We start from the raw sequence: 72,089 nt of genomic DNA on the forward strand, positions 1-72,089 counted from the left end.
TCTTTTATTATCTTTAGTTACTTTACTGCTGTTCATAGGCCAATGATTGCATTTTGGAATAGCCGGACTATTTCGGAAGTAGAATACCCCCTACAACTTAAGAATTAAGTGCAATTATATTTTATCTGCAACTGCAAGTTGTGTGAGCAACAAAGCAAGTGAGACGTGCTTTTTCTTCTGTAACACTTAAAAGTTACTGCTGATTAAAAAGCTATGCTTAAAGAATTAATCAATTTAGTACAACCCAATTTGTTTGGTGGTTGTAATGAGCAGTGATTACAGAGCAGCCCGTAATCTGCACTGTTTAGTCATCCTCTTGCTCCAAAGGAAAGCAATATTATAGTTTTGTCAGAGTTTGAAAAGACAATTTTGTATGATGGACTGGGCTGGGGACAACATTTAAGGAAAAATCTGAGGACAAAATAGGTGCAAGAAAATTCTGGAAGCCATCAATGAGATAAATCAAGGCTAGTTGGTAAAACGGAAATGAGAATTTTGGATGTCAAAGCCCTTTCCTGCAAAGCAGCACTCCATGAAATCCTGCCACTGTGCACGCACAGTGTCTCCCCAAGCTGAACTCCGCACTTCGAAACACATACATGCAAACTAATGCATGACCTAACCATAAACATGAGAAATATTTGTAGGTTCTGGTAGCCATTACCTTCAAGACATCATGGGTGGATTTACCACAAGGGGTGCTATAAAGATCATAGCTAACAACAAGCACAAATGCTTAGCATACTTAGAGCCAGGGGCATGTGATATCTGACTGACACAGCTTGGCATAGCTTTAATATTATTAAGAGCCATCCCCTGCCCCCTTCCCCTCCCCCAATTTTCACTCACCAGGAAGAAGGTAAACCTTCAGCTGGAAGATTTTCTGTTTCTCTTAAGAGGACAAGGGAGGACACTGTTTCCTTGCCCTGTCCACATAAGCTTATTGCGGTGTTAACATCGCTAAACAAAGTACTGTACCAATGTCAAAGTTAAATATAGCCACGCCAATTGATTTTTTTGCTTTTAACTGTTACAGGCTGAAGGCAGCGGAACCGTTTGATACCACTCTCAGCTATAATGATTGCTGCTGTCTTGCCCCTGACTAATACCCCGACAGATGTGCAGATGTGTTGTTGCTTCACTGGTGGTCCCAAACGTAACAGGTTTATGACATATAAAAATATATAGACAGAGAATATTTAGAATAATTTTGCCACAGTCATGCCAAATCCCTTTTATGTATTTTCATCAATACATGAGAGAGGATTTGTGTAACACGATATATATATCTATATATAGTGCCAATTTTATTTTTTGAAATATTTTTTGAATAGTTTTGATAATCTTTGCCATTGTGTAATAAAACTTGCAACATTAATCATCTTTCAAATCATTTTAGTGGTGTTATTTACCCTAATTTAGGGTTCTCTGACGGATATACCATTTTAGGTATCCACATACCAATTTTATTTCATTTAAAGCCTAGATCCAATATATTATATATATAAAGATAGATAGATTTCAGTACAAAAATTGTACATGTAAAATGACAAAAAATTGTTTTTCTCTTTTCATGTTTCACACTTGCTCTTTGAACACCACCAAAGCCGCAAGGCCCTGGTGCTATCAGCAAGCAAGTACGATCCGCAAGAGATAAAACATGAGCATAATTATTTCAAATATCCACTTGCAGTATAACGGGATTTGTTATGGGTCGTCATACCTTTTACTGAAGCAGCATAAGAATAATCTAAAGATGCTGTAGTACCTAAGCTTTCGCGATCACATGGGTCCCCCAACCCAAAAGCTCGTATACTATAGCAGGGCTTCCTGTTCTTGTCCTAGTGACCCCACCGCCAGCTGGGTTTTCCGAATAGCCCCCAATGAACGTGTATGAGATCACTTTGCGCGTATTGGAGACTCAGCACGTGCAACATGATCTCATGTATATTCAATGGGGATATCGCAAAAAACCCTACTGGCTGTGGGATCCTGAAAAAAATGTTTGGGAAGCCCTATACTATATTATCTTAAGATTATTCTTATGTTGGATTAATAGAAGGTAGTACAGCCTACAGACACCCCAATTTTCTTCAGGGTCAACACGACTACTAAAAGTAAAATAACAATGTTGCTTGAACGTGTATAGCACTACTTACACCCATGCAGAGGCAAATTCCCAGACAACTTCCAAGGAGGGATGCTTTAAAACTGATGGACCTTCCGAATGGCAGAGGGCTCGGGGGGAGGGGGGCTGGGGTGTGTGTGGGGGGAGTGCTTTTGCCACAAAGAGGCAAAGAACCAGCAGGCGAAGTGGATTTCCGTGCGGCTGGGCCCGGCTGCAAGTGTTGACGCAGATCTCTCCAATAAATCACAGGCGTTCCCTCCGCTGGCTCTTCGTATCACGGCTGCCATTCGGTGCTCAAGCAGGCCGCGTTTTCTGCAAAAGAACTGGACCGCTCACGCCTACCCTCTGCACCTACTAGGGTCTCGCACACTCCCTACAGCCACAGAAATGATTCAAAAGAATGGGGAAGGAACCAATTAGATGGTTTTTTTGTTTTTTTAAAAAGGAGGAGTTTGGTGGGAAAGTGGGTGGGAGGGAAAAGGAGGTGGATTCCTAGCAGGATCCAAGCCGTAGTCAGTAGCAGAGTCTGACGGGTGAGGTCTCTAGGATGAAGGATGGAATTTTCCCTGTGCCTTCTCAAGCATTGACACCAGCCTCTCCTGGGCCTCCTGCTGCCACCTCAGCTGCAAGACACAAGTACACAGAGGTCATGTTTCAACGCTGCAAGGGCGCCATCCTACCAACACAAATAAAAGATATTCTTCATCACACTGCAGGTACAGGATTAAAAGCATCTTCAGGCTTTTTCTCGTGTTCTTAGTGCTTAATGCAGTAAGAGCTTTATAATTGCATTGTTGCTCAGGATTTGGGAGTTTCCATAAGTATTTACGTGACGGGTCTTTGAAAGCAAAACTAATATTTGCAACCCATTCAAGTTCAGGTATTGTGGACGGATAATTTTTTGTCTTGCTCAAGACTCAACAGTGACATGTCCATAATGGAGGAGAAACGGTAGGGGAGTTCAGCGCCGAGGTCTTGCTTTTAGATTGGACTGAACAAGACATAAGATGACGAGCCAACTCATTGAGATGCAAGGTAGAACAATGGGGCAGGTGCACTGGGGGAAATTTCAAAAGGATTTACACATTTAAAGCTAGATTTTATGCGTGTTAAGTTAATTGCTACAACATAGGCCATTGAATTGTTAATAGGTTTTACATGTGTAAATGCACTTGAAGCGCAAACATGGGTTTTTGAAAATTGCTACAATAATATATCACATTTACATGCATAACTCTTTTCAAAATTACCTCCTTACAGGGAAATTTTCAAAAGGATTTACATGTGTAACTGCTATTGTAGCAATTTTCAAAAGCCATTTACCCGTGTAAAGTGCACTTACAAGGGTAAATCCTATGGCAATTCGATGGCATATACCTTAGAATTTTTCAATTTACTCAGGTAAAGTGCATTTACTTGTGTAAAACCAATTTTTAAGCATTTAAATGCTTTTGAAAATCAGGCCCAAAGTGTAAGAAATCAGACACACACAGTGGTAAGAAGGCATTTCTCTATCTGCCTCTGCTGATGTCTCATCCAGATCTCCTGCCTGGCTCTTAAAGGCTTTACTGCCTCGCCACTTGGCCTAGCTTCTAAGAAGATGTCGGTTTACTATTATATAGTTGTGATTACTGCATATTATTGTTGGAATTGCAAAATTAAGCCACTGCCAAGCAGAAGTTAAGCTGACCTCCTTGATACTTGACCTGCTGGGAGATTAGTGAAATATTTAGCAGACTTCAATTAGGTTTATTAAGGAAAGGAGTCAAATTGTAACCTTTTACCCCAGAGGCATGAGATCTATGCCAGGGATCAAATTTCCAACTGACTGTGATTGAGGCCAATAGAGGCACAGTCAACGTAGCCATCTGTATTTTTATCCTCTACCTATGCTGTGGATGTTTGTGCATATCTGTGGGTGATGATAGGAGTACAGCTCCCCGCTCTGTGACACTACCTACCGCCTTTAAAACAGGGGTGGCCAACTCTGGTCCTCAAAAGCCACAATCAGCTCTGAATTTTTAGGATATCCACATTGATATGCATGAGTTATAGTTGCACACAGTGGAGGCAATGGGGTAGATTTTCAAAGGGGTACGCGCGTACCCCCCGAAAACCTACCCCAAACCCCCCCTGCGCGCGCCGAGCCTATTTTGCATAGGCTCGACGGCACGTGCAAGCCCCCGGGACGTACGTAAGTCCCGAGGCTTTGCAAAGGGGGCGTATCGGGTGGGCGGTGTGAATTTCGGGGCGGGGCGGGAGGCATGTCGGGGGCGTGACGCCGGCCCGGGGGCGTCTTCGAGGCCTCCGGACCAGCCCCCGGGTCGGGTGATGGCGTGCCAGCATCCTGCTGGCGCGCGCAGATTTACGCCTGCCAGAGGCAGGCGTAAATCTGCCAACAAAGGTGGGGGGGGGTTAGATAGGGCCGGGGGGGTGGGTTAGGTAGGGGAAGGGAGGGGAAGGTGAGGGGAGGTGGAGGGAACAGGCAGCGCGCGCCAGGCTCGGCGCGCGCAGGTTGCACAAATGTGCACCCCCTTGCGCGCGCCGACCCTGGAGTTTATAAGCTACGTGCGTATCTTATAAAATCCAGCATACTTTTGTTCACGCCTGGTGCACGAACAAAAGTACGCGCTCGCGCAAATTTATCAAATCTACCCCAATGCCTGCAAATCTCTCTCATGCATATTCACTATGGATACCCTGAAAACTAGATCTTTGTGGCCACCCCTACTCTGAAACATTATCAGCTGTTCAGAGAGATTGTTGTACGTGACAGAAGATAAAAACAGTTAGAGGTACCAAATCTAATGACCAGAGTCCTTAATTTCTTTTCAGGTTACAAAGACATTTAAAAGGACTCTTTAATGACGATTTAACAGGATCATTGGTTTCCATTAGCTATTAACATAATTTGAAAAACCTCCATTGTGACTGCAGCACCAGTGGGTATTGCTGATGCAAATCTTTATTTTGAATAGGATTCAGATTGCCTGAAAAATCGTTGCTCCAAGTCCTGCTTTGGTTTAGCAGGATACGCTCTGGTACTTCTTCTTTTGCCTTTTTTTTTCAGGAAAAGAAACAGGACAACAAACACCTTTACGATTGTTCCCTGATCCTTAAGCCACATTATTTTTCCCCCTTTCCTAATGCTGATATGAACCATCTAGCAGTTTCCAAAAAATTATTTAAAACCCTGCCAACAGGCGGGCAGCCACTTGTATACGCTAATTGCGCATTGGGGAGGTAATTTTCAAAGGAGTTATGTCTGTAAATGTAAAATACTATCACAGCTATTTTCAAAAGCCAACTTATATGTTTAAAGTGCACTTACATGTGTAAACCTATTGACAATTCAATGGCATATATTGTAGCAATTTTTAAAAGTGCATTTACATGTGCAAAACCCAGCTGTAAGCATGTAAAACCTGAAAATAACTTCCAATGTGGGCAATTTTAAACGTTTGTACGCAGGTGAATATATGTTTACCTAGGTAAAAATGGAGTTTGATAATTGCCCCTCCCTCTTAGTGCAGGTAAAATATGGGTGTGGTTAGGTTGCAGGAGGGAAAGCACACATGGGGGTTTTATTTTGAAATCTATGCACATACTTTCACGGGTGTACTTAGCACCTGCTTCATTATCCTGAGGCTGTGCAACGAGAATGAATACATTTGGTTTTCTCCCACGAGTGGCAAACTGTGATTAGCTGAAGAGAAGGTTACAGTAGGAGTTCCGCTTACTGTGGTAGAACGGAAGGAGCTCCCGATCTGTGGAAGTGAACGATTTGCCATTTGCCATCCCGGCGGTGCCAGATCCGGGTCTCCTCGGACTGCGCGGTGCGGGGAACCCCGCCGGCATCAATGTACTGCGTGATGCGAATGTACGCAATGCAGGCAGATTCGTCCCCCATGAGGTGGATGTGGGGGTTTAAAATGGTGGTGTGCACTGGCTTGCTGTTCCTGGACCACACTGGAGGTGCGCAGAAAAGAGAATGGGAAAGCAGAAAAGGGAAAATGCAATTAGGCTGGAGTTCCACCATCTTAAGCCTTTCTTCTGAAGAATTAATTTTCTGTGCATTGTATTTCTGGTGAAGAAAAGGACTTTGCATTTTAGGCAGACTATTGTGTTATATATTGCATGTTTCAGCTATGTTGAACTGCTGCTTCAAAGTTACCAATTCACTGAGGCTTTTCTCCCATTTTTGTATCTACAGGAGTAAAGCTTAAGGGACATTTTCCAAGGGTTTAGTTTGCAAACTTTGGGAGTTAGCCAGCTAAACCTCAGCCTTTGAAAATTCTTCACTGCTAAGCTACTAAGGGCCTTAGTTTCTAAGGCTAACGCACGCTTGCGCTACCAGTGCAAGCGTGCGATAGCTGGAAAGCTTAACGCAGGCCTGTGCTAGCTACATCGGGGTGGAGTCGGCCCCGGAAGAGGAGGAGTCGGGACGTCGCCGACAGCAAAAGGTAAGGAGCCTTTTCGCTGCCTATTTCGCGCCGAATAACTACACCTTTTATGGGATTCACTAAGCCTTGCGGCATTAGTGAATCCAGGCCTAAGTTTGTTTCTCTAAATTCACAAGGTGGCTAAATTTAGTTACTCAAAAAAAATGGGCGGCCATGGAGGTGGAGTGTGGATGGAGAATACAATTTAGCCAGCTAGCGTGGAATGAACAGCTCTGCAGACTGCACCTTAAAAAGGATACAGAACAGTGCAGGAGGAAGCTACTAAAATGACCAATGATCTTCATCTGAAGGCACACTTAAATATCTAAGCATGTATACCCTGAAGGCAAGAAGGAAAAGAAGTGATATGATAAAGGCATTTAAATACCTCCAGGGAATACATGCACATAAGGCGGATCTCTTTCAATGGAAAGGACCAGGGGTGATGAGGTGAGGGTGAAAAGGGGTAGACTTCAGAGTAATCTACGGAAATATTTCTGTAGGGAAAGGATGGGGAATACTTGCAACAGCCTTCCTGTGAAGGTGGTACAGACGAGGACTGTATCAGAATTCAAGAAAACATGAGACATGCGCAGAGGAGGAGAAGGGGCCATAGACCTGAGCAGGGAGATGTGGATGGGCCAACTGGATGGCCTTCATCTGCCATCATGCTCTATGTTTTTATGTTTCTAATTTTCAGCACCAACCTGCCAAAACTCCACATGTTAATTTTGGCCCGCTAGCTTTATGCCAGCCTGTCTCAGCCACTTTTCACTTGTTGTGTTGTTGGTTTTATTATCTGTTATTGTATTCCGCCAAATATCTTGTAAAGGTCGCTTATAAATCAAAACAAGAAAACTAGCCAATCAACCAAACTTGTTGGGTGCAGCTGAACATCAGCTTAACTTTACCGGCCAAGATCTGCCAGACGGAGTTTAGTGGCACTTTGAAAATCTAACCCTTGATGAATCTGCTCCAAAATCTCACTTTCGTACTCACTGATTAAGGAAAAGGTTTACAGAGCTGCCTGCCGCAGGAGACTTAGAACTCAGAACAGGCAAACAAGAAAACCCAGAGCTCTTATTTTTCCAGCGACTATCAACTTGACAAGAACACTTTTATGCTCTAATAACATAGGCCTCTATTCTAAGCTACCCATATGGCTACCTGGAGGCATGAAGCCTGTAGCACTATTTTTCTTGAGGCTGGCTATGCACGGGGAGGGCAGTAAGAAAGCCATTTCCCTGGGTAAAAACAGTTTTACTCAGGGAAAATGGGACTTTGACTATTGATCCAAAATTATATACAAAAAGAGGTGTAATAATCACTTTCTAATGCCAGTTTGCTTAGGAGAAGTTTTTAACAAATTCAACCGAAGAAAAAGATATCAAAGATGTACAATAATGTGCATAAGTTTATCTAATGTCTCTTGCCACGCAATGGCGTCAGGCATTTAAAAAAAACCCACTTTAAATTAATATCATTTACCCGCTCATTGAACTCTGCAACGATCCTGTATTTCGTTATTGACATATCCTTCTGTTAACTGACAGTATCACATAAACCAAACAGAAACAAACATATACTCATCTTATCAAACCATGTTTTGTTCACCATATGTCTTGCCCACCATGCGCGCGAAAATTTTAACAAACCAGCTACAGCAACTTTAATCTGCTCGACACAGGCCTATGTTTCAACGGAATCACCTTCAGGGGCCAATAATTCTTTTTGGCTAATGTATTCATACTCATCGATATGAAAACATGGCAGAAAAAGTGTGATCAAATAACACCGGTCTTAGAATGACTTCCCTACACTCTTCTGTGCCAAAATCCTGTTCCTAACCTACAAAGCCTTGAAAGGCTTGGGGCCATTATATCTCAGCAGATCATTTACCTACATATCACCCCACTATTTCAGGCCCACCTGACAGTTCTCTTCCCCAAAAACAATCTGCTTCAGCAATACCAGAAAGAAGACCTTTGTAGGGGTCTGCTCGGCCCTGAGGAAGACCCCACCATGCTGAATCAGACTTGCTCTAGATCTCCCTCCTTCAGAAGGCTGGTTAAGACCTGTTTCTTTGAAGCAGCTTTTAATACAAACCACTAACATGAACCCTATTTAAACTCTGTACATACCCCCTTCATCTTATTGCGTGATAAGTACCCTTGAAGCTCCTCCACTACATTTCGCATGTTGTCCTCTGGTATAGTTGCTACATTTGTCATATTTATCGTGCCTGTTATATTTTGTATATTGTACCTGAAATACTTGCACTGCATGTTATACTGTCATACTGGCAGATTGTATCTGTAATATTTTGAAATTATTTATGTAACCTACCTTGAACTCTTGTTGGAAAGATTTGCCATAAATAATTGATGATTTGACTTGATACAGCTATATAACCAATTTATTACGGGCCCAATATACCGAAGGGATTTTTCCATTTTGCCTCTATAGGAAAAATGCTTAGTACGTCTTTCCCTGTGTATTTTATACAGACATTCTATTCAGGCAGAATGAGATGCTTCTGCAGTCCAAACTTTTGCATATTTTCTGATAAAGAGACGTTGACAAGGCCCCTGGTTATGCTATACCAAGAAAATATGAGCTAGAAGGAATAAGAATGTGAGACGTGAACTATCCACGTGAACCTGACATTCATGAGCACACAGGCACTTGACTCTGCTGGAATCAAGCAGAGAGCTTGGTGACCACTGGGAAGGAAGTTGAGTTGCTTACAATTTTCAAAGTAAAATCGATGGAAGTCCAGCCCTTCCACCAGGTTCCCCAAAGCCTCTGGTTCAAAGGCAGTCATTCCAGGGTCACACATCTTTCTAGAGAAGGAATAAATGGAAAAACAGAAAAGAAAAAAGACAAACGTGAAAAGAGAGAAAAAAGGAGGAGGGGAGAGACAGATAAATGGAACGAAAAGGGAGGGTAATCGAGAGAGAGAAGAATCATAAATGGCAGGAAAGAGTACACATAAGAAACAGAGGAAGATGCACAGGCAGAAGGAAAGAAGAAGGAATTATCCTGTTACATCAAATTGTCTAAAATGATCATACTTAGCCTTCCATGGAAACTGGTACCTGTTTCCAGTGCATCGGAGCAGGATGAAGCTTAAAACATAACAGACAGAGTGGTGGCAGAAGAATTACGCGGCCTTGTGAAGCTTCCTCCTGTTACCACTGGATCCCCTGCTCTGACTCCAGCGTCCTCTTAGACTGCTGCAAAGGCCTGAGCTCTGAGCCCGGCCAATACCCACTCACCTGCTCTCTCATACTTGGTGAGAACGCAGCCTTTGGTTGTAGCTGTTCACCTCGCAGCCACAACCCCACAGTAGTTGTCACAGACCACAAATACGCCTTATTTCCCCCAATAATATCTTCTTTACCTTTTCCCATCAAATATTCCCCCCAGGTTGTTCGTAGCCTCCTACGCTTCTCTTGAAGAGCCTCTGTGCAATGTAAAGCTCTTGCCTTGGGTTAGCTTGCTTCCTGATGCCAGCAGCCCTCACCATCTGGCGCGCCACCCTATTTGAGCTGCAGGTACAGGGCAGGTTTGGAGCTCCAGCCCAATACAGCACTCCTCCCTGGAACCCTATAAGTTTCAGCCCTGAGTCTTTCATTCCCCTGTCTTCTGATTTTCTCCTTAGGAACTACCTTTGGGCACCTTCTGTACTATCAGTTAGCCGAGTCGACTTGACTGTGTTTCCTTGTCCCTGTGTTTATTATATGTGAGAAATAAATCTCCACCAGAAACCCTGCACTGACCTCCATCGTGATCCTCTTCTAGGGCCTCGCTATAGCAGTTTTCCTCATTAGTAAGCCCTATTCATGGAAATCGAAAGTTTGCAGCCAGCTTGCCTTAAAACCACGGATGTTACTTACAGCTTTTTTTTGCAGAAATGCTATTGAGGATTTTCCTTTTGCAGAGCCCAGACGTTAGCAATGACAAGTATTTAACAGTGTCACCTACCCTATCAGGTAAACTCCTACCTTCATCCACGGGATGCTGAAAATCTGTGGAAATGCTTCATAAAAGGTGGGGGGAAACTGTCGTACCTCGTTCTGAAAATGTGCGAGGCTTTGTCACTCCTGTAGGTTTCTGTTTCTCTAGTTTAGGGTTGTGGGTAATTTTGGGGGGGTGGGAGCAGAGGGTTACTACTAGTACAAGTTTTCAGCATTCTCAGTGATGCCCCAGATTGCATATCAGATTATAAAATAGCACAATAAAAATAAAATGGGATGTCCATGCTTTAGTTCCAGTGCCCCGATTTTCTCCAGAACCTGTTGCCGACTGCCTTATAAAAATATTCATTGTGCTTTTACCTGCTACTAAAGCTGCCACTCAGACCATCCTGAGGATGGCTGACGGAAAGGGAGTGCCATATCCACAGTGCGTCAGGCAGGGCAAGACAGGAATTGTAGGAACATTTTTTTTTAAAAATCCAACACACCTTAGTACAACAAGCAAAGCCGACAGTGACTCCCACGTAATGATTCGCTGACCTGCCAGTTTTAAATGAAATAGATCAACCAGGCCAAACATTTTCACCTTGTCCGGCTAATCCATCCCATTTTACTTTTAGATTCCTGCCATCTGAACCAGTGGAAACCCTCTGCTTGCCGTTCCTTCACAAGACAAACTTACGTGTATGATTCAAAGTCTCCATTGCTTATTGCTTCGATCAGCTGCTCCGTCACTTTAATGATTTCTTGTTTTCGCACTGCAAACAAAAAGGAAGTAGTTAAAGTTTGAAGGATGCAGACTTTGGGATACCTTCCTGCTGAGAGATGTTTTGGGTTTTTTTTAGCACTTGTTGGCTTCCTGTTATTATGCGCAGTGCTGTGTTCTGTGCCCCTTACTGAAGACAGTCAAGGAAATCCAACATACCCGAATGGAATCGCCCATATAGCACTCCTTGATTCGTGCATAGGTAATCTATCAAACCATGCATGTTAATTGCTGGAATGCAGTTTCTTCTAGGGAGGAAGGAGCAGTGGCATCTACCGAGCTGAAAAATCCTGCAGTTTCTATAGCAAGCAGCTTGCCACTCTCAGTACCGGTTAATTTATTTTCCCACTAAAAAATGTTAATGTGTTGAAATCAGTTCAGTGGATTCTCTCTGCCGCCTAAAATATTTTTTATGGAGCCAGTGGTGGATGTGTGGAGCGCCATCCCAAAGCGGGTAGTGGAGGCTAAAAAAAATAGCAAAGTTCACAAAGCCATGGGATAAGCACAGAGTATCCGTAGTTGCAAAAAAGTGACGTGACAGCAGAAGCATAGCCTAGCTGCGTTTAAGATGCCTTACCTGAATATTAAACAACTAGTGTTGGAATTTTCAGAACGAGTGTCAAGTGAGCCATATGAAAAGTCACAAGTCCTGGAAGAAATGCAGGGGAGCACGCAGCCGAGTTTGTCTGGCAGGCCGAGATGACAGAATTAACCAGCAATTGGGTCTTGTTGCAAGAAGTCCTAGCGGCAGCGCAGCAGGAGCTCAAGCAGTTGGGTTTGTCGGGCAGATTACACAGGGAGCCAAAGGGAGGCCAAACGCTCAGGGAGCAACCACACTGACGTTGGCAGTCTAGCAGGTCCTGATGAAAAAATTACCTGGCAGCTGAGTCTGGCTGGCAGGCTGCAAGAACAGTAATACAGGCCATGCTAGTATTGATATTTAATTAAATTATACAAAGCCTTGTGGTTAAAAATAGGGAAGGAAGGGTTCTGGGCATGAACTAAGTGGGGGATTTTGAATGCTCCTCTGCCTGAATGGAAGAATACAAAGAAGAAAAATGACAAAATCTACCCTGGATAAGGAGAGATATCTTACAAGCACTCATGCTATATGGTTGGCAGCTGGGATATATCCTTAGCAATATGGACAGGAATAATTGGACAGACTGGATGGGCCTGTTGGTCTTCTTCTGAGTTCACCTACTTCATTACTATGTTACAAAAGAGCCAATATACTAATGTACATGCACTAAATATCCAGAGGTCCATATTCAGCTGCTGGTCGGATTAAAATGTTGTATCCGGTTAGCTTGACTTGGACATTCAGTAGTGTGCCCATGCTGCCGAATATCCATGTTTATTTCAAAGTTAGCTAAGTTTATTCAGCTAACTTTAGGACTGCTTTCCTGCAGCCTTAAAGTTATCCTGCTAAGATAATGCTGAATATCGGCATTTATCTGCCTAAGTTAGCCAAATCATTGAATCTGGCCTGGAATTCCATGCACCACCCCCAAATTATCCTGTTAACATTTTAGCTGGATAAAAAGAAAGTTGGAGAAGTAACAGCTGCTGAGAGTGGCTGGATATTCAAACGGCACCATTTATCTGGTTAAGCCTAAACTTAGCTGGACAAATGGCACTGAATATAGACCTCTTAGAAGTCAATATTTGAAGAGGTTTGTCGAATAAGTTGGAGTTACCCAGATAACCCTCAAGGTTTGAATATCTGGCTTCTTTAACCAGATACATTTTATCCAGCTAGGTCATTAAGATGCCAATACTCAAAACCATTTAGCTAGATAACTCACAAGTTTTTAAATATTGGGCCACTAATCTGGCCAGATTTTAGCAGGATAAAAGGAAGGCCTAAGTTATCCAGTTAATTTAGGTGATTTTCTGTTGTATTCGGCTCAATTAGCCAGCTAACGTTAAACTTGCCTCAGAGCAGGTCTATAGTTACCTGGCCTTGAATGACCAGGTAACTTGCTACTTAACTGAATATCTTCAAAGGAAATCCAGTAAAATGACACTGTTTTGGGGTAAAAAAAAAAAAAAAAGAGTAGGCCTGTGGCCCGATTCCTCACCCTCCACCCAATATTTAAGAAATAGCTTGCCTGGCTGAGCACCCCCATCTCTCCCCCCCAAGGGAGATGGGCCTGGTCATTATTTGGTTGAAGTCCGAGAGGAGCATCTCAAGGGACAAGGCCTTGGTAGATGCTCAGTTTTGTACAAGGGCTACCCTTGTCCCTTGAGATGTTCCTATAGGAGCTGAACCAAATGATGATGAGGCCTTCGATCCTTGCCTCAAAGATTCTAAGATTCTTGCTCAGAACCTTTTCAGGAAATCTCTCAAGGAATCCTCTGAGCTGGCAGAGCACTGTGATCCATCGGTGAGGCTCACTGCATTTGCTTGTCATCACAGAATTGTAAACATAAATTAAAAACAGAAATAACTTGCTCTATAGCAACTCTTCTATGCATTTTAATCAATGTTTGATTCATTAGGGCTTCTTAGAGCCAATTAGAGTTCTCTTTTGTGTATCCCAATTAATGGAAAAGTAATTTACTGAATGGCTGTTTGCAGAAGTTACTTCTGATTCTACCAATGGAATTGGGAGGAAGGAAAGAGGAGAAGTTGCTCATGAAATGAATGTATTATCAATTAAGGAGGGTTTTTTTTGCATTTTTTGTGCCTGAAGCACTCTGATCTTTTTACATGTTGATTCTTTTGTTCCTTCTCCTGGGTAATTTCACCTTGCGTGGGTGAATTTTCAATTAACTTAATGTCAAGTCAAAGTCCATCACACTCACTTAATCCAAACGATTTTACAAATTAATAGTGGAAACTGTTTCATAAGGCTTTCTTGGTAAACAAAGCTTCAAAGCAGGAAGTGGGAACCAACAGTTCTTAACGCTTCCAGTTCCAAAGGATCTCCTGAAGACCCAGAGTCTCCTGGAGCTGCCTCCAGGGAGCATTTCCTTACCAAAATCTTTAGCTACACTGTTCTAAATGATCATAATCAAACAGATCATATAGTGGCCAAACTCATAGTACTAGTGCAAAGGCTGCACTTGCAGCCGTAACTAGAACCAGAAGTCTTAGCATAAATACATCTGCTTATGCACCCAGGTCTGTCTGGCATGCTGCAAAGATGGTAACATAGTAACATAGTAATGACGGCAGAAAAAGACAAAAATGGTCCATCTAGTCTGCCCAGCAAGTTCCCAAGGTAGTAACTGCTGCTCCGTGCAGGTTACCCCCACGTTTCTGAAGACAGTCGCGCGTATCTGTTAAAATCCGGGATCGGCGTGCGCAAGGCTGAGCAAAATCGGCAGCCTGCGTGCACTGAGCCACGCAGCCGGCCTCCGTTCCCTCCACCTCCCCCCCACCTTCCCCTCCCTTCCCCTATCTAACCCACTCCCCCAGCCCTATCTAAACCCCCCCCCCCCCACCTTTATTCCAGAAGTTATGCCTGCTCGAGGCAGGCGTAACTCTCGCGCACGGGCCAGCTGCCAGCGCGCCATGTTCCGGTCCAGGGGCTGGTCCGGAGGCCGCGGCCACACCCCCCGGAATGTCCCCGGGGCCGGAACCTCGCCCATGGCCCCGCCCCGGAATGCCCCCGGATGACACACCACCGCGACACGCCCCCCAGGAAATCCCCGGGACTTACGCGCGCCGCTGAGCTTATGCAAGATAGGCTCGGCATGCACGGGGGGGTTTGGGGTAGGTTTTCGGGGATTATGGGCGTAACCCTTTGAAAATCTACCCCATACTGTACAAACTCTTTTTACTAAAGAGCAGCTGGTGGTTGTGGGTAAAGAAATGGCTACATTCAGTAAAAAATACAGGTAAACAGAGGGCTGGCAGTGTAATATAAGAGCTGGCGTACAAAACTGTAAAATCTGGATGCCTAGTTTTCATTCCCCCATGCACTCTGTGATCTTGACCAAGTCACTCAACCTCTCTGTACATAACCTTTGATTAGAATAGAAGTGGTGAATGGGGGTGGACCTGGCTGTTGAGCTTATAGGATAAGGCCATATGTTCCTAGAAGGCATTTAAGGTCCACCAATGACATGTTTTTCAGTATTCTAATGTTTAAAGAGATAAGACTGATTTGGTCAAGGACTCGTGCTTTTTACCTGCATGACCTCCCACGATATGGATCACTCTACCAAAAGAAATATGCCTAGAAAAAGATTACTTAAAGTTCAGACATCTTGTGAAAATGGAGTTGCTTTTGCTTGCATATCCTGACTGATAGTGGGGATTGTATTTTACCACTTCTAATAGTGTAAATTTCACTCTGCTTGGATTGTGTTGAGTTGCTATGTTTACCTTTGGATTTTGTTTTTAATACTGTCTTTTCTGATCTAATATGTTCTATGTTATATAGTTTTGTGTTGTATGTATGTTAATTTTAAAGATTAAGTGCATTTATAATATTGTTATTTATTTATAATAGATTGTTATGTATATGCATATTTTACAAAGGACGGCATGTTTGAATTATAGTGTTGTAAATCATTAAGTGGCCAACTCCGGTCCTAACGAGCCACCAATAGTCCTGGTTTTCAGGATATCCACAATGAACATGCATGAGACAGATTTGCATACAATGGAGGCAGTGTGTGAAAATCTCTCTCATGCATGTTCATTGTGGATATCCTGAAAAACCTGGCCTATTTGTGGCTGAGGACCAGAATTGCCCCCCCCCCCCTCCGACTTAGAGTTTCATGGAAAGGCAATCCACAAATCAAATCAAATAAATAAATAAACCTCTCTACAATTTTCAAAGAAGGGCCTTTCCAGCCATATCATTTATCTTGCATAATTCGCCACGCAGTGGCAGCATTAACACTAGGAAGCCGAAGCGGCAGCCAGAAAGAAGAAGACCCAATCAAGCTCTTATTAAAGAAGGAGGCCTGCATCAATTTTATCTGAGATGTATCCCCTAGATGTGGTGTGCCTAGGTCCCCAAAATCTTTCATCCTGCTTTGCAATGACCACAGATGTGTGTTTCAGAGGCTTGTCTATTCCAGTAGGGGATTTCTTCATAACTTTGCCATAAATTATTAGGGGTGTTCTCAGAAAACAAATGTTGGTTTGGTGTGGATTTTTGGTTTGCTTTTCTATTTCATTTGGTTCGGATCAGAAAGCTCATTCATTTAATTCATTTCCATTAAACTCAATGAGGGAAACAGTTCATCCTATTTTTGAATCTAACGTTGGGGTTTTCATCCAAGTTTTATGAAACTTGCTGGCAGGCATCAGCAGCAGAGGTAACAACATCCCAAGACACCAAGAATGGCATGAACACCCCTCAGCACAAAAGGAGGAGCAAAGGGTTCCAACAGTGGCATAAAAAGCCCAATCCACCCTTTGAGGGGCAAAGGGCATTAATAGTGGCATGAACACCCCAAGGCATGCTTGCTGACTAGTACATTAAGAATTTACTGCAAGACTCACACACAGAAAAATTAGTACAGTGTAACAGTGTCACTGACTTTTACATAGAAAGCAAGCTTATCTCAGCACAGTCACTGGCCACTCTGCACATGCTACAAGAGAAAATCAGGTTCTCTCACTCTCTCTGTTTCTTACAGAAAGTGACACACACTACCTGTCTGCTGAAGAAGAAAAGTACAGTCCTAGTCTGCTGTTATGAGGTTATGCTTTAACACTCTGATGCAGAGATTACAGTTTCTCCTGCTGCTAGAGCACAGCTAACACACAAGATAGTAACTGTAAGACCTCACCTTGCTTTCTCCTCTAAATCTAAAACATTTTTTGTAATCTTTAATTGGAACTTTGAAGCAAGGAGCTTCACAATTTCTGCCTTTTATTTCTGAGATTTAGCAGAGGAATGACTGAGAACAAAATAGTCACTGGCTACTCAATATGAGATGAATTTTAAAAGTATGATGCATGAGGATATATTAGGGGATGCATGAGGAAGTTGGGCTTGTGGACACCAAATGGATTTTCAAATCAACAGAGATACATGTGGATCTCCCGCAGTGCTCACATCTCTAAATATTTCAAAGAGGGGCAGGGCATGGGCATTGTTGGGCATGAACTTAAGATGAGCGCGCAAATACTGACGTAACCTGACACATGCCATAGCCCCCTGCCATGTAACTGTACTTCTGCTATGGATGACATATAAGTTAAAAAGAAAAGAAAACTAGGCAGATCAGTAGGGTTTTAAGAGTTGGGGCTAACTGGGGTAAATGAAGGCTATTAAAACTAGGGGATTTTGGAGGACCTATCTCATAACTGAGTGAACTGGGGACAAACTGGTAAAACTGGGAACAGCATTGCGCATGCCCCTTTTGAAATCCCTGATTTCCTTGGTAGAAGCAGCATTTGCATGCACATGAGCATGCCCACTTAAAATCTGGCGCATGTGTGCATGCAGCCAGGCTATTTAATAACATGCACCCATATGCACGTGTATATTATAAAATGGCTGTGCCCCTGAGCACGATCCGTTTGCGTGCAAATGTGTGCACACTCACTAGTTTGAAAGTTACCATCCCTGCTAATTTTACTTTCATTTAAAAAAAGATCAAATCAATCCATGCAACTGCCAGTAAACGTAGGCTGCTGAAAAAGCACTGAAACATGACTGGTCCCACTCTTTCCATCTCTGACCAGCTCCACTCTGTCTGGCTTTGCTTCCCCAACAGACTTTTATGGGACCAATCAAACGAGCTGAAAAGGATTTTTCAGGGGACTGCACCCATTTTGTTTGGATGACCCAAACCTAATGAAAAAGTAACTCATTCAGATCAAATTTCACATTTGGATCATCTAAACACTCATCACTATAAATTATTAGAACAGTAGTTGAGATCAGTAGATTTCATCCCTTCATTTTCTGCTAGGTATGAGTTCTTAGAAGTGGAGGGTGAGTGATAACGGTATGGATGAACTTGATCATGTACCATCTGCAGGATTTTATTTAACCTGACGTAAGACTTTCAGAAAAGAAGAGGAGAATTAAAGAGGTTCCACCAAGTGTTGCTTTTACTTTAAAATTCAGATTTTGGAAGTACTCATCTAGACAAAAAAGGCTTTCAAATCTTGGCAAATAAATTGGCATGTAAAAAGATTATTATTACAAAATCTCAATGCAAAGGCCTTTTGTAAGGGAAATGAAGAGGACTGGAAAGGAGAAAAAGTGGAAAGTGTCAATTCAGTCTTATTATCAGTGTGAAACACGGAGGCTTGTGAAGGACAAGATACTGCAGATTACATTCTGTCTTCAGTCTTTGCCTCCTACCTTTAGTGTCCTCATCCTCAATAGTGGTGTTTGTACTCTCTGAGGATTCCTGAGCAAACAATAGAGGGGAAATGAAAAGTAAGAGCTTTCCAAAGCCTGGTCAAAAAGTTTCCACCCCTTGAAAACACATTCTGCCTTTACCCACTCTATGGCACCAGATGAACCTCAACTCTCTTCTCCCAGTACTCTCACAGCACTCAATATCCACAACTCTCCTTTCCTATTCTTCTCATAACACCCATTATAAACAATGCTTTCCTCCAATCTTATATCCACAAAGCACCTAATATCACAAAACACCTCTCCCGCTCTTTTCACTACACCCAGTATCTCCGCATCTCCTTTCCCAGTCTTCACACAGCACCCAACATCCACAACACTCCTCTCTCAAACTTCGAGTACCTAATATCCACGTTCCCTTTCCCACTAGGTTCATAGCACCCAATATCTGCAACACTTCTCTCCCAATCTTCTCACAGCATCCGATATCCACAAGTCTCCTCTCCCAGTCTCACATAATACGCAATATCCACTGTACTCCTCTTCCAATCTAGCACCTAGCTATCCTCGCTCAATCTTCTCACAGCATCCGATATCCACATCTCCTCTCCCGATCTCACATAATACGTAATATCCACTATACTCCTCTTCCAATCTAGCACCTAGCTCTCCTCTCTCAATCTTCTCACAGCATCCGATATCCACATCTCCTCTCCCGATCTCACATAATACGTAATATCCACTATGCTCCTCTTCCAATCTAGCACCTAGCTCTTCTCTCCCAATCTTCTTACAGCACCCGATATCCATGTCTCCTCTCCCGATCTCATATAATACGTAATATCCACTATACTCCTCTTCCAATCTAGCACCTAGCTCTCCTCTCTCATCTGATATCCATGTCTCCTCTCCCGAGCTCACATAATACATAATATCCACTATACTCCTCTTCCAATCTAGCACCTAGCTCTCCTCTCCCAATCTTCTCACAGCATCCGATAACCACAAGTCTCCTCTCCCGATCTCACATAATAGGTAATATCCACTATACTCCTCTTCCAATCTAGCGCCTTACACCTATAGCTCTCCTCTCCAAATCTTCTCACAGCACCCAATATGCAGATCCAGATACCCTCTCCCAATCTCTTTATAGCACTCAAAATCCACAATACTCCTTTGCTACTCTTCTTTCAGAACCCAATATCCAGAGTGTTTCTCTCTCAATTTCACAGGTCTCTGTCCATGGGTCTACTCCAACAATGGTGTTACCTAATGTCCACATCTCTCCCAACCTTTTCAAAGTACCTAATATTCACATCTCCTCTCTCCCAATCTTCTCACAGTACCCAATAGCCACAACTCTCTCCTCCCAATCTTCTCACATCACCCAGTGTCTACCCAATATTCTCTTAACCCAACACCTACAAAGTTCCTGTTACAATGTCATATAAATCTTGCAGGACATCTAAAATTACAAGCCTTCTTTCCCTAATATCCCCAAAGCTCCTGTTTACCACCTCCTGCTCCCATTTATCTCACTGATACTTATCCTATCTGCAGTACCTCCCTCACTTATCGCACAGCACTCCAGCATCCATAGCCCTCCTCTTCTATATTTTATAGGACTTTCAATACTCCCCACCCAAACTTCCTGTCTTCTTCTTTCCTCTTGCATTTCTCTCACAGGATCCTTATAACCACAGCAACCCTCTCTCATTTAATCGATACAGTCTTTCTCTTCCCTGGATCTGCCATTACCCTGCCCTTGGTCCATTGTCTTCACAGCACTCCCAAACTGATTATCCCTTCTTCCTCACTACTTAGCAAGCAAAGCAAAAAAATGTGAATATTGCATGTTTTGTTTCAAATGTTTTGCATTTGTTTTTGTATATTCTTTTGTTAAAAAAAATAGGTAAATAAATTAAATTAAGTGCCACTGGTTCTCCTACTCAGACTGTGATCTGTTTGTGAATGCGCCACTAGGGGGCCACCGCAACACTTAATTACAAGGGGCACAGGGCAAAGCTGTGGAGAGAGATTCACAACAGGAGCTAATGTTGGCAGTGAGTTGATGATCGTGAAATGTGTCCTGAACACACCATTTAGTGCATATCTTAAGGTCTCTTTTTATTTTTCGTTGTGTCATGTGGGTATGTCCTGCGAACGTGAGACTGAACCCAGCGCTGGTTCCCCGTTGCGCCCGCTTCCTGTGCTCGAGCCGCTGCTCCGCTGACACCACAAACATCAACACGGGCAGAGCACCACATTCCTCTCTGAGTCCCTCTCAGCAGCCCATGCTTTCATCCTGAACCCAAAAGGGACAGCTTCCTTTCTCTCATCTCAGCAAAAAAAAAAAAAAAGTGATATTCCCTACAGTAATGAAAGTAGCTGCCCCCATTTAGGTATAGATTACTTCATGGGCAGTTTCAACCCAGGGGGGGCATAGCCAGAATCCATTTTTGGTGGGCACAGAAGTCCAGTTCATGCTATTCTTGTCTTGATTCAAAATGATGAAGATGGTGTAAAAGCACTAATAATAGCAATAATGATAATAGTAATAAAATGATGATAATGTAATGTTAAGTGGTCCTATTTATACAAATCAGGGTCTCTGTCTGGGGTACTTCAAAATACATGCGTCCATCTATTGGGGTGTGGAGTGCGGGGGGGGGGGGGGCAAAGGGGGTTATGCAAGCTTTATGACATTTTACAAGAGGAAGAAGGATCAAATTCAATGTAACTACATGCTCTGTCTTTACAACAAACAAGTGGGGAACCAATGCATTTGCAATAAATATTTCCTATAGCAAATTTGACATCTACAGCAAATTCTGTAGGCGAATTGCTCTAGGAACAAGATTTCAGTGTGTGTTCTAGGGTTTGCTTATGCAAAGGGTTTACTACATCAATTATGAATCACAAGTGGACCATTGGAATAACTTTCCCCTGACTCCCAAGCCCCAGGAGTTCTGACTCTCGATTTCTACTCCATGCCTCACTAATAGCACCTTGCTTAAGCTGACTCTTTTCGCCTCATAGGAAAACAGGACTGGACTTCTGTGCCGGACCTGAACTGGATTCTGATTATGGCCAGGACCCAGCAGGACTGGCTCTGAAGAACACAAAAAACACTCACCATTAACTGGACACTGGAACTGGACTTTCTTTTCTGGAAAAAAACAAGGAGAACAGACAGGAAAGGAGAGTGAGAGAGGCAGCGAGCAGAAGCGGAGTGAGGCAGCAAGCCACAGAGAGAGAGAGGCAGCCTGCAGGTGCCAAGAGACATCTACACAGCAAGCAGAGAAACGCAGAGCAAACAAGAGCAGCCCAGAAGCCAGGGGGAAAGGAGAAAGAGAGACAGCAAGCAACACAGAGCAAGGCGGTAGAAATCAACCGCATGCACCGGAGAAACAGTAAGCAAGAGAGAGACTGAGAGAGGAGCAGAGAAGCAACATGCAACAGAGGGAAACAAACAGCAGAAAGGAGGGATGCAATGGCAAAAGGTAACAGGGCAGGGAGCATGAGGCCATAAGCAAGAGAATCAACAGGTGCAAGAATTGGAGACACCACATAGGGAAAGCAGGGAAGAAGCAGTGGCTGGATAAACATTCAGCAATTAGCAGGAAGAGGGGCAAACTGGGCAGTTGAGAAGGAAAGGTCTATAGGGTAATGATAAAGGGCAGCAAAAGGGGAGGGGGGAGGGGGAGTGGCAGTGAAGAGACCAAAACAGGCAGAAAAAGCGTCAGAGACTGACAGACTGACAGAGAACGAGACAATGAGCTGCAGGAGATAGTCAACAGGAAGTAGGGCAGGAACGTGAACAAGGGAACAATAAACGGTGGCAGAGAGGAGCAGTAAAAGTTAACAAGCAGCAGAGAAGGATAGAAATCAGCAGAGACGCAGAAGCACTGAGCCATAAAGAGGGCGCAAGCAAGATAGGGAAAGCAGAAACGGCAAGGGGCAGCCTGCGAGAAGGAGAGAGAGAGAGCGAGCAGTAGAATGAGACAGTTCAGAGAAAAGCAGGTTCAGAAAGGTGCCCTGAGAAGTGAGAGAGACAACAGAGAGTGAGGGAGAATAGGTAACAGACTGAGTGAGCAGCACACGGTGATAGTGCAGCAGTGGTGTTAGAGGTGAGTACACAGAGTGAGAGTGGCAGAGTGTGCAGTGGCGGCAGAGGTGAGTAGCATGGAGTGACTGCGTGGGTAATGATGCGAGAGGTGAGTAGCATGGAGTGACTGCGTGGGTAGTGATGCGAGAGGTGAGAAGCATGGAGTGAGTGCATGCAATGGTGTGAGAGGTGAGTAGTAGCAGCATGAGTGATAGCTGTGCAGTGAGAGATACTGGGAGTAATGGAATAGATGAGTAGCATGAAGTGATAGTGTCACAATGTAAGCAGCAGAGTGAGAGGTGAGTAACATGGAGTGATAGTGTAAGTAATGGAGGGTGAGTAGCATGAAGTGACAATGTGAGCAGTGGAGTCAGGAGTGAGTGGCACGAAGGGGGAAGTGCATAGCACAGATTGATAGTGCGGGTAGTGGAGCCAGAGGTGAGTAGCACCAATAGTGTAAGTAGTGGAGTCAGAGGTGAGTAGCACGGAGTGATAGTGTAAGTAGTGGAGTGAGAGGTGAGTAACATGGAGTGATAGTGTAAGTAATGGAGGTGAGTAGCATGAAGTGGTAGTGCAAGCAGTGCACTGCGAGGTGAGTAGCACGGAGTGGCGTGCGAGCAGTGGAGTCAGGAGTGAGTGGCACGAGATGGGAAGCGCGTAGCACAGAGTGACAGCGCGGGCAGTGGAGCCAGGGGTGAGTAGCACGGAGTGATAGTGCGAGCAGTGGAGTGAGCATGGCAGCGGGCGCGCACAGCACACGGGAAGCAAAAGGCTCCCACGGAACCCATCAGATTCCTGGCAGTAGATATAAGCTGTACAGTGAGAAAGGAGACTTCAGCTCCCTAACAGTTTGCCATTCTTAGGTCCAGTTGTCTTGCGTGGTGACACTCAACTCTGCTCAGGATAAACAGGGAATACCACTTTGCTCTGGTCACACCTTAGATAACAGAGTCCCCCTGTTCAACTGATATTGTGCAAGCTATATGTATTTATTATGTATTTGTTCTTACTTTCTGCTATTTAAATGGTGAGCAAATTGATTGGCTCTTCCTGGCATAGATAGTATCGCTGTGGTTCCCATGTGGAGCTGCGGGTGTAGACCTATGCCCACCCACGCCTACAAGCCAGAGCTGCTATTTCTTCTTGAGTAGTGAGTGCTGCGGTCAGGCCCCGACAGTCGGAGCAATCCCGTAGCCAGCGGGCGGCCCTTACCTTCACGCCATCGGTCTTCTTGCTGCTACCGCTCTTTCCTCCTGAAGAGAGAAGGTACAGGGTTAGCAGAGCCAGGATGGGCACCAGAGACCACAGGACGAGCATCAGCATCTTGAGTGCACGGCAAGGGGGAAGGGGGGTGAGCCGTCCGCTTCTTCCGCAGGCGACGCCGCTCAAACCCAACTTCACGAACTTGCCGGGACCGCGACTCCTGCAGTCACCGCAGGTCGTGGGGGTCAACTCTTTTCAAGGCCTCTACCCCTTGGCTTCTGCCTCTGTGGGCTGTGCAGATTAAGTATGCGAGACGGTGGTGTACTAAGTTAAGAACAGCAGTTGCTATGTGTAAGAGAGCTATGCACAAATTCAAGGTTGCAGCCTGAGTTACTGGTTTCAGTGATTCAAGAAACCTCTGCTTTGCTGTCAGCAAGCCCTTGTTCTCCTGCTGTCAGTGCTAGGGAAATTGTCCGAGGAGTGTACCATACCCTGAAATAGAAGGCATGAACGAGTCAGTCTGGGCTTCAACTCCTTCCTGAAATCCCCCTCCCTCACTGGAGTCCTCCGCTGTTAATCCCACAGGTTTGAAATATACATAGGAGGCGAAACGAAATTACTCTCCTTCTAATTTTAGTTCCGAGCTCACGTGGTGCAGCCCTCTCGGACAGACAGCTGGAGACCCCCCTGCCTTCACCTCCGCTCCCGCCTGTCACCCTTTCCTAGACACCCCCCCCCACCCCCACCCCTCTTTCTATCTCGCACTAGAGAGGCCCTGCCACAATCCCGCGCTTTCCCCCCGTTACCACCTACATTGCCGGAGAGGTCTGGGGGGGGGGGGGGGGGTAAATTGTGGCAATTCAAAAACGTTCCCGGTTAAACTGAGCACTGGGAGTCTGTGCGATCACTGTCTCCGTTCCTTGCCCTCATCAGCACGGGCCTATCACCCCCCATTAACCACCACTGGCACCCCCCCTCCTACATCATGCCTCCCCTGCGCTGAGAATCAAGCAGCCACTATTGCACTTACTCAGAAACCCCTTTTTCCTATCTCTGAGGAAAGTTTGCTGTGATGTCACCTTTCATGGGGCATTTTATTTATACTTTTTTTTTTTTTTTAAATTAAAACCGGGGAAAGCGGTACCGCAGGGAGGATATCGCAAATCACATGCAGGTTTTCAGGTACCGCTCGGGTTCTTCCTGTTTCACGGCGCGCAGCCTGCCAAGTTACCTCCTGTACAGTAAACCGGTTCGCCGTCGACCCCTTCCCCCTGGTGATGCGCCCAGCACCCGACCTGCCTGTGTCTGTGCACCTGGCGTGGAGGGGGGGACGGAGGGTCTCATTCAGTCCTGATTCGGCAGGTGGAGGGTGAGGCGGGTTTTTTTTCCCCTCATGTCACACCTGCAGTAACTCTATCGCCTGCCACAACATTTAAATCTCCACATCATTCCCATGCTGCTTCCCTCTTCTTTTTTTTCTTTTTTTGCTGTTGCTGCTGCCTTAAGTATGTGGTGCTGTCTGCAGAATCCAACATTGCTTTGGGCCTCAAAGCACAGAAAAACGTCTGACATTCCCTGCAGTAGGACCAGCCAATGGGGGCAGCTGGAAAGCTCCCTTTTGGGGTTGTCAGGAGACGTCCAGCACACACACTTTCTTTCCATGTGCAAAAATATTTTCGAAAGAAATCCATTTGATTTCTCTAGCCGGGGAGTGACTTGTGAATGCTTGGCACTGAGTGGTGCCACCTTACTCATCCGTACACAAACATACCCCTCACGTAGACTTTACTCAAACGAGGGTGAAACGGTGCCTTTTTTTTTTTTTTTGCAGACAGGAATAGCTAAGGCCCTTCATGTTTTGAAAGACTTTCCATTGCATTGCATCGGAGGGAGGAGAACCAGGATTACAAATACCAAGGCTTATTAAAGTTAAAATAAAACAAAATCATTCACTGCTGTAGATGGCCTTTACGATAAGGTTTCCAGGCTGCTAGCCCCACTCTGTTATGTTCTGTCTCTGATAAATGGTTGCTGGGTTCAGCTTTCCACTGTGTAATATACACAGTTTCTCTCTCTCTCTCTCTCTCTCTCTCTGACTAACATATAGCTGGGATCCTTCTCTTTAATAGCACTGTCTCTACGTATAAAATATTCCATCTCCTTTTGTTATAACATTCACTCTGGTAGAAGGACTACTACCTCTATATAATATACACACTCACTTTCTCTATGGCTGCTGTACCCAAGTTTCATCTGTAAATTGACTCTGCTATAAGGCTGCTGTACTCGGGCTCCCTTCCTGTAATAACACTCTCTCTTTGGTATGCTTGAGCTCCCGTTCTCTCTCTTACAGAAGGCTGCAATGAAATACGCCAAGATGTGTAAGTGTTGTTCAAGGCTGTCCTGTGCTGCAATCTGATTGGCTGGCAGAGCTGCTTTTTTTTTTAGTGATACGGTATTTGGGGTATCAATGTCCAGATAAAAAGTGAGAGTGACTGCATTTGTAACACTGACCATTGAAATCAAACACAAAGCGAGAAAACCAATGCAAAATATTATTCCTATTTCAAAAAAACACCAGCACAGCCCAGGTCAGGGTCAGTCATGAGGTGGGCAATGGTAAAAAGCATGTCATCCACACAAACCGCCTGCCTGAATATTGCCCCCCCCCCATAATGCGGGTTCCACTGGGGCGCATGCAATACCCATGCTGCAGCAGGGGCATTTCTGGGGTTAACGTTAGCCTGGGGATGAAAACTTTGCGCATAGCTTTGGATTTTCAATACGATGCACATTGCTTTTGGCTGCAAGTCTCTGCAGGGCAAACTTTTCCCTTGGGGCAATTTGCAAAGGAAAAGAGTGCATGCGTGACTTTCCAACTGAAAGTTGGAGCAAAGGCCAAGGGGTATAAAAAAACAAAAAACAACCACCCACGGACCTTGCAGCAAGGCAGGAAGATTGAAAATTGCCCTCCCAGGGAGGCGGTGGTGGTGGTGGGAGGCAGTTTTGAACAGCTCGCATAAATGCTGCAGCCAATTTTCAAAAAGAAACCACTAATGTAATTTCCCTTTAAAAATTTGGCAGCTGCGATGCATGCACACTGGAAGCCTCCATATACTCTGCACCTGCTGTCTGTGCAGACGGCCAGGGCAAAATAGCGCACACACTTTTGAAAATCAAATGTACATGTTCTGTTTTACTTCCCAGACCCAAACGCACCCACAGGAATGCCTCTCTTTTTACAAGGCTAAAAGGATGTGTGCTCTGGAAGCCCCCCATCTTACTGTTAGCCAGAGAAAAGAGGGCAATTCCCAAACAGGCCCAGTTTATTCAGATAAATTAGTATTTACCTGGGTAAATGGCTTCGAAAATTACCCTCCTAAAACTTAGCTGGTGACTGATGCCCCATAACACACAAAACATGGCGTGAAAGCCAACGGTTTCGTTTCCATGAACAGTCATGAATGGGTCTTTATAATATTGCAAATAATGACAGAAGGTGCTGCGGCATGATCGCAATCTTGATACACACGCATGTTGTCCATCAAGCTGAAAACAAATTTCGCTTGGGAAGAAAGAAGTTCACCACCACACTGTCAATGGTCTTGAAAGAGGATGGGCTTTGCTCAGCCAGCCAAAAGCGACCTCGTTGACCGCTGATAAGCCATTGCTAACCATACGCAAGAAGAACCACACCAACATCTATGAACCTGTGGAACAAGGATGCTGCGCGACCTTAGACCAAGGTGCAACTCTCTAAAAGGGGGCAATGTGTCTCAAGATTTGTAAACCTATGATTTGTAAACCTAAACCAAAAAAAAGGGTCAGATGTAGAGTGAAATGTATTGGGACCAAGGACATTGGAACACCTACCAGAGAAATTGCGGGTAGCCAGCATCGTGGTAAGAATAGCCCCCTAAATTAAGATGAGACAAAGAAATATCACTGCGGCACCAGTGCTACAGTACATTATTGTCACAGAACTACTCATGACAATGTTAAACTACAGTGTAGGAAATAATATACTGGTATACAGTTTTGTTACCAGACTATAAGTATGACCTGTGATCAGGGCTACCAACTCCTGAAAATGTTTTTTTTTTACTGACAAACTTTTTTATGGACACATTTTACAGTTGCCATTTTGTGCACAGCCACCAAGATTCACCCCTTTATGCACTGAGAGGCAGTTCCCAGCACAGTGATAGCACCGGAGACACAGGTCCTGTCATGCATAACATTTTTACTGCCATGAAGTAATTTTTACATACATCATTTACGTTTAATCGACTGTCGGTAAATTTACTGACAGATGGCAAGCTTGCCCGTGACGCAGTCGTATTATTTTAAGGGGGAACTACTAAAGCAATTGTGCACGAGTGTGTGTGTGTGTGTTTGCGTGTGTACAAGTCCTGAGATTTGTTACTGAAAATTAAGAGAAAACCTTAGCCATAAGTCACCGGTATCATCTCCTCATTTTAAGTGCAGTCAAAGCCTGTCTTGCCTGAGGCCATCATTACACTGTCGGATGGTTGAGTTCTTTAAATCCTGTTATAGAGTCTTGCCAATAATTTAGACAGTCATAGTATTTTTTGATTTTATTCTTAAGATATTACAGTCAGTTGGTAAAAATGGTGTCATGTTATTCTGGAGATTTTTCAGGGTTTATACTTGAAATATTTTTTTTAGGGTGGAAAGGGAAGAAGAGATGATCTATAAGAGTGAGGAACCATTGGTTTTCTATCCATAGCTTTTTATTGGGTCTCATTGGGTGTAAGACCTATAACATCTATTTTTTTCTGAGTATAGGTTTTAGCAATATCTTCTGCACAGATTGAGTCCTTCACTACAGCAGTTCTGCCTTCGATAGTAAATCCTCCCAGCTTTAGCAGAGACAAAAAAAAAAGTTTCGAGAACCAGCACGCTGTCAACCCTGTAAAAGAGGATGCATTCCAGGCCCAGTGATCATCTCACAGGACACAGATTGTAATTCACCAGTAATGCAAAGCACACTAGACATATGGGCACAAAATCAAGAACAGTCTTAGTTTTATTAAATTTGAAAGATAAAAGAAAAACATAAGCAACCCATTTCTTGTCCTCTCCAAAAAAAGGAGGGGCAAAGGGAGATTTCTCTCCAAATTACCTTTAGCTTCCTCCTGGCATTGAACTTCTTCAAGCAATCCACTGTCTCCTGTCTGTGCATGCAGGAGGCCACTGTGGAGCGATGCTGAAAGACAGAAAGCAAGAAGAATTTTTGGAGGGAGGTTTAGAAGTCAGCAGGTATCACGACACAGGGCCACTCTAACAAAACAAACTCCCCAAACTGAATAACAAATTGAAAAAAATACTGGGTTATCAACTCATCCCATTTTTAAATAGTTCGAGGGGGGCTAGTGGATAGTTCAGTGGATAGGTGCAGGGACAGAGAATGTGTCACTCGAATTCCTGCATAAACCGTACATATAATTTGACCTGCCAGAAAGCCCCTATAAAAGACCTAAATTAAGAATTTTGTCTTCCTCTTCCTCCATTTTGTGGAAAAGCCACCACAAGATGGAGGCAGAGGAAGACTGAATTCTCAGCTGCTGCAATTCTGAAAAACTGAGTGGATTCTGTTATTTCAGGGCTGGGTCCCTGTTGAGAGCTATGATGAAGTAGATTTTTACTTCAAAAATCTTTTTTTCTTCTTTGATCTTGTGTTAATTTTTCTCCTGGAGACAGTTCTTGATTAAAACCATATCAGCTTGAAGTGTTTTTGTATCCGTTTTGTGTGTGTGTGTGTGTGTGTGTGTGTGTATTTGAAGCTATTCTTGCTTTTTGAGCTCCCAGAATTTTGTGTTAATGATTTCAGCTCTTGCAGTCTATTACCTGATCTAAATTTACGAATGGTGACCTATTCACAACCAATATGAGTACTCTGCCTGAACTGACTGTGCGAAGAATTTTTTGACGGCCAGAAAATTATTACTGACCTATGTGCAACCACCTTTTTTAGAGACAGTTTTATGATTTCATTGTTTTATGTGGAAGCTCTGACTCTTATCTGCTTGTTTGTGCCACGTTGCTCAAACTATCACCACAACGTCTGGGAAGAGTTACTACCTTACAGACTGATGCAGAAAGGTGTGTTCAGTTGAATGCACCTTACTGCCTGTACTTGAACACACGTTTTTTGTGTGCAAAACTTACTGCCAATGCAGAAAGAAGTTTTGCACGCAGAAAATGTGCATCCCTAAATGGGAATACTGTTTTGCGTCCCTGCATGGAAATCCTATGCAAATGAGGGCATTAAGCAGTATATCCCCCAATGCAGAGGGAATGCGTCTGGCCAGCGCACCTTTCTTAGTGCTGAAAACTTAATTCTTGGGTCACAGCTCTAGTTAAGTTTCCAGTACTACTGCACTGGCATTTAGAACCGCTAAAAAAAAGGGGGAAAATGTTTTAAAAATGTTTTTAAAAAAACATCTAATTAATACCTTCTTAAGACATTTTTTAAAGCCAAAGACTAATAAAATATAAAAATATTGTTTTTGAGAGCACTTACACTTCACACTTTTTGATTAAATTAAAAATGGCGAACACTTGAATTTGAGTTATAGCCAACACATGGTTATTACTTATATTAGTGCTACCGGACACCAGAGTACATTGCACCAATACAGTTCCCCGATTTGTGTGGGGGTTTTTTTTTAATCGTTTTATAATAACCTGCACACCTTAGGGCAGGTGAGGTGTTCCCAGGGCCATGTTCTGGATAAAGTTTGGAAAGCAACACCTGTAGACGGAAAATCACTGCCCAAAACTACAAACCACAGCCACAGCAGGCTGAATCACTTTTCATCAATACTTGCTTTTTTTTTTTTTTTTTTTTTTTTTAGTAACTTTATAAAATTAATGTTCACATCACTAACCCAGGGGAAGGTGTCAGGAAGCCCTCTGATCATCCATGTCACTGCTTCCAGCAACAGCTGTTAACCATCTCTTAAATGCTACAGAGGTTAGCATGTGTAATTCTTCCCTTTTGCACATCCTACTATTTAGCCATCCTAGAAGGAGGGCAATGAGCTTACTGATATCCAGGGATGTTTCAGAGCTTCTGCCGCAGTAATCCTCTTGGATGGGTTGATGGTCAGCATCTTATTGATGAGATCTTTTGCCTCTGGGGTGACAGTATCCCACTCAGGTGACGGGAACTGAAAAACAACCAAAGTACACATGTATAACAAATGGTAGTCATTTTTATATCTTTTTATTATTATTATTATTGAATATCAGTTTACACAACCAGCATGGCACATAACTCTTCCATTTACATACCAGCCAAGAACTCACATACACTTTAATAAACTTGATTTTTACATTTTTCATTCTTATCCATCCTCCCCTCTGCCCTTTTCATATTCATATTTTTTTTATCCCAGTCTCACCTCTTCCCTTACATAGAGGCATTAACAAACTACAGTCTCTAGATGGTACGGTTTGATACTATATTTTCTATATCCGTAAGATTATGTCCTTGTTTTTGGGTGTCTTCCCTTTTACAAACAATGTTTCCATTTTCTTTACAATAAAAATAATTTAAAAGATGGTCTTTCTTGGGGTGAATTTTGATCTCTTGTTTATGGGGCTCAAATTCTTAAAAAAAAAAAAAAAAAGAACAATGGTATATTTTGCTCCAGGACCAATATGGCTACCCAAACACAGTATGGCAGCTTTCTGCTGGCAACCACTTGTTTCTGGATGCAGTCTGCTTACTAGAGGCAGAGCATGAGGGGGTGGCAGTATGCGCAATTCTCTTATTCCTGGGCAGTAGAAGATGCCAAATGGCAACATCCCTTGTAACAGGGAAAAGGTTTAGATCTTTGTGTGCTTCCTCGTACTTGCAAAGAGATACCAGACCTCACTGCAGTAAGCAATGCAACCAGATCTTCAGTGGGGCAGAAACGCAGAAGAACAGTGCTACCAGCTAATAAAATAATACCTCAGTTAAAGGGCAGATAGGTCGAAGGGGGGAGGGGGGGGGGACAGGGACGGTGTAAGAACTGAAACATGCGAGAGGGTTACAAAGTAGAATGCCAGCCTTGGCACCAGGGAGAGAGGCAATGGCAAACGTTTCTATAAGAAAGGAGGTGCAGCAGATGGTAAGGAAAGAGGTAGAGCAACACATGCTTTGGAGACTTCCACTTACATCATAAGCGCCAGCTTTGATTTGTTGATAGAGCCTGTGCTGGTCCTCGTCCCAGAAGGGGGGGTATCCAACAAGCAAAATGTAGAGAATGACGCCTAGTCACAATAAGATAGACCAAAACTTATCAAACGCACACAAAGAAAAAGAGCTGAACCCCCTGTCTGAAGGAGAAGGCAGCAAGCATGCTATGAGAGACCCTCGGAGCATGTTTGCCGGAATTCAATCAGTTGACATTTAGACAAAGTCCTAAAACGGCAAGCTGCAAAAGGATTCTAGTTGGTCTTATACGGCCTCACCAAGTCTTTACTTCTGCTCATCACAAACTGCATGGTGAGTATACAGGAGGCACAGTAAGTGATTGCTCTAAGGCCCTTTCAAACCTGAGGAATCCATCTCCTCCCTTTGACTTGCTTTGTTTTATTGAACATTTTTAAACTGTTCTGCACTTTTAAATACTCATCAGGTTTGCCGAGAGTGTAAAATTAAAGGCAAGCCATTCCAAGCATTCTGGAATGCCGCCCCCTTACTGAATCTTCCATTCTCCTCTAGAGCAAGGCATGATGGGAGACGCCTACCTGTTATTTTGGTTTGCCTCAGGTAAAAAGATTAAAAAAATGTTTGGCTACACAAGGGCATTGTTTTAATCGCCAAGTGTCGAGAACATAGGTTTTGAGAAATGTGCAATAAAATGACTAGTTTTAATAATATTGCATTTCTGACTCGTAGGCCAAGATTCAAGTATTACGGGATTTTAATTCCATTCTGCTTCACAGCCTAAGAGTTCACATATATCACCTATAACAGTTCTTGGTTCACACATGCACCACAGAAACTAAAGCGAAGGGAGCACTCACCGCAAGCCCATAGATCCACAGGCTTCCCATATGGGTCCTTCCTTAGCACTTCCGGAGAGAGGTATCCTGGTGTGCCGGCGAATCCTGACAGACCAGATCAGAAAGTAACTTGCCATCCTCTCGCTGCTTACTTTAAGCTCTGGCGTCTACCTGACAGACATCCTAGCTGACCACAAACTTTGTTCTGAGTGGATTCAATTGCTGTTAAACTGTGGCTTCTGAGGTCCAATTGGTTGATGAAAAGTAAAAGATTTATGACGGAAACATGGCATTTTCCTTGCTTAGAGGAGATCTGGCAGGGCTGGATACAATTACCCAAACATAAGGGAACTAACTGGAAATACTTCCAATTCTTGACTGTTCAGGAGCTTGCTGCGTCTCATGTTCCTTCAGATCCTAGCATTTTCTATTTGCCACTTTCCTTTCCTAATAGCAAAATCATCTAAATGGGCTGCCAGTTCTATGCAGTGTCTGTCACATGATAGTGTAGGGTAATTAAGATTTGGTAAAGGACATTTTAACGGGGCTGATGGTGTTATATATGTGATAATGAGCATGAAATTGTAATTTAGTAATTCTTTCCTTTGGGTTCATAGTAATACTAATGTTTTACATAAAATAAAGAACATAGATTTGTCTCTAGGACAACTTAAGCAGAACTCAAGTATGAAGCTACTTCCCTCTTATCAGTTGCTGGGGCTTTTGGGGGTTTGGTTTTTTTTGGTGATCCAGTAACTAGATTCAAATTCTATTCCAATGTATTTCTATTTTGTTACCCTACAAGGTGATAACAGAATCTCGTATGGATCTTCCCAAAGGTAAGATAGGTTTTCCTTCATGGACCTCCCACGAGTTGCAGTGCTGGACATGTGATCCAGATTTTAACCAAACTGTTCTGCTGCCAGTCCTGTCAAGGTTTCTGCTCATCAGCATATGACAAGGAGCTGTCAAAAAGAAGTGTGGGAAAAACTAATCCACTCTGAGGTCAATATTCAAAGCCCTTTAGGCAGATAATTCACAAGTTATCCATGTAAATGGCAAGTTTTGGAATATTGAACCGCTTGTCCAGCTAGATTTTAGACGGGTATGTCATTATTCGCCTAAAATCTAGCCAGATAAAAAGAGATGTTCCAGGGATGTTCCAGGGAGGAGTTTAGTTATTTGGGTAACTTAGCCAATTTTTAAATATAACTTGCTAGGTTAGCCAGATAACTTTTGACGTACTTCAGAGCAGGTCTAAAGTTATCCAGCCTTGTGTGGCCGAATAACTTGCTACTTAACCGGATTTCTTCAAAGGATATCCAATAAGTAGTGCTGACAAAACAAAAAAACATAATAGTGAAAGGGGCCTATGGTCTGATTCTTTCCCCACCCCACAAACAAAATGTGTATATAGCCCCATCGGGCCATGCACCCCTATTCCCAAACCCCTCCTAAATAAAACTGCTACGGTTCACAGGTCACCCCCCCAAAAAAAAAAATTATATCTTAATCTTGCTTCCTCCCCAGAACCTCCCGTGTTCCCCCCCCCCCCCCCCATCCCAGGTCTCCCATCCCACCCCTTCGTTACCCAAAAAAAGAAAACAACGCCAGGAGTAGAGGTCTAACCAGCACTGCTTCTATCAGAAGGCTGTGGCCCGGGCAAATGAGATTGCGAGTGAGCGGGAGGGTCATGGGAGGTCAGGTTGGGGGGGATACACGGCCTGACAGAGCTATATATAAAATTTCAGGTAGGAGTAAAGAATCAGTCCGCAGGTCCTTTTATTTTTTTTTGTTTTGTTTTGCCAGCGCTATTTAACCAGATATCTTTTGAAGATATCTGTTTAGCAAGTTATCTGGCTACACATGGCTGAACAACTGAAAACCAACTATTTTCTAACATAGCTGGTTAAGTTGTTTTTTTTTTAGTTTATCCAGCTACTGAATCTGGACCTCCCTGACTCTCACCTGTGTACTGTAATCATCTCTATGAATCCAGCATGAATGGGAAAACAGAATGGAGAGATAAAGCGACAAAAATAAGGTAGCGCTGTAAGGTACAACGTAATGTTCAAACTCACCAAACCAAGCTTGCTGTTCCCCTTCCACCTCGATGGCCAAACCAAAGTCCGCCAGCTTGACTGCTGCTCCTTTTAGTTTAGATGCCAAAAGCAAGTTCTCAGGCTTTGGGGAAGAAGCGAACGTAAAGGAAAGGAGAGGGAGAAAAAAAAAACTCTCTTAGGGTCGGATTCATTAAAGCTTTTGTCCCTACAGAGAAGAGGCTCAGTGAACCAGGCCCTTAGTTTGACTTCAGACAGTCTTCCAAGCAAGGGCAGCTGGGAGCTGTCATCAGAAGCTTAGGTCACATCATTCTGAACAGCCAGGAGCGAGACAGGAAGCATTTCATGCCATGCATTGACCATTTGTCATTTCACTTTCTTTTCAGAGGACTCGGTGAACCCACAGGATTGTGACCACCCTCAAGCTATCTGGCTGAATCACCTTTGAGAAGCAGATGTCTGAAACAATTTGCCTTCCTGCCAATTTTAGGAATCAGAGAATAAAATATATTCTACTCAAATAAATTGGCACCAGAAGACAGCAAATATTCCGTGTCTTGGGCTACCATGTCTCCTTTGCATTTTTTTTTTTCTAGACTATCTATCCATCTTGTTTTCCTAAGTCCAGCAAAATAGATGCAATGTTCTTCTGACCCTCCTGTCCTTGCTCTGCAGAAGACGTCATTGCATGGAATGCCTCTTCGATCCCTGGCCTTCCTGAAACATTATGTCCAAGAAGAAACCACTACAAGAGCATTAAAGTTTTATGTTCATACAAAACACTTAGGCAAGGCAAATACAAGTCTAGAGACAGGGAAATGGTATGAACAGTAATAGTATTGCAAAGTTTTCTATTTTGTCTGTTTCCTCCTGTGCCCATTAAGAATGGTGTTTCAAAGTGAGCAGATTGTGGTAAATCGATTTTGCAGTTAAGATACCAGGCCATCAAGAAAACTTTCAGGAGATCATGTTTATTTGTGTTTGTATGTGTCTTGTTAGATTTAACATTAGAAACACTTTTATTACAATTTGTGAGCAGGGTACCCTAGGTATACCTTTAGCCTTGCACCCACCACCACCACCACCACCCCATTAACTTTTAAAGCCTTAAGCCTCCCTGATATTTTGAAAATTAAATTGAACCGTCATGATCACCCCACAACCACCCTTCCCAGAATGATCCTGGAAAAATACATAAATGGACATCGGAAGGTCCATATTCAAAAGCATTTAACTGGATATTAACCGGCTGAATTCTAGCGGAATAATAAGTTAGCCGGATAAGTTAGGGGTTGTAATTGGAAGGAGCTGAGTTAGCCGGATAAGCTATCCAGCTAACTCCAGTATCCAGTAACTTATCTGGCTAACTCTGGTCAGCCCGCAGATCTGTCCTAACGTTAACCAGATAAACTTATCCGGCTAACTTTAAAACAGCCAGATATATTCAACAGCTGCGCCACTGAAATATGAAAATATGGGTTAAATTAGCTGGATATGTTTATCTAGGTAATTAGCCAAGCTGCACAGCGACTGAATATGGACCTCCATACCTTTATAATATAAATGTTTTAGAAATCATGTCACAGTATCTGATGAATGTATTGTCTGTGATTTTTTTGGCAGTAGGCTGCAAATAGAATCAAGAAACACATTCATTTATAAATTAAGAAATCCATCCCACATTGGCAAAAGGTAATCTCTGAAATGGCTGACTGGCTCAGCTAGGATGTTTCCTCTTACTTCTCCCCCATGTAAAAAAAAAAAAAAAAAAAAAGGATGTCAAATTATGGTATTTCCTCAGTAACAGTGACACAAGCACACCTTTTGACGTAACACAAAACCCTGTAATAAAAAAAGGCACCCAGAAGCTACACAGTAAACCTGTTATGCCAACACAGCACTACTGTTTTGCTATGACTACAGCTGATTTTTGGGATCCCCCCCAGAAGCTGCTGCCCTAGGCAACCACCTGGTTTGCCTAATGGTTAAGGCAGTCCTGTCTGAGAGGAAGGCAGATTTGCCCTCCCAAGTCTAAGGTGGTTTATTTCACTGATGGCTGACACAGACGAGGCATCCTGAATGAGAAACGTCGGCTTCTTCGTGGCTTTTAGATACCACGGCAGATCTTCGGCAGAATATGTTGAAAACGTAAGTACTGAATTAGGCTTGCTTCCGACTGTTAGACAGCACCTCTACAGCTACTCTAGAGGAAATTTTCTCTGTGGGAGAGTGTAATTTTCTAGCAAATTTTCAGGCTTTTTATAAGCCATAGTGTGCTATTAAACACATTCCACATAGCCAAGGAAAATAGAAAGAAAGATTAAGGAAGCAATGCAAATGTTCAATCTCCTAAAACGATTCTCTCTTGTCAGAATTGTATTTAACAAAGTCCAGTATAAATACAATTGGATTTTAAAATACTAAAGTTTAGTTGTTCAGTCACGTTATTTGTTTTTTTGCATGTCTTCCACTGAGGTCCATAAATCCAGGGTCCCCGTGTTGCTACTCGGCATCCCGTAGAGCTCACCAAATAGCGGTAGTCCCAATTGCCTTAGGTGCAGTGAGGAAGATCAGAAAGAAGCTCCAGGTTGTCCTCTTTGTGCTGTCCACAGTTGTGACATTCTACAAGTTCTAGAAGGAAGTTATCTTTGTCACATTGCCTGTTTGCTAAGATCCAAGTGCAGGGTCAGGGCTATGAACTGAGGATGCTCCCCTCTTGGACTTTTGGATGAGGTTAAAAAACTGTACAATATGCAGGAGGAGGGCTAACGTCCCAGCATGCAACCCCTTTAGGTTATGATTACATTATGACCATTGCCAAAGCAAAAGGGTTAAACCTCTTGCTAAAATAATAATAATTATATATATATATATATATATATATATATATCAAGTATTAAGAAGGGGCATAGGTTGGGCTGACAATTCAGTGGCTGGTTGGCAGTACAATTAAAAATGGCACCCGCCACGCTGAGGTAGGTGCCAAAGTGGCATTGCTGCAGCCTCTACCTCAGGTGTGGCCCGCACCATTATGTTGTGTGGCTGTAGGTTTTTATGGCCGTACAACATAATGGCATTGGCTGCACCTGAGGCAGGCATTGAGCATAACAGAGCCATTTTTAAATGTACTGCCAGTCAAGGAATCACTCCTGCTCTCTGGATAGCAGGGAGCCCCAATGAAGGAGTAAGTGGGCGTCAGGGACCTCCCCAGAATATTTTTCTAGAGGCGGGTGGAGGGTCAGGGGGGCCTGGGGGCCCTGGTTAGGCTTGGTTAAACCAGCCTGGGTCCAACATCATCTTTTTTCAAGGTGGGAGGGGGTCAGAGAGGCAGTGAAGGCCCTGGTTGTCATTTTTGTGGGGCAGGACAGGGCCGGAAGGCCTCGGGGAGGGCATTTTAAAACATAAAAAATAAATCCGACAATACTCAAACGTTTTCTGGTATTTTCATCGAAGTGCATTTTCGGTTTGTCTGTTTGGAATGCACCGAAAATGGCCTCATGCGTTGCTTTTTTTTTTTTTTACATTTGTTTTTAATGAATGCACATTTCTATAACATTCTTGATATCAAGCAAGTACAAGAACGTGCAGCAGTGCACCTTGTGCACAACGCTGTGGATTTTAAAATGTTGCCTTATTTTCCCAGGAGGGAAAAAGTTTAAGACAGGAACATTCTAAAACTATACTTATTGTACAACTGGACAACAGAGAAAGTGGATGAAACCAGGACATCCAGGAGTAAAGCGGGTTCCAGATTTTTCCGGTCGAAAATTGCCATAATCATGATTGTGTCTCAGACCCTACTTTCCCTTGAATTAGCACTAACAAGAAAGTATAGATCCAAATCCTTTCCGCTCCTGGACACCCAGCTCCTGCTCCCTCTGTAAATGGGAAGCTTTCGGCGACTTAAGTTCTTGCATCTGTCACGAAGAGTTGCAATTTGGCCCTGCTCATCATGCAGTCCCACGTGGCCTGGAATCAGTCACCCTACTCCTGCGCCATAATCCTCCAGACAAATTGCACAGAGATAAACTGATGTCAGCAGCTATTGATTCCTAGGTATTACTGGAGTAATTTGTGTCGCTCCACTCACTGGTGAGACAGCTCCAATCTTGTGTGTGTTCTTTCGTTGTTGTCAGAGTCAGGCAGGCATCCACAGGGGAAGCCCAAGGCGGCAATTTTTACACTCAAGGGGGAAGCTCTGCCTTTGTTTTTAAGAAAATGTACAACCCACTAAATGGAACATTTAGAAAAACCCTGAATGATACAGCAAGAGACCCAACTGTATACAGCCTTCAGCATCTGATAACTGTAACTGATAAAGCCATCATTATATTCTCATGAGGTCCTGTCTGGCTCATTTATCTATCACTGGCTCAGAATAGGAGGAAAGGCTTATGGGGAGGTTAAAGAAGTTGTATCATGAGGCTATGGAGAATCCGTGGCATTGACTACAGACAGAGCCTCCCACACCTCTGTGCTCACCTTGAGATCCCGATGCACCACGCCCATCTGGTGGCAATGCAAGACAGCCTCCAAGATTTGCTGAATGCAGTGGCTGCAGGGAGAAAGACAGTTAACAAAGGGAGGAAGGAGGAGAGAAACCCAGAGACAGAAATGTGTACAGGTAATGGCAAGACAGACAAATACAGGGATAGTGAAAAAAGCGAAAGGCATTGATTGAGACAGAAGGGAGCACAGAGATAACCAAAGAGAATGAGAATAACTATTATTATAAGTTAGAATGGAGGAGTTATGGAACAATTATTCAGATGGTTCTAGCTTCTTTCCTACGAAATATGTTTGCAAAACGTTATACGACAATAAATCAAGAAAAAAAGATAATTTCCTGTTTTTGGCACTTAAATATAGAAAAAATATTAAGCACATTTTGTTTTTCCCTATTAGATTGCCAGGTTTGTTGACGTGCACTTATACACCATCCCTTACTGAGAAGGGGCATCTTACAATTTTTTCCAAACATTTGCAACATTTTTTCACACCATGCACAGCATAACATGACCTGTAAGAGGTGGTCTCAGAGCAGCGATTAACACTCACAAGAAATGGGATATACTGCAATGAGGAGGACACACGTTTAAGGACTGACTAAAGATGCATTATACAGAGGGCTTCTGCTGGGGTTTATCATAAAACTCTTACAGACCTGGGAACGTTTGAGTGGTGGTGGTCACTCTAAGATTGCAGTTGATTACCAGAATGAGGAGTGGAGGATCAGCTTTCTCTTTTCTATCCTTTCCCTGCTGATCCACACACTCTTTCTCTCTTCTACCTTCCCCCCCCCCAGGGATGAACCCTGCATATTCCTCTCCCTCCCATCCTAACCCCAGCATTTTTTGCTCCCGCCTGCCTATAAGTCACAGCTCCTTGACTTGTGCTTCCTCACTCGACCCTCAGCTGAGTCCCAAGTCCTGGAATCATTGAGTTGTGTCCGTTGCAGCTCCTCTTCAGTTCCTCCCCACATGCTGCTGCCTGCAGTGTGTGTGTGTGCGCTGAACGTACCTCTCTCCTCCTATTGCCCGCAGGCTTACTGAAGGGGAATGGCTGCAGCCACAAACAGAGAGGCTTGGACAGGGGCGGCTTGGCCTATCGGGGGATCAGGGGATCAGCCGATCGCTCCAGTCACGCGGTCAGCCGTGCGCGGCCGTGACAGAACAACGCTCGGCAGACCACGTGATGTGTCCTGGGCCGGCCTGGGCGGCGAATACCCGGGCCGGTCCGACATCGTGAATCCGCCGCTGGGCTTGGAGCAGTCTCCAGAATTGTACACCGTATTCCAAATGAGGTCTCGCCAGGGACCTATCCAGGGGCAATATCACCTCCCTTTTTCTGCTGACCATTCCTCTCCCTATGCAGCCAAGCATGTTTTTGGCTTTATCCGGCTGTTTGGCTGCCTTAAGATCATCAGATACAATCACCCCAAGATCCCGCAGCACTTTTGTGCTTAGAAGAATTAATGCAAAACCCTGCAAAAAAGTCATTCAGGTTTGCACAGCAAACCTGCCAAACCTAAACAGCACGGAACTCCCAAAACTCAAATAGCAACAACCCTCCCTATGAAAAGTCAGCAATGCAAGTATTACACCAGGTCCTGGGATAGCATTACTATTCTTACCAGCTGGGAAAAGGACCGAGCAATGGGCTGAGAACTAGGAAAACCACTTCACTCACTGACACTTATGGTGACCTTGTGATTGACCTCTCCAGGGCACCCGATGCATTATGCAAATGAGTAAAAAGGAGGCGCTAGGGAAAATTGTGTGCTCCTAGCACCTCCTCGGCAGTGGGCACCCAGGAAAGGTGGCTGTCAGAGGGGTAGGAAAACATACGCTCAATTTTACAAGAGTCCGTTTTCCTAACCTGTGTACAGCCAAAGGTTAGGAAAACGGACCCTTGTTAATTGAACATCCCTTTTCCTATCCTGACCATCAACACACTTTAAAAAAACATTTTTTTTTTTTTACCTAATTCCTTTCTTCATTCCATTAAGTCAGAGGAACTACAAAAAAAGCAGTATTTTCTGCTTTTCTATCAACTTTAGGGGCTGTTCAAAACTTAATGCCTGCTCCAGGGCAGGCATTCATTTCTGAGGGTAAAAATGCACACGTCGGGCGGGTAATAGCTAATAGCCTCATCAACATGAATTAACATGCGATGAGTGCTATTAGCTTTGTGAGGGGTTGGAGCGCACTGTATTGCATCGGCCCACAAATGTTTTATTAGTAATACAGCTCCTAGGGGGATAAAGAACAAGCTGCAGAACATAGAAACTACACAGTAGCAAAACACCTCATGATGGCCACACGCACAGAACACAGAAAAACTCTCACCAAACACTGAATGAGCGACCACAAATTGTAAAACTGAACTCATGTCCACTCCAGTTTCACTGAAGGGATGATTAGGAAGCAAAATAGTTCTTCCTTGCTGTGCTCTGTCGGCAAGAGAGACGCAACCCTCCTCCCTTCCTGTTCCCTGCACTCTGCCTGGGAGGGGAGGGGAGGGGTTGGGACAGATAGCAGAGGGCTGGGGAGGGGAAGGGTTGGGGCAGGTCAGACCTTTGTGTGCTCATGCACAGGGAAGCCCTCACTACTGCTGCTCTCTAGAACATCGCCTAAGTCTGCCTGATGGGACAGTCTGGCTCCGTTAGTTCTGCAGAGTGCAGATGATGTCAGAGGAATCCCAGAGGGAGAGAGAGAGAGAGAGAGAAAGAATCCAGCGGAGCAGTGGGTAGGGAAGGAACTGGAGAAAAGCCAGTGGACGGTTGAGCGTGCCAAGGGAAAACAGTTGGAACAGATGGATGAGATCTTTTAAAAATTGAAAAAGTTCTGCTAGGTGTGGGAAGAGTGCTGGGAGTGTAGGGAGAATGTGTGGCTGTGCTGGGGGAGTGTTACGACTCGGGGGGGGGGGGGGGGATCTGCTGAGATGGTGCTGGGACTGTGGAGGTAGCAGGGAACTGCTGCAGCTGTGGGTGGGGGAGGGACTTGGCTGTGGAAGATGGGGGGGAGGGCTATAGGGAACACTGCTGAAGGTTGTGCTGGGACTTGGCGGGAGGGCAGGCGAGCGTCCCGGGGGCTCTGATGGGCCTGTTGGGGGCGTGCTGAGAAATCAGAGATTACTGAGGCTGTGGGAGTTGTGCTGGCCCTATGGTGGGTGAGGGGAGAAAGCATTGTAAGCAGGGATTCTGGTAATCATTTTTTTATGAAAGGTACTGGTAGTGTGAAATAACCAAAAAAGCAACCCAATAAATGTATTTGTTCTTTCTGTAATTTGAAAACAAAAAATATAGCTGAATTAGCACAAGAAGTAACACCACCCTGAGGGCTTCAGCTCATTTCTGCTCCATTGCCTCACCTCAGTCCCCAGGTCCCGCAGATAAGACCAAGACAGAGCTGTTAGCCCAGACGGGGATTGTTTTAAAGGTAGGAATCTTCATTCCCAGGTAAAGAACTTGATTTCTAACAGGATGGCTATTGCATTCTGTTTTAGGGAGGGGGAGTAAAAAGAAATGCTGGTTAGGATATTCTGGGTGTGGCTGCACAAGAATGGCAAGACAGGGTAACTTGTGCCATCTGGTCGCTTACTATATTCTGCTGTCGCTTACCTTATTACAGTATTAACAAGATTAAAAATAAAACTTGAAAAGGAGGTTTGAAACATAGGGCTACCCATTTCAGCTCAGATTAATTCAACAGGTGAATCCAGTCCTGGTTTTGCCCCACTGCATGAATGGAGTTGCAATTCTGATTGTCCCATTGATTTCGCTTGGACATAAGAACATGCCATACTGGGTCAGACCAAGGGTCCATCAAGCCCAGCATCCTGTTTCCATCAGTGGCCAATCCAGGCCATAAGAACCTGGCAAGTACCCAAAAACTAAGTCTATTCCATGTTACCATTGCTAATGGCAGTGGCTATTCGCTAAGTGAACTTAATAGCAGGTAATGGACTTCTCCTCCAAGAACTTATCCAATCCTTTTTTTAAACACAGCTATATTAACTGCACTAACCACATCCCCTGGCAACAAATTCAGCACTGGGCCATAACCAGGAGTGGATCGGCCTGTTCGGTCAACCTGGGCTGAGTTGGCCGTCTTAATGCATAGGATGACTTGAAAAATGTAACAGATTCTACCTCAGTTCCCCATGGGATGAAAACAGATGCTTGCTGGCGATGATGAGATGGCATTACATAGAAATGTACAATTTGATGGCAGGTGAGGTGCAATTTAGTTCCACAGCTGGTTCCCCCCCCCCCCCCCCAGTTCTTCACAAGTAGGGATGCTCCGTGCTTTTCCCGGGCTTTTTTGAATTCCGTCACTGTTTTGTTTTGGATTTTTTTGCCTCCACCACCTCCACTAGGCAGCCATCCCCCACTTGACTCCCCAACAGGCTTGTGGCAAATTCACCCAGTTTCCTCGGTTTCCACACGTTCACCACATTCTGAGCAATTTTCTGTGCAACCACTTTGTTAAGTATAAAGCAAGGCCGTACCTAATGAAGATGTTTTAAAGAAGCCCAAACTTCTCAGGGATGCTTATTCTTATGGGAAAGGAGTAACTCAAAATAGCAAAAGGTTTTGCTCCACCGACATTCCTGGGAAAGAATCTGAAGAGCAGGAAAAGCTCACTGGATGGGAAAAGGATTTTCCTGGAGTGGCAGGGCCTTGATTCATGAAGGGCTTCTTCCCATTCTGTGCCTTTTGAAGCAGGCTCGATATCTATTTTTGGTTAATCTTATCGAGCATACGACAGCCTAAGGGCTTGCATCATCAAGGACTTTTCCAACATGCACAGAATGGGAGGGAAAGCTAGATGAATCTGCTTTTCCTCAGTACCAGTACAACTAAGAAGATAAGGACGTGCCATACTGGGTCAGACCAAGGGTCCATCAAGCCCAGCATCCTGTTTCCAACAGTGGCCAATCCAGGCCATAAGAACCTGGCAAGTACCCAAACATGAAGTCTATCCCATGCTACTGATGCCAGTAATAGCAGTGGCTACTTTCTAAGTCAACTTAATTAATAGAGGGTAAGTGCTGGGATTTTCCTACAAAGGAATTTCCCAGTGTTTGTGGCGGGGCCAGAATAAAGCACCCGGAGAGTGGCGCCTTGTTCACAAGACTGCCCTTTAGATGCACGACCTTAGCAGTGTTGCCGGGCACGAAATGTATAACAGACTGCTGAGAATGCACAAATGTCAGGCGTGCAGCCTTGCTCAACAAATGGATTTCCGATTCAAAGCAAACTGACATAAAGGGTTCTATTTTTATTACTGCAACTTCTCTAGTATACGGCAGGGCCAGTATTTCAGTTCAGAAAGCTTTTCACCAAGGAAATGGCTGAAGTGCTAAGCACAGTGTACAAGTTGTTCTCTGAAGCTTCTTTTTCAAGTGCTTTCCAGAGAATATTTGTCAAATGAGTATACACCACCATTTGCTTTTTTTTTTTTTTTCTCCTGTTACTTGCATTTAAACCATTTGCTCAGTCTTTCTGAACAAACAGGCTGCAGGTTTGGAAGAATGATGACTCCTCGCTGATGGAGATCCCGTGGAGTGACACCTGCTGCTCCCTGACATTTTGTATGGATGATTTATCCGTTCCTTCAGCCTGACTGAGCATATCTATAAGCCAAGTAAAAGGAAGTCATCTGCTCACTGCAGAAGCTAAGCACGGGATGGCTTGCTGATTTCCAAAGAGGCCGTCTTTCCGAGGCTCCTCCCCTCACAACGATGTCAATAGGTGCAAAGGAGATGTTTGCAATTTTCTAATTAAAAAAAAGATTTGAAATTGGATGGCAACACTGACCTCGCATCAGCCTCGCTGTAGTACTCCCTGGCTACAATGTCCTCAAACAGCTCTCCTCCCGTGACGCTGTGGGTAAAACATACACAAAATATCAGTGTTATCTGTTTCATCGTTTTGTGTCATCTGAAAAGGCACCAGAAAAACCTCCACCAAAATTGTGTTTTGTGTTAAGCTTGTTAGCACACGTTAAAAGCAGTACTGTATGCGCTATTAGTATATTATAAACATTGTAAAAATATAGCACACAATAAACAAAAACAAACAAATAAAATGATCTACACCGGAAAATGAAATGATAGAAATGCATAAATCCAAAACATGGCAACACGAACCATTTTTTTCCATACATGCTCCTAGTTACCAAGCACATATCAGTTAAGCATCACAGCACAACAAGGAATTAATCCTGCCCCATCTTGCACAGGGAGGCGTGGGAAGAGTTTTGCTGTAAAGATTAAAATCACTAAACTAAGCTTTTCACCCCAGTGAAAAAAAATGTATGGACAATTTCTCCTTCCTCTAATATTTTTTTTTATATAGAATATAATGGGATCATAATTTTCAAATGAATCTCAAAAAGCAGTGGACGTTGTTAATTTCACCTCTTTTTGCTGGATTTTGCACTATTTTTAATCGTGAAATGCTGCAAATTTGGCAGCTTGTGTATTTTTGTGCAAGAATGTTCTCATTAAACTATAGTGAGTATTTTTAAGGATATTCTATACTAGAACTTTAATGTAACCCACCCCTTGGCCAGGGGTCAGCTTCCCAGCCCTGAAGAGCACTGGATTCGCGTAACCAGAGTGGGGAAATGTTCTCTGGGTCCCATGGAATGGGGGCAGGATATACCTGCAAGGCCAGACTGGGCAGAGGTCACCTTCAAAACATAAAACAACATCCAGACCAAGGGTGTGCGCCAAACAGAAGAAATTGTTACTAAGAACAATAACCAGGTTTCAGCCAGTAGGAAAAAAAAATCCAGATTCAAGAATACAAAGTTCAATATTTTCCAAAAGTAGTTTCCCCATAAGTAGACCTTATGCTTTGTAAGGCTCTGCCAGTATCAGCACTCTGCTCCTTCCTTCAAAGGTTCTCTGCTGTTCCCCAGAACAATATTCACACTGAAAATCCTCCCACGTTCTCCCAGAGGCCAGGCATTCCGGGTCCAAATTCTGAACTGTCTAGTGAAGGATTCTCTTCCTTCAAAAGACCATCCAAGAGATGGATAGTCAGGCTAAGACGATTTCTTCTTCTTGTGCCTACCTTCCACCCAGTTCTTTTTTTCTCAATAGCTTCTATCTCTCTCACAATATTCAGGACTTTCCCCTGTAGAAACTCCTCCTTAGCGCCTCGAGGGAGGAATTTTTATGCTTTCCGATAATTCCCTATCCCCTTTGGGGGGGAAAAAAACACCCCGTCACTCCAGTACACTAAATACTCTCCTTGAACTCCCTCTGAACCTCCTCGTACTAGAAGGTTCCCAATAGTAGCTCATGAAAACTCTCAAGAACACCTCTGAACTCTCTTGAACCTCCTGTGCTAGCGAATCTCAATAGTAAGACATAGACACCTCAATACATTTTTAGAGGCCAAACAGGGGCCACATGAACCAGAAGTAATAAATATTGAATAATTCATTCCCTGTACCTTCTTACTGGTAGGAAGAGGAAAGGCATAGCAATGGAGAAAACAGGTGATAATGGGTTACCTTCCTCTCAGAATGTACCTCCTGCATCTGCTGAGCCACAACTGCCATTTCCCCCCACGCAGGAGTGGGCTGGATTAAAGTTGCAAGGTATTAGCTAGTCTCAAAGATGTGGCATTAAGGACAGAGAGCAAAGTAGGAGCTGAATGCATTGAGAAAAAAAAAAGGAAAACACTTGTAATAAAGATCACTTAAGTGGAGCTGAGGGTGTGCCTTGCAGACTGCCAAGGATTCCAGACGTCCCGTGCATGTCATCTGGGTGGAGAGAGAACGGAAGATTGATTTATTTGTCACCAACCTATCCGCTAGCAGTTGCAACAGTGTCCTCCACCAAAACTGCATAATGAGGTCAAAGAGAGTGCAAGTGTTCCCTGGCATTCTCCAATGGGAAGTGTCTTCCAAGGATGCGTTTCACAAAAGGAGTGGAGGAGGAGCCTAGGGGTTAGTGCAGCGGGCTAGAAACCAGGGTTCAAATCCCACCGTCGCTCCTTGTGACCTTGGGTAAGTCACTTTTCCCAAGCCCTGTGGGGACAGGGGAATACCTACAGTACCTGAATGCAATCTGCTTCGAAGTGCCTGAAAACAGTATATAAAAATCTAAAAAGAATATAAAAATCTAAAAAGAAAAGGCTCAAGATCTTCCCAGGAGGAAGGAGATTTCTTGGGGGCCCAAGGTGGATCCTGAGATTGAGAGAACCAAGAGAGTGGAAAGTGAGTCAGTCCCCTATTCCCTGCATTTCACCGAGGATTTGCCTCGGAAGAAGGTCTACCAGACTGGGAATATCTGCTGTGGAGTTGCTGCTCAAAAGAGGGTCAGCAGGACGTTAACGGTATCAGTTCAGGAGCGGGTTCCGGTTCAACTACTGGACTACAGAGATCTGCACACCGAATACACAGGTACCAATGAGCAGGAAGCTAGGGAGCGGCTGGTGATGAAAACCCCTGCTGTGGGAAGGTTTGCTGCACTGTCTTTTGGGGGGGTTTTGCCTGCACGATTCCCATTTGCTGAATTTATTCATCTGATTCAAATACTCCAGTAAAGGATTTTTATTTTGTTGTTGTTGACCAGCAGGCTGTGTGGCGGGGCGTTATTTTTACAGGAAGGTGTCAGAAGACCTCCTGTAACCCTAAGGGCCTTGAAGGACATTACCTCCCCCCCCCCCATCCTGCTTGTCCCCAGTACCCCCAAGTGAGCCCCCATATCAGACTAGCGGGCGGAACAAAGGCTTCAGCTGTAGTGGAGAAAAGGCAAAAAAAAAAATAAATCTAAAAAAAAGAAAGGAATAAAGGTCAGAAAGTCACCCTATAACACTACCACCTCCCAACAGCAAAAGGTAAGCAGACCCAGGTAGCAGGAGGGCCAGAAATCTGCCTTCTCTCTCAAAAACAGTCTTTTGGGGCATCGTTTATATGCCCTTTCCCTTTTAATGGAGAAGGGCGGCCCACGGGGGAAAGATAAGTGCTTCACTAATAACAGCCTATATTTTTATCTTTATTAGTGTGCAGGCAGCTCACCAACACTCAGCTCAGGCGTTGACAGCCTCTTGCTTTTCTACTTTGCAGCTCCTGGCATGAGAACAGTTTGTTGGCCGGGAAGGACTCGATGGTCAGGCGCAAAAAAAAAACAAAAAACAAAGCTGCCCAATTCTCTGCTCCAGCAGGACTCATCTATTGGTTTAATGAGCCCCACACACAGTTATATACAAAGAGAGGAATCCTATTCCCAAGTGCCCGAGGACAGCTCACCGATTCCCCCATCATCACATGCAAACACATACATGTCCCAGAGCAATGAGGCAAGAGCCTAGGGAATGAGGGTGCTGCCCCGGATGATAACTCTGCAGAACACACTGGATGATAACCTTGGGGAATTTGCCAATCAGTGCCTTGTAAAAAAAAAAAAAAAACACTCAGAAAAGCTGGCAAGCTTGGGGGAGCTCAAGCCTTCCAGGGGTCCTGAATAATTGATGCTTCTATTTTTACAGTGGCTTACTTGATGCATTATGCCCCCGAAGTTTCTCTCAAAAAACAGTTCCATGGGTTTTAAACAAGCACTGCCGTCACTTAGAGGTCAATATTCAAAACGGTTTATCTGACTGAGTCTGGGAACTCAAGCCGGACGCATCGCAGATTTTCAAAATTCCCGTGCTCTAACCAACCTCCAAAATATCTAACCACGTAGGTAGGCAGATAAAACGTACCCAGCTCACTAGGACTTTATCCAGCGTTCAGTGGCGTGCCTAACTGGCAGTGCTCCGCTAAATATTTCGATGGGCATCGTATTCCCCCCGATGAATGCAAGGCGGGAGGCTGTAAGGGAAAACCTGGGAGGGGGATCGAGCAGGCAAAAGAACAGGAGTCAAACTCCAACTCCCAGAAGGCACAGGGGCTCTGGAGGGGGAGGAACTTTGCAGGTTTGACCCCTATCGAGAGGACGAGAGAACCCGAGTGTGGTGAGAGAAGGGTGAGAGCTTGTCAGAAGGAGAGGGTGGGGGTACAAACAGGAAAGATGAAGAGACAGAGGAGATGGCGGTGGAGGTGGTGAAGCAGCTCTGAGGATGAGCCTGAGCCAGCAGACTTAGGAGACGAGTGGTGGAGACCCTACCAGAAGAGAACGCCCTCATAGAGATTGCAGGTCAGCAGCTCTAAGTGAATACTGCCGAGGTGTGAATGTAGTTGCAGCCAGAGAGAAAGGGGAGCATAAACCCCCAGCTGCAAACTACGGCGGGAGGTGGCAGTAGGGCCTGGTTCCCTAAGAGCCAGGCCCTACGAACATGGCCAAGCTTAGGCTAAGCAGGAAGCGGTTGTGGGCAATGTGCCGGAGGATTAAGACAAGAAATAGCTTCCCTACCGCTGTGTTCTAATAAAACAAAGCAATGACTTAGAGACTGTTGTGTCTGGATAAGACAAGAGCTATAGAGAATTAAACTACCGGGAGACCCTGGAACTTTGCTTAAGCCCAGCTCACCAACTGGGACACATAGGGGTCAGTTTTAAAAGGCGCGCGCAGTTCCCGGCGCATGCACATGGATGCGCCGATTTTATAACATGCGCGCAATTAAGGAGCGGACTGGGTGGGAACTTCCCTAACTCTAACCCTACCCCTACCCTTCCTACCTTTTCCCCTGTCCTCCCCGACCCCTAAACCTACCCTAGCTATCCCCAGTTTATTTTATTTTAATATTTACTGCTCCTCTAGAGCAGAAGTAAATTCTGGCACGCGCTTCCCCAGGACACGTGCAAGCAGCAGACCAGCCAGTCACGTTTGTCACAAACGAAGCACGGTGCGTGAAGTGATGATGCTTGCTGGGTAACTACGTACGTAGGGACGATAACTTTCAAAGAGCCGTATGGGCGTACGTGCACGTGCGTATGCCGGCTCGTGCCAGTGGACGTGGAAGTTTTATTACCTATTCACGAATATGCGCGCATGATTGTAAAACAGGTTGTGCGCACACTTTTATATGGACGTGCACAAATGCTGCCGCTACTACATAAGAGGGGGGATTATATTAGATACATTCGCCAACGCATCTACCAGCTTCCCCAGTCCATTCCCACCTCACCCAGTTATAGGATAGGATTTCCTAACACCCCTAGTTAATAAGCCTCCCTTTTAGCCCCAACCCTTTAAACCTCAATAATTTTTTTTGGTGTGTTATTAGTTACACGCCATCCATAGCAGAAGTAAAGTTACGCAGACAGGGACCCCGGAGCACGCTGGTGCACGTAAATACTCACGCGCTGGTTTCATTCATATTTCCTGGAATGACCACGCCCCCACCCCTTTTTTGGAAAACATTTTTGTGAGAATACCAGGACATTCACACGACCTTGCGTGCCTTTTAAAATCTGCGCGGCGCGCACCGGCCCGACTTCTGCGTGTATCTCCCAGCTTTGGCACACGTGGGGCATTTAAAATTCGCCTTTAAGGAGTCCATATTCAGAAAGTTTCTCCAACTAGGGTTGACAGTTAAAGGTGAATTTTTACACCAGCTCACGGTTCCTGGCGCGCGCACGTGGACGAGTCGATTTTATAACGTGCGCAAGCCAACGTGCATGTGTTATAAAATCAGCTATCCCTGCGCAAGTGCGTGCCTGATTTTACATTTTATGGCGACAAACTGGCCTTTCTTCATTTCCTCACTCCCAGTGCGCTCCATTAAAGGAGTGGACTGGGAGGGAATTTCCTACACCCCCTACCTACCCTGCCTGCCTTTTCCCCTCTCCTCCCCGACCTCTAAATCCCCGCTATTAAGTTTTATTTTCTATATTTACCTGCTCTCTGGAGCAGTAGTAAGTAGTGCGTGCTGGCTGGCTGTTGGCGTGCACTTTACTGGGACAGTGCTTAATGGTGCTATCCCGGCCGGCCCCCGGTCCTCCCCTTTTTTCTGGAGCCGGTTTTCCGCGTGTGCCAGGAGATACGCGTGTGGCTGGGCTCCTTTTGAAAACGCGCGCAGATTGCGCGCGGCCTGGCCACGCGTGTATCTCCCAGCATTGGCACACGCCAGCTTTTGAAAAGTCACCCTTTAGTCGGACAAACCGTGAGTTTTAGAATATTTGGATAAAAGTTAGCTGGATCAATTGGGGACATTCCTGGGAGGAATTATATTGAGTGCCTAAGTTAGCCAGACGATGCTTATATTCAGTGTTAATCTGGTTAACGTCTCTGGCCAACTTTAGGATTGCCGTAGAGCAGTCCTAAAGTTTATTGGCTAAATAAAAGAATCGCGGCTCCCCCAGCTTTTGCCACCAAACAAAACTGACAGAAGGCCGAGCAGCTCCTCTCTCACCCCCCCAAAAATTCACTTCTCGGCCTCCCACCCAGGACCCTCAGAATGCACTGAAATGGAGAGTAGGCGGAAGACAGCCTCATTCCTGACAGCTCAGGGCACTTCTTATTCACTGTTTAGTGATTGGCCCTTCACTGATAGCTGAAAGGCCAATTGCCATTGAGAGCTCATGTCTGAACACTGTCAGCTGACGACTGAAGAGCCAATCCACGCTGGTTGTATACTTGACCTTTTCTGACTTGGGCTGATGTCTCTTGGATTTGTGGTTTCACTTGTGTACCATGATGCTTTGCTCACTATATTACAAAAAATGAAATGTAACAAAGGTTATGTGATCGAAACATTCAGAACTGATGAATCTGCTCTGAGTCCCCCATGTCCAGTTAAAGAAAAGAGCAAAGACTGGAAAAATTTCCAAATAAAAAAGGTCAAAGAGAGATTCTATATCACGTAAAACATTTATGTTGGTAATAAAAAAAAAAAAGGATCAAAACGTTCACAGGTGCAGGGACCCTAAATTCAGTCCACCTAGGCTACTCCGTACGTAGCCCCATCAGATATTCTTTACTAGCAGTCACTCTATTGTGACTCGTGGTGATTCTGTCTTTCAAGAGAGCTATCTCAGAGCTCTCTCACTGTTCTACCAGGGGTCCCCAAATCCCGTTCGTTAGAGCCTTAAACCATGAGCTTTATTTATATCTCATAAATATTCATTGTGAAAAGCCTGAAAACCAGAGGACAGGGTTTGGGGATCCCTAGAGGACAGGGTATGGGGATCCCTGGTCGAACGCTGCAGACGTAGAATCCTCCTGGAGTAGTGCTCTTCAACAAAAAAAATCACCATGAACTACAATTGTGCTGCTAAAGAAAATCTGATACAGGGCTAAGTATTGAGTGCTGAAGTGCACTGATCATGGAGTGATAAGGGGGCTTGCTCCATAAGGTTTGAGACCTTCTTTCACAGTGCTACTTACAGATCAAACACCAGGTAATGGTGACCCTCTTCTGATATACTGTCATGGAGTCTCACTGCAATGCAAGGAGAAAAAAGGATTTAATATTACCAAACAAGCTTCTTCCTTAGCTTTATTTTTCCTTTCTTTTTTTTTTTTTTTGGTGTGGTAAAAACACCTCCAGGTATTAAAACATAGATATTCTCATCCTTCATGGCTCCTCATTCAACAATAAAGAGCAATCCATGACACTGGTGAGTGGAGGAGTAGCCTAGTGCTTAGAGCAGCAGGATAGGACCCAGGGAAGCCAGCGTTCAAATCCCACCACCCTATCTTAGGCAAACCTCTTCACGCTCCATTGCATCAGATACAGCCTCAGGGCACTTTCCCATAGACACAGAATGGGAGAAAAGTCTTAGTAAAGCTTGCCCTTACCTTTATAAGCCATCTGGACACAGGGAAATACCTATCGTACCCAAATATAATTCACTTTGAAGTGACTGACCAGTCACGAAGGCTGGAATATAAATTTTAAAAGTGATTCATTCACACCTGTGGCTTAAGAGTCAAATACGGATTCTCAGGACCTGAGTCCAGAAAGGCTTTCCTCCCATCCTGTGTCCACGGGAAAAGATCTGAAAAAAAATCAGGCTCTCGGTATAACCCGTTCCTTTCAGCAGGGGCTCCCCATGTGGACTAAACCCATGAGCAAAACCTCTTAGGAGAAACCCCCTTTCCCACTCCCCTGGGTTTCTCGTGGACTCCCCCACTGCTGACACATAGCCCCTAATAAAATATTCCGGATGCATCGCTGGAATCCGCCTTGAACGGCGCTTGGCTGATTCCCGCGGAATATAGTAAATAAATCTTACTCCCCCATCCGTGGGTCCAAATGAAGCAGGAGTGATCCGCAGTTGTTCCTATCGTGCAAGTGTCATACTTCAAAGTGGCGTCAGTTAAATTGGCAGCCTGCGCCATTTTGGACCAAAAATGGTGGCCTCAGATCAGCGCCAGTGGGGCAAGAGCAACTGGGGTTTCGCTCTTGCCCCATTTGGTCCAACTGATCAGGTTAAGATAGTGGAGAGTGGGGCCTTCTCTAAAAGTTCTCGCTCTTGTGTTTAGTCGGGCTTGGGGGGGGGGGGGGGGTCCCTGGTGGATGAACAAAAATATAAAAAAGACAGACACAACTCCACTCATTTTATTTTCTTTCGCTTCGTTTTGTAAACAAAATGAAATGAAAGCAAATCTCTAGAATTCTTAAATATGACTCATTGAGACAGCTCACAGGGACGGTAACTTACAAAGCGGCGCACGGGTGCACGCTGGCGCATGTTCGCCAGCACGCACCAGGGATGCTGCGGTTTTATAACTTGCGAACACCTATGCGCGTGCGTGTTATAAAATAGCCTGAGCACGTGCAAGCGTGCACCTAATTTTAAGCGGATGCGTGCCTAGACCTGTACATCCCATTTCTACTGCAGAAGTCAGGGTACTTTAAAACCGGCACGTGTTCGTGCCATGACCGGTTTCACCAGTCCGTCCACCAGTTCGCTGGGTCCTCCAACCCCCACCCCCCCTGCTTTAATAGCGCTGCACTCCTCCCAGTTACCCCAGAGCCTTTAAACCCCTCCCTAGCCTAGCAAAGGTAAACTGACGCAGCGGTGGACCTGGGAGCCTGCCAGGGCACGTGAGTATTTACGTGCACGTTTCTTGGCCACATGCCCACTCGGATCACATCCCTTTCTTAAATCGAGTGAGATGTGCATGCGGCGGGAGATACATGAGCATCTGGGCGGCTTTTAAAATTCGGTATGTGCATGCTAGCCCGACCTGTGCCCCCATCTCCCGATTTTGGTGCATGCTGGTCTTTTAATATTCACCTTTGAGGGAAAGTCCCAAATCCTTACAGAATGGTTGATGCATGCCCTTCCCCCTTCCCCACCCATTATCCAATAGTCCTCCAGGCCTGGGTAATCCCAGATAGTAGTTCCAAGGTGATTGCATGATAGATGCGGTAAATACTGTTTAATATCTGAGTGATTCTGTACTTGGGTATCCAGTAGTCATATAATGGAAGAGGTAGAAAAATATCTGGTAATCAGTGCAATGTGCCTATGCCAACCTATAGCACTGAGTCATATAATGGGCAGGAGGGTAAGTGCTGTGCACTATAGTCACAGGCAGGGGGATCTCAAAGTCATAGGTGCCATATCACAGTAAGGGACTGCCATAGTCAATAGCCTTTAGTATGGCAGGGGAACACCGGATTAATACCATGTACTAGCAGGGAAATTCCACAGCAAATGCTGTATCAAGTAGTAGCAGGGGAATTCCATGATAAATGTAGTGGCAGGGTAATTATATAGTTACTACCATTTAACAACAGGGTGAATTCATGGTTATTTTTGTTGTTCAACCAAATTGCATGTTCCATAGATGGTAATTAGTTTTGGACATGTTAAGTGTAGTTACCGAGTAACCTGCAGGGGCATGTCACAACTGTACCTACATTGTATTTATTTACTAAAATACAGTGCATGCAAACAAGGCAGTTCTTTCAACTCATATTTATGCCCCCAAATCATAAAGTTATAAAACAAATGTATGCATACTAAATCAGGAATAAGCAACTCCCTTCGAGTGCCACAAATAAGTCTGGTTTTCTGGATATTCTCAATGAATATGTATGAGATATATTTGTATACAATAGAGGCAATGCATGCAAATATATGCCATGCATATTCACTGTGGATATATCCTGGAAACCAGACCTTTGTGGCAACTTACGAGCCATGACTTTTTTACAGTCTGGGGTACTGATGCACAGACATTAAGGAAAAAACACAGGACTGTTTCTACGGCCAAGTCCATAAGCAAAGCACATTCAAGCAAAACTGACTGATACACAAGGTAACCTGAACAGCGTGGCAGATACCACCATGGGAAGCTTGCTGGGCAGGCTGGATGGACAATTGGTCCTTTTCTGCCGTCATTTCTTTGTTACTGTGTTTCTATATTTCTATGAGTTGCCTACCTATCATAATTGACAGGATTTGAACGTTTAAAAATGTCATGGTATAGAACACATGCTGCAGTTCATTCCATCTCATGATAGGAAAGGTGTACTACATGAGGTATACAAAATTTCCAGTGCATGTACTCTGCTCTCAGCTCTCAATCCCTAGTCCTCTCTCTACCTTTTCCCCCTTTATTCAATCCTCAGTAATTTCTCCCCCTCCCCTGTTTGGTCTACTTTTCTCTTATTGTCCCCCCCTACTCATTCACCAAGCCTAAATCCTCCCCTTCAGTGCCCTCCAAGCAACCCCATCTCCCCCAGCTCTGTCATTCTCTAGCTTCAATTTCACTCCCCCCCCCTGTCAGCTTTAATGTTGTCCCCACAATCTCAGTCTGTTCCCTCAGCGACTCATTCCCTTTTTTTTTTTAGCAGAGTCAACAGACCCCTTCGCCTCCACCAGTCTGTTACTCCCCTAGCCTTAATCTTTCCCTCACCATCCTCCCAATCCTAATTCCTCTATGTGTGAGTGTGTGTGTGTGTGAGAGAGAGAGCTGCTGGTTGCCAGTGTGGTTGTGTAGATGCCTGGTTGCTTGGTAACCAATTAAAAGCAGATTTTGTCAGCAAGAGGCTTTATGATGACAGAATTCTTTAATGGAAGTGTGATAGATGAAAGCTACTACTGATCTCTGGTTGAATTTTGCTTTTCTAACATGTTGCACCCCTTTTTGAATGGATTTCTTGTTAAAAAAAGACATCAATCAAAAAATGTGTTTGTTTTTATTCTGCTACCTTTTTCAGTATTATTTGTTTGATATTTTGCATTTCCATTTATTAAATAAGCATATAGCAAAGTATATCCAAAACATACAGGCAAACAGAACAAGTGTCAGCTTATGAGAAGTCTTAAGTAGGAGAACCATGATATATACTATCATTATGAAACAGATATCTTGATGTTCTTTCTTAACTTTTAATATAAAATTGTATTCGTGCTATTTGTTTACTGCTGACCATGTGTCCTGTTAATCATATTGAGGGGGTAATTTGGAAATAGCCCACATAAATTAGAGGGCAATACAAAATGCACCAATTTTCAAAGGGAAAATACGTGTCTACTTTCCCTTTTGAAAATAATCCCACCAAAACTGTGCACTGAAATTTTGTCAGGAAATTTTATATGCATACTAATATGATTATGTGCAAGCCCCTCCCCCAACCACACCCCTGGGAATGCTTCTACTCAGTCCTTGTAAATTTATGCGCAAGTATGACATACGCACGTACACTTACCAGCATATTCCATTTCTGCATGGAAAACACAATTTTAACTGTAGAAGTTCCTTTGACTGTAGAAGTCTGAATGTATACACAAATTTTGAGAAAGCCCTTAAACGAGATGTATGAACACTTCATGATGTCTCGTTTCCTGGACTGACCAGGCACTAACTATTGGCAGGACATCTTTCAAACTATTCTGACACAACACAATGGGCTTTGATAGCCCTCAGATTTCAGATGAACATAATTGTCCTGTTTTCTAATAACCATAGTTCAAAATGTATTAGGTGGTAGGGAGACCCTTACAGGAAGGCTGGACAGACACATTATACTAGCAAACTACTCATCTTCTTATCTAGGGCTATTAAGGGAGCAAGATTATTAAAAAATATATATAAACAAGACGTTTAGAATTATGATTTCTGCTCCATGTGCTTAAAATTTTGGTGACAACTTTTGTTAACATTTCTGTTTGAAATCAACAAAATTAGAATTTCATAAATGTTACCCTTTTTTTTTTCCCAAGAAAACATCCATTTCCAGTAAAAATGAATTCTTCTCAATCTGAAGTATAGTCTTTGGCAGTTCATTGATGTTGAATCGGAAAATCTTTCTCTTGGTATTCCAAGCAATACATTTTTTTTCTAGTTTTTTAACAGAAATGTTTTCTAATTGCTACACAATTGAAAACCGCAGTGAGTAGGAGGACATGCATTAGTAAGTTAAAGTAGAAAAATCACTGGGGCCGCTTTGCTAATGCACTTCTGCAGACAAGAACATTGTGATTTTGTTTGAAATAAATAGGAATTAGGAACATGGCCTACAAGGTATTTTTTTTCTTCTTCTAACCCCTTTTCTGCTTGGGTGCTAGTTCAACAACACTCAACTGAAGTATGGCGAGGAAAGAAACAAAGACCCCGGCGTCCATTTTCTCATTTTATATTATTCAGGTAAAGATCATAAATTCTCTCTTCTGCATGACTGGCTAAAAATAATGATCCCAACCTATTCGCTTACATGTTAATTGTACACTAAGCTGCAAGCTCTTCTTTAATACAGTATTTTTATTTTATTTATTTAATAAAATCTATATTCCACATTATATCCGACCAGCTATACTAAGTGAATTACAAATAGCATATACTTTCAGCAGATATCAATCAAAACAGAAATTATATATCAGACACATAGTAGTATTTCTTTACTATTATGACTGATGTTTTATTTTTTGATTTTATCATTGTTTTTTGAAGAATGATGGGTTTTTTGTTTTTCCATTGTTGCACTGCATACAGTCTGGCTTCTTGTGGTTTCCTGCTCAGTTTTTGTCCACACATTCCTGTTTATATATTATAGTCACTTTATTCTGTATTTGGCGAGGGTCTATGTACCAAGGTGAAGTATTCTGCTGCCATGTAGTTTATATGAAGGGATCTATAGCAGCCTGGCTTGTTCTGTTTTCCTAATAGGAGGTGTGTTGATGTTTTAGGGCCTTTAGTGTTGCTTTTTCATACTCTTTCAGTGTTGGCAGTTAGTGTTGCTTTGACATGGGAGTTTTACTATATTGTAATTGTAATTCAGTTTACACAAGGCTTTCTGAGGGCCAAGCCCACATCAATGATCTTTACAATTGGCTTAATACCATAGAGATTCCAAGTGTCTTTTTTGCAGGGTTTTCTGGTTGGCACTAGAGGGGTGCATGTAAAAGTAATATATGTTATGATATTTTTACTTACGAAGACTATGAATGTCTTTTTTCATGTAAAAGCTGTTATTTTTAAAGTATAATTTTTAATTGTGTGTGTGGTGAGGGCTGGGAAGGAGAGGAGCAAGGCTCTAAGGTTCACTTATGGTGCCTAATACCCTTGCACTCTAAGGTTCACTTATGGTGCCTAATACCCTTGCACTCTAAGGTTCACTTATGGTGCCTAATACCCTTGCACTGACCTGGCGAGTGTGCATTTTAGGCAGACCTGCTACCATTCACCCACCTCCCATTTCTCCAGGGAACAAACATTGAGGAAGCATGGGAGGCAGGTCGCGGGGTTCCTGGGAGTGTGGTCGGGATGCCAGCTTCCTGGAAACATTATCACTGCCACTCTATCTGCCACTCCTCTGACCCCTGCTTTCCCCCTTCTACAGCCTTTCAAATCCGAGAAAGGGCCAGACTCCAAGGAGACCCTCCCTTGGCCCTCTTGATAATATGACCTGGGCTATCTCATCCGACACCTCAGGCAGCAGATCTCCCTGAGCCGCCCAGGGCCATCTGAGTGAAGGAGGAAGCAGTGTCCCATTGGACCAGAAAGAGGAGAAGGATGTGAGACTAGGCCCGATAAAAGAGAAAAGGGACTACCAGCAGGGTTGATGAGGGAGCAGCTTCTGCTGGCCCTGCGACAACCTCCCAGGTCTTCATGACACATCTGTTGAGAACCATTGTATATTCTATTGTATTTTGTATAGCACCTTTCATGCAAAAGTATCCCTGAAAGCTTTATAACTATATACAATAGAGTAGCAACCTGATTTCTCAAAACTTTACCCAATTAAATAATGTGATCCCTGTCATCAGTTAAACCCCACCTAGTCCCACTCCTCTTTGTTGTCTGCCTCGGTTTTGTTCTTCTCTGGTGCTACACAACCCTCAACATCGAAAACCTACTTTAAATCTTCTCAGCCACGGTTCTGCTGTCTTAACTCAAAGCCTCTTTGTTGTGTAACTTGTTTGTCTGTCTTGACAAGATTATAAACTCTAAGGAGGAGGGACCGTCCATTATACGTCTCTGCAGCGCATTGTGTACATCTGTGATGTGCTATACAAATCATGAGAAACAGTGTAATACATCCCTACATTTTTCCAGATCAGAATAAAAATTACAGTAGCACATGCAGACAAAAGAAAGTGTCTTAAATTTAGCTGTGAATAAAGGGGAGGCAAAGTGACATTACAAAGACATTTTAGATAGTTCTCTGCAAAAAAAAAGCTTGGCCATTGTGTCCAACCTGTGGGTTGGGAGAGAGGAAAGCGACACTACAAGATGAGCTCCCTAGTTTTCTGAAGGGCTCTTCCCACCAGGTCTTTTAAAGGCAGAGCCCACAGGGTCAAAGCTACCAAAGCTTTTCTTCTATTCTGAGGTAAGCTGCTTCCTGTATTAATAAGAAATAGAAGTCAGGTTGGGCAGGAGCAAAGCCAGCGTTGGTGTCATTTTTGACAGTCAGCGGGAGCAGTGCGGAAGCTTCGTGCCTCGGAGGATCCTCTGTCCCAGTGAGTCCCTCTTTTTTCTTGCTTTCTATAAATCTTAATTAATGCTAGGGCTGCTGGGTTTTGGCATCTGTTTTTTGATTCATAGTAGTCCTTATTTCAAGGTGTCATAGTTTGCACTTTTGAAGATTTCTGGTTGCACACTCTTTAAACCGAGCATCACAAAGCCGAGAGGACGCTTGTCTTTACAAATTACAAGGGTGGCTACCAGTTTTCTTCTGTACCACAAATGCTTGCAGTTTAATTTGCGCTGTTTCTGTAACTGAGGTTCGATATTTGTCTTTTACTAGCGGTGCTAGGGGTGAGGCAATTTTTAGACGGTCTTTATGTGGGCGACTGCGGGTTTTACCGACTTAAAAATGGCTTTTGAGAATTGTTCCCGCACACACTCGGTGCGGGTAAAAGGGGGTGAGGATCAGTGGGATGCGCACTGCAGAGGTCTTTTGATTTTTATTTTTTTTTAAATTGAAAGTTTATTGAGTGAAATAATGATACCAACAGTAAAGCAGTACAATGTTTGAAACACACCCATTGTCTTATGAGACCCATATTCCCCACCCTACCCACCCTCCACAGCATCCAAAAGGTGCCTTAACGCCAGAGTTTTTGCTTTTTTTATATTGAAAATGAGCTTGCAGCTCTGCGGGCACAAACTAAACTAGCCAGGGACTGTAAAAACCTCCAAGGAGTTGACAGATAGACCTGTCCCCCACCTCATCTTAGGCTGAGAGACTGCAGTGGTCCCCGAGGGTCTGATTAGAAATGTTTAGATGTTTCTCTTCCCTGACCTTTTTTTCATTCCCCTCCCCCTCCCCCCCCCCCTCCGGGAATATCAAAGTTATAACAAAAAGAAAATCGGTGTAAAAATGGCTTTCCTATTGATTTTTCGCCTATGTTTTAGAACAGTCATTTTTCTATTGATTTTTTTTTTTGTTATAACATTGATACTCCCAGGGAAAAACAAAAAACTGAAAATGCAGGTCCCTGTTTATGAGAAATGCAATCAGCCATAGAGTTCAGGAACAGCTGGTTTAGCATCCAGTGCCACAAAACCTTATCAAAGGGTGAATGAACTCAATTTCCAGCCATTGAACGGGGTTTAGGATGCTTCCCTTTCTTCCTCAGAATAACACCAAAACAATACTCCAAAAAAAGCACTTAAGTCTGCATTCTAATATGCTCTTGTTTCTGGTGGGAGGAGCTTGATGCAGCCAGCTTCTGGGAATTTCAATAAACCTCGGAAATCATGCTACTATATATATACTTACAATGCTATTGACTTTAGCATATGTTCCAGTGCTGGTTCCTGGTTGTGTCCTGGGGTGCAGCTTGATCTCCACCAGGAAGGTGTTTTGCAGTCCTGAGGATCCACAAAAACCTTTTCTGGGCAAATATCCATTGGAAACCAGATGGGGGATCTCATCACATCAGTCTCCAGTGACAAGCTTAAACCGTCCACCGCCGAATCTCCTCCCAGTGTTATATATGTAACCCCGATTCGGGTGGTGCACGGAGAGTCGAGGCCCTCATGCTTCAGCCTAAAACTGCCCACTTTCCTTAAGCCTTGGGCAGTGGGTTCTCCATAGGTGGAGGAGGCCTTGGGCGCTGTGTGTGCGTGCACGGGAACCAGAAGGATGCAGGAACAGTGCTCCAGCATACAGTCTTTAATAAAGCTCTCCTTCACTACAGATAATCTGAGTCGGAATACAATTTCTCCTTTATAAACCCACAGTACCTCTTCTCTGGGAACCCAGCTATTTCCATCTTGAAATTAGGGTCTCCCAGGGCACTACACATGGGTACTCCCTTGGTACCTGACATCTTGTGCTCTTTTTTCCTGCTTCCACTCATTTTTTTCCCATCTGCTTATACCAGATGGGCACATTCTTTACTCTTTTCTTTGTACCAGATAAGGATCCTCTGTGCCACTTCTTTCTCTCTCTCTTCTTTTCTCCTTGTGAGCTGGGTACTGGGCGACTCTCTCTCCTCAACAAACAGTTTAGCCAGAAAGACATCGTTTTTCTCTCTCTCCAGAGGGAACCAGGTGAAAAAAAAAAACAACAACTTTAGTTCCCCTAACAAAAACAAAAAAAAAAAATTGGGAAAGAAAGAAGGGTGAAAAAATGTCCTTCCAAATGAAGTTCCAAAATGCAAACAGTTCTTCTTCTCAAAAAACGAAAATCAATGAGAAAGACTTGCAACTCTCTAAAAAAAAAAAACAAAACCCTATCCCAATGAACTGGGACTCAGGGTTCTCCAAAAAGAAAGTGAACCGAAAATACTCCCCCAGCCTTGTAGACTTTGCAGAAAAATCGCAGAACTCCTCTAAGAGTCCGGCTAAGATGGACCTGGGACACAACCTTCACATGGGGTTGTGGTGACCTCAGTGGCAGTTCCCTTCCCTTTTTCTAACCGCATAGCCTTTCCGGTGGGGGCCCTACATATATTTCCTAAAATCAAGATGCAGGCACCCCACTTCCCGTCAAAGTTCCTGCCGTCTGAGCTAATCCCAGAGAGATGCATTCTGCGGGTCCTTACACCTCAATCGGAAAGTTTTAAACTCGGCCGTAGAGAAAATGTTCTCTTCTTACCATTGGTTGATGTTTACTCATTGACTGCATCCTTACTGAGGGTCTTATAACAGGGAAGAACTTTCACACCGGCTGACGAAGGTGAGTTGGGTTCAAATCTTTCTGTCCGTAGATGGCAGAGAGCCAAGGGAAAGCTGAACCGGAGGGAGCAGCTCCAGTCGTAGGAGCAAAGTGCACCCCTCTGATGCACTATCAAGTTTCCCAGCGCTTTCAATGGGCGTTAAATTGTGAAAGTAAAGCCCCGCCCATGGGATTTTGAACATTTCTGTACCAAGTATATGTAGAAGTAAAGGTCAGGTCAGCTAGAAGTGGGACCTTTTCACTGGGCTAAAAATATTTGCAAGTAGTTTTTGAGAGCCAGCCATTCTCCATTAGGTCAGTGCAAAACCAGTCACTCGGGCATTGGGAAAGCCTGATCTGAACGGGTGCTGAGTGTTGGGGGGGGGGGGGGGTCACGCCTTGGATAAATGGAATCAAACCCTTAAGCCCTCTTGCCAGGGTTGCAACCCCCCCCCCTCACCTCTCTGCCCCTTCCCCATTTTTTTTTCCGGTCCTTTCCTTTTCTCCTGGCTGGGGATGGGGGCCTTTCTTTTGGGTTCTCCGTTGCTTCCATACAATTCCCGCTAAAATTGTTCTTGTGGGTGGCCCCATTTCGGATGAGAGGGCCACAGCGGATTTCACATGCACCACATTTTCTCCAGCTCTAAACAGAGCAAAGCAAGTTACAAGGTGATGGCGCCCTTCGACCTTTATGTCTACGAATTCCAAGTGGACTAACAGAGCAACCCCCGCCTGTTTGTGCCAAGTGCAAAAATTTATAAGTAAGCATTATTTTATTACCTTCCTGTACTCTACGGTAGGTTGTGGGTGTAGCAGTCTACAGCATCAGAATCCTTTTGGGGCCGTGTTTAGGGAGTAAAAGTCCTATCGCCAGGCAACGCAGAAATCTTCAGAGTCCACGAGTCATGTTGTGTCTGAGCAGCTGCGGAGGGTGACGGCAGTCATAATTAAATAGTGATTGGAAACAGAAAGAGTCCCGCTAGCGAACGCACCAGCATCCACAATGTGAGAAGTAAGGAGAGGCCGTACACAAGCAAATCCTCTTAGACCCACAGTGCTGTGTTGGTTGTGGTTAAGGTGTAAGAGAAGTCATTTTGCTTCTCTTCATTTTAAATGCACTTTAGCAAAAAAAAAAGTCCTTTAAAAATGCTTTGGGACTGATGACTAAATCTATGCAACACGGGTGTGGAAAATGCCTTCTTGTATAGCACATACCCTTTTATAGAATTTTATGAAAGCCCCTTATTGTTAAAATTTTGGTTGCTTGCACATTTGAAGGCATACTAGTTTTCCAAAAATTAATGGCAGTTCTCCAGTTCAATAGTTTATTGATTACCAGAGCCCCCACTTCAGGTGACGTATTTTATGCTATTTGGAGTGAGGGAATACTGGTCAAGATTGTTTTTTTAAAAGATAATTTGGATGTAACTCTGATAATTGAGCACAGAAGATTGATAAGGCTGCGATATTGGTTTCTTTTGTGCTTGTAACAGATTGATTATTAAAGTTGTTTTTCCATAAATAAAAGTAATATGACCTTAGAGACCTATACATAGAATATGTTAAATTCTCCACTTTCTCTTCATGAACAAATTATCAATAAGTAAGTATCTAGAAACTGCCCTAGAAATGTCGGATTTTTCCTCAAGAGTCCATTCAAATTCAGCAATTTTCTCAACTTGCTGCAACAAACAAATCTCTAATTTTTCATCCAATAAGGTTATTTTATTGATGTTAAGTTTGTGATTGTGGTTCCTCGCTCAGGGATTTTGCTTACTATTGAGCGTGTTATAAATGTAAATAAATAAAATATTTTTGTTTAAATCATAATTCATAATATTGGCAATGACTTTCACTTTTCCTGGGTAGCACTTCACCTAATTTCACTTGTTGCTGTTTTCACAAAGGGCAGCATGAGACCTGTATATGCTTAGGCTCCTCAGATTTTACACATAGGGTCCCAGAAGGATAAAAGAAGATTTAAATGGATCCCTATAGAGTTTTCCATTACAGTATAACAAATAAACAATTAAACCTCTTTCTAAGAGCCTGATTTATTAAGGCTTTTCTCCCATTCTGTGTCTGTGGGGAAAATGCTTAGAAAATGAGGCCCTTAAGTTTGAAGCTTTTTATAATAGGTACTGCCATTATTTAACACAGGACGGGTCTCGGGGATAATGCCATAGTAGAAAAATCCATGATGGTAATCACCTCAGTGATTTCAAAGGAGATCAGGGCCATGGTTAGAAAGATTGATAAATAAACCCAGTTCATTATTTCTTAATCCCATTGTAGAAAATAAAGGTCAACTAAACAGCTGGTACCTTTTGATTGGACTAACTTAATACATTTGTGACTATCTTTTGAGGGCCGTGCTCTCTTCATCGGGTTGGTGAAGAACGAGTTAAGGATAATAATTACTGGTTGTATTACAGTGGTAGTGTCTAGTATCATAAGTAAATGGCTAGGGGAGGGGGGAGGTGATGTGTTTGCAGAGGGGTATTCATCTATAGCTCATTCTGCACTGATCTGATGAAGGGAGCATCCATCTCTGTATCTCAGCAACATTTTGCATGAATTACCTTTCTCTAGTATGGCATTATTCTTACTATATAGCAAGGTTCAATTTTTTTTTAATCATTTTATACCATAAGGGAGGGTAATTTTGAAAGCTTTTTCCATAGGTAAAACAATTTTTTTCCCCAGCAGAAATGGGAGTTTTGAAAATTGCCCTCCTTCTGTGCAAGCGAACTTACACACATTCTCATAGCAATTTTCAAATACCATTTACCTGCACTAAGGGCACTTAATGTGGATGAAACCTGTTGTTAATTCAATGGCATATACTGTAGCAATTATAAAAAGCCCATTTACACGGGTAAAGTGCATTTACATGTGTAAAACCCAGTTTTAATTGTGTAAATCCTTTTGAAAATCAGGCCCATAGTGCCACTACACATGTAACTTTGCCCACAGAGAGAAGCGCTGCTCTCCCAGGGGAGGGAGCTTGCACTCATGCAAATACTTTTCCATTTTAACAAGTACGCGCATAGTTTTTCTCTGGAAAACTACTTGCGCATAACAGCAGATAAAAAGTACCTGCAAACTTTGTATGAAGGCAGGCAGTTAGAAAATTACCCCCTTAACGAAATGGTAGAGGGAGTGAGAAACTTTTCCTGCGATGCCAAGACATGTATTTAATATGCAAATGAGCTTTGCGGTGACTTTCTTGTATTACAGCTGACGCAAAAGCATGGACTTTATTACAAATACTTTATAGCTTCCCATGGGTGTCGTTCAGTTTCGAAGAACCCACCAATTTACATGATTTTCTGCGTGCAATTTTGCTATTCACTAGTGAGCTAATTTACATGATTCTTCAGGTCATTAGTGATTTTCCTATACGCTGTTCACTAGGGAGCTAATTTACATGATTCTTCAATCATTGGCGATTTTGCATAATTTTTGCCAATGCCTTCAGAAACACAAAATAATAAGGTGCGCAAAATAGCAAATAATGTACATTAAAATTCACAATCTCAATTACACATGTTATTTGCCATTGTTGGTGCACTGTCGCTTTTGTAAACCAAAAAGCTCCTTAGGGAACTGGCATCAATGCCAGAGCTGTGAACCAGTGTGACGGAGCTGTGAACCAGTGCGTCCAGTCGAGATTCAGGATTCGGAGAGCGTCCAATCAGGAGCAAGTGAAATGCACTGAAACGACTTGCTTCCTCAAACTCTTCCACCAGAAAGCTTCTGTATTTAGCTCCCTGACTGGTGATTGGCTGGTCAAATTCTATGGCAAATATAACTACTCGTGTGTTGTTTGTCTTTAAAAATGATGAAAGGGGGGGGTGTAGCCACTGCAGTTTTATCCAGTGTTGGATATTTGCTTAATTCGATCTTGGCTCACGCAGCTTGGCAGTACACTTTGCCTTGGATTGGGCTCAAAATGTTGTGGTTTGCCACCTGCGCAAAAAAAAAGTCTATAATACTCCCTCATTTATTCTGTTGGATGAAATGCAGAGCGCCAGGTTTTGTATCCTTTTCGTCCATCTGGACTATTGCTCCTTTTGTTTTTTTTTTTATTTCCTGCCCCTGCTTGAGACCTGCAAACTGCTGGTGCATAAGAACTGCAGCCTGCCTGCCATCTATCCTCTGGCTCCGAAGAAAAACCAACATGAGCCCCTTCCACTGACCTCGTGCTGTGTCTGCCAACTGGACGCTTACGCCGGTGGCAGTAATTCTCATCTTTTCCTTGTCTAATTCTATTCTCTGACATTTTTGTTCATCCAAGGCTATCAGCTGCTAATTAGCTAGTCGTTTGTGCTCAGTTCACTACAATGACTGTGTTTCCCTAAGTTTTTAGGCAGCAGTGAATAGAAGGGGCTCATTCTTGGGGTATAAATAGCAAGCCATTTCAGCTCATCAGAATTTCTGCCTTACCTTCTCCTTCTTCTCATCAGCCTCCCACTCTTCCCCCTTAAAGACTTTGATCACCCTGAGTGCTTAAGGTCCAACAGGGACAGGAATTCAGAGTAAATTACTGACTGCATGTCAAAAATGCCACTCCAGGGAAGGGCAGAAAGGGACAATCTACAGGATGATGGAGGGGAAGAGGGGTGGAGAGACCGATGGGGAGAAACGGGAAATGAGATGGGAGAAAGATAATGGAAAGAATAAGAAAAAAAAAAGAATAAAAGTGGAAGAATATAAAAATAGCGAGGCAAAAGAGAGAAAGTAATACAGTAACAGGGTCAGAAGACAGACAAAGGGGTGAAGGTGAGCGGAGAGAAACAGAGAGAGAGAGAGAGAGGAGAAATGGGAAAGTTAATGAGGAAAAGGATGTATTGAGGTTTCGCAAGAAACTAAAAACCTGGCTTATGACAGTGGCTTACAATGGATAAACATTATGATGTATGGAGATTGTGATGCACTGATATATTGCGGCTGTAAGGACTAAACATCTGGCTCACAGCAGTGCCTTATAATGTCTAAATGCGATTTGAACTTATTTTTATTTGTTGGAATATTCTATGATTGTTGTAGTTTATGATATTTTTTTGCAATTTGATTTTAATTTTGTTGTAAATCGCTTTGGAAGATTTGATCAGGAAAGCGATTAATAAATACATTTTGAATAAATAAATATAAAAAAAAAGGAGACCCCAGCAGGAGTGAGGAGTCCTGGGAAACTGTAATGTTAATGTCAACGGTACGTGTTCCAGCAAGAGGTGGAAAGCGTAGCATTTCTTTTCCGGATATTGCTAGACTAGATCCCCAAGGCAGGGAGTGCTGAATATACTGAAGCAGCTAGACATTTTGAATAATGACGTCCTTTTGGCTCAAAGGAGTTAAGTTTCTGTTAACATGACATGGATGAGGGCATTTTAAAGAAATCTAACCAACTCAGTAAAGCCCCATTGCCTTGCAGAAGCCCTCAGTGCCTGACTGAGCATGAAAGGTCTTTGAGGGACTGATGGGGTGGAATCAAAGTGTAAGGCCACCAGTGGGAGGATACACAAATAGGGCTAAAAAGGGAATAAGAAGGACTGGGGGTGGCACGGGGGCTTGACAGGCATCCCATTTAAAAAACAAACAAACAGTTGTGGAGCCTGATGTGCACTTGTAGGGTGAGTGTTAGTGCTGTTGTCTCACATTCTTGCATGGTGGTTTGTGTATGTGTGGCAGTGAGTCTGACTTTGTATGCTGTTCACAGCACATGTTCATGTTCTTCAGTCCTTGCATGTGTTATGAAGTAAGTCTTCCCAAAAATGTTGTTGTATATTTGTATATATATACACCTCTTGCCTCTCCTGTTAACTCCCTTTCTGTCATGTGAGACATTGAGTGCACATTCGGCCTCCTAAAAATCCACTTTTGCTGTTAGATCCGCACCAAAGGCTTTCTGGCCCTTACACCTGCCAAAGTGTGCCAAGGATCTGTGATGTGCTCCATGATCCAAAACATATATATCTGTTATCAACTGTTTTGTACAGAGGAAGACCCTATGAGGGCTGAGATGCTAGATCCAGAGGAGGCAAAAGAGAAGGCTGGAGTATCGCAGGCAGATCACACTATGAGTCAGTACATTAGCTGAGTCCTAGGCATTAGATGTGAAGTTAGGTTGATTGAATGTGGTGTCCATTGATAGCTTGTTGGATGGAAGATGGTATGAATGCATGTGTTGCAGTTCAGCATTTCAAAATGTGCCTCTTCTGTTTTGTTGTTAGTGACAGGTATTATGTGCAGCAGATGGGCATTCCTTCCTTACTCCCCTGCTGCTACTGGAATACTATCCTAGGAGGAGTAGAATGGAGATTGCAGCTTAAGAGTAGTGAAAAGCAGATCTGCTGTTTGTCAAGAAGTGCTGGGGAAAATAGTGGAAACTATTCTAAAGATCAAAATCACAGAGCATATAGAAAGACATGGTTTAATGGAACACAGTCAGCATGGATTTGCCCAAGGGAAGTCTTGCCTCACAAATCTGCTACATTTTTTTTGAAGGGTGAATAAACATGTGGATAAAGGTGACCTAGTAGATGTAGTGTGAATTTTCAGAACGCGTTTGACAAAGTCCCTCATGAGAGGCTTCTAAGAAAACTAAAAAGTCATGGGATAGGAGGCGATGTCCTTTCGTGGATTAAAAACTGGTTAAAAGACAGGAAACAGAGAGTAGGATTAAATGGTCAATTTTCTCAGTGGAAAAAGATAAACAGTAGAGTGCCTCAGGGATCTGTACTTGGACCGGTGCTTTTCAATATATTTATAAATGATATAGAAAGGGGTATGATGAGAGGTAATCAAATTTGCAGGTGGACCTTGCAAGACTGGAAGATTGGGCATCCAAATGGTGGATAAAATTTAATATGGACAAGTGCAAAGTGTTGCATACAGGGAAAATAACCCATGTTGTACTTATACAGTGTTAAGTTACATTTTAGGAGCTACCAACCAGGAAAAAGATCTAAGTGTCATAGATGATAATACATTGAAATAATTGGCTCATTGTGAAGCAGTCAAAAAGCAGAGTGTTAGGAATTATTAGGCAGGGAATTTAGGACCTGTAGCCGCATCTCAAAAAAGATATGGGGTGGATTTTAAAAGGGTTACGGTCGTAACCCTTTAAAACCTCTGCTGCACGCGCTGAGCCTATTTTGCATAGGCTCGGTGACGTGTGCAAGCCCTGGGACACGCGTATGTCCCAGGGCTTGAAAAAATGGGCAGGGCGGGGTGGGACGAGGGCATGGTCAGAGGCCTCCCCACTGCCGCTGGGCCCGGGGATTGCGTGCTGGCACTTGGCCGGTGCGTGCAACCTACACCTGCCTGGAGGCAGGCGTAAATAATAAAACAAAGGTAGGGGGGGATTTAGATAGGGCTGGGGGGTGAGTTAGATAGGGGAAGGGAGGGGAAAGTGGGGGGGCAGAAGGAAAGTTCCCTCTGAGGCCGCTCCAATTTTGGAGCGGCCTCAGAGAGAACGAGGAAAGCCATCTGGGCTCCCCTAGGGCTTGGCGTGTGCAAGGTGCACAAGTGTGCACCCTCTTGCGCGCGCCAACCCCGGATTTTATAACATGCGTGCGGCTGTGCGCACATGTTATAAAATCGGGCGTAGATTTGTGCGCGCCGGGTTGCGCGCACAAATCTATGCCCACGCGTAGGTTACAAAATCTGGCCCGTTGGTTGCACTGGAGAAGGTACAGAGAAGGGTGACCAAAACATTAAAGGGGATGGAACAGCTCCCCTATGAGGAAAGGCTAAAGAGGTTAGGGATGTTCAGTTTGGAGAAGAGATGGCTGAGGGGGGATATGATAGAGGTCTATAAAATCATGAGAGATCTAGAACAGGTACCGTAAATGTAAATTGGTTATTTCTCTTTTGGATTTATCAATGTTGGGATGCTGGGCTTGATGAATCCTTGATCTGACTCAGTTTGACATGTCATGTTCTTATGTACATAAGGATTAGGGGGCACTCCATGAATTTAACAAGTAGCACAATTAAAACAAATTGGAGAAAATTCTTTTTCACTCAATGCACAATTAAGTTATGGAATTTATTGCAGAGGATGTGGTTAGGACAATTAGTGTAACTGGGTTTAAAAAAGGTTTGGATAAGTTCTTGGAGGAGAAGTCCGTTAACTGCTGTTAATCAAGTTGACTTAGAAAATAGTCACTGCTATTACTGGAATCAGTATCATGGGATCTACTTAGTGTTTGGGTTCTTGCCAGGTTCTTATGGCCTGGATTGGCCACTGTTGGAAACAGGATGCTGGGCTTGATGGATCCTTGGTCTGACCCAGTATGGCATGTTCTTATGTTCTTGAGGTGCAATGCTGTTAAAATGGTAATGAAGGCAAGGTGAAGTGTGCAAAAGAGATGAGATATTTGATTTTCATTTTTTGGATTTTTGCATACATATAAGCCTTCCCTAATTACTATATAGAATTCCCTTTAACAGCCTTCTAATTACATCAGTGTTTCTTCTACATTATTTATAGTTTTGTTTTTCCCTTTTTACAGTTTTTTGAGTATATTTAACTGAGGTAGCCTGGTGCCCCAAGTTTAGCAAGCAGTTTTGGCTTCCTGCCTTTAATATGAACTCACATCATGCAAGAGTATACTTAATATGTTTCCTCCACCCAAATCCAGATGTCAGTGAGATCAGGAGAGCTACTCTACATATTGAAAAAGAAATAATGAGAGCCATGCATATTATAATGAAGTAGATTCCAAGTATGTGTAGGGTGAGGGATTCTAAAAATCCAAATAAAGGAGACTACTCAATTTTGCCAAGATGCATAGGTCCTAGAGATGCAATTTTTTAAATATAAGGTATGATTATTTAGAAACATAAAACAAGACAGTAGATAAATATCATCCAGTCTGCCCATCCACTAATTTATAGCATTTTTGTATAAATTGATTAAATATTTTTTTGTTATGGTAATTTGATGTGAATTTATTTTTGGTTAGTTTGAATGTTAAAGTAGAGGGTTAACATTGCTGTTGATCTTATTATATTTGTATGGTAACTTTGTAATTTTCTCTCTTTTGTGCTTTACAGCTGAAACATTTATGAAACAATAATGATGGCATGTTTATGTGAGC

General features: G+C 43.6%; 1 protein-coding gene across 1 annotated transcript; it reads right to left on the bottom strand.

The window, feature by feature from the left end:
* Positions 1–864: 864 nt before the first annotated feature.
* Positions 865–45,384, bottom strand: CAMK2A (calcium/calmodulin dependent protein kinase II alpha). Its single transcript, XM_029583866.1, has 15 exons — positions 45,325–45,384; positions 39,483–39,555; positions 35,022–35,124; positions 32,962–33,045; positions 32,108–32,202; positions 30,990–31,112; positions 29,063–29,146; positions 27,790–27,832; positions 23,926–23,966; positions 21,742–21,774; positions 18,606–18,654; positions 11,233–11,308; positions 9,319–9,413; positions 5,869–6,097; positions 865–2,751 (listed from the first exon to the last, which is right to left on the bottom strand). Exons 2-15 carry the CDS (start codon positions 39,507–39,509, stop codon positions 2,748–2,750), a joined length of 1,086 nt encoding a protein of 361 aa, XP_029439726.1. The 5' UTR covers positions 39,510–39,555; positions 45,325–45,384; the 3' UTR covers positions 865–2,747.
* Between the last annotated feature and the right edge of the window lie 26,705 nt (positions 45,385–72,089).

Source organism: Rhinatrema bivittatum, chromosome 18 (genome assembly GCF_901001135.1).
Source record: "Rhinatrema bivittatum chromosome 18, aRhiBiv1.1, whole genome shotgun sequence".
Classification (NCBI taxonomy): domain Eukaryota; kingdom Metazoa; phylum Chordata; class Amphibia; order Gymnophiona; family Rhinatrematidae; genus Rhinatrema; species Rhinatrema bivittatum.

Bases quoted from the DNA above. Each gene is read 5' to 3' on its own strand.
- CAMK2A (XM_029583866.1), bottom strand. From the start codon at position 39,509: ATGGGCGTGGTGCATCGGGATCTCAAG. The intron at 29,147-30,989 runs GTAAGCTCATTG...TCTGTCTTTCAG, and splicing joins TGAAACATCCCTGGATATCA to CATCGCTCCACAGTGGCCTC. The intron at 21,775-23,925 runs GTAAGGGCCGCC...GTTTTTTTCCAG, and splicing joins AGAAGACCGATGGCGTGAAG to AAAAGAAAGTCCAGTTCCAG.